We start from the raw sequence: 72,089 nt of genomic DNA on the forward strand, positions 1-72,089 counted from the left end.
GAAGGGAGGAAGGGAGGAAGGGAGGAAAGGGAGGAAAGGGAGGAAAGGGAGGAAAGGGAGGAAAGGGATGTGGCTCAAGTGGTAACACGCTCGCCTGGCATGCACAGGGCGCTGGGTTCGATCCTCAGCACCACATCAAAATAAACATGTTGTGTCCACCGAAAACTGAAAAATAAATATTAAAAACTCTCTCTCTCTAAAAAAAAAAAAGAAAAAAGAAAAAACTGCTCACAACTTGCTGCATTCTCTCCAGAAAGTAACTACTTGGTGGTGGTGTTGCTGCTGCTGTTTTTTTGTTTTGTTTTTCCTTTTTTTTTTTTTGCAGTCAGCACTCTTCTATGGAACTACATTCCCAGCCCCTTTTTATTTTATTTTGAGTCAGGATCTCACTAAGTTGCCAAAGCTGGCCTGAAACTTTCAGTTTTCCTGCTTTAGACTCTCAAGAAACTGGGATTACAGGCACCTATGAACACTCTGGGGTCTATCCAGCTGTTTAATGAGCCAGAGTCAAAAGAAGAATTGTTGATTAATAGTATATGATTCCAGCATTTAATGACATTAAACTAAGAAAGCCTCTCCCGTGCTTGAATTTATCTATAGATTCAATGCAATCTCGATCAAAATAACAGAATTGGAAAGTTAACTCCAAGGTTTAAATGAAATTGCAAATATAGTGGCACCCCCTTTCTCCACAGAAAAGTCTCAACTGGGCTTCTCCAGAAATCTTCACCATGGCTGATTTGGGGACTGTCAGCAAAAGAGTTTCTGCAAAAGAGTTCAATGTAAATAAACTTCCTATTTTCATGTTGCCCTGTTTTACTTGGCCACTGGCCAGGAAGATATCAACACTCCAGGTGCTGGACACCCCCTTACTAGTTTTTCACAAACATATCCACTATAGTAATTTACTGAAATGTGCAAACAAGGCATCTGTCCTTGAGCTGGGCTTCACAAAGATGTGTGTGTGTGGGGGGGGGGGGGGGGGTGTGTAAATAAATAAATATATATATATTTATATTTATATACCACTAAGCCACAACCCCAGCCCGTCTATATTTTTAAGATAAGAGAAGTTACCAGTTGGGTTCCATGGTAACAGCTGGCAGGGGGAGGAAAGAAAGGGAGAAGAATCTCTCCCCTTCTCAGATGTTGTCCTTGAAGGGTTAACTTGCCCAAAACAGTGAAAGAAAAAGCTGCTTTTATGTAAACTTCTTCAGACTGTGAACTTCTGAGCCCTTCCCCTTAGATGCTGGGTATAAAACTCTGAAACTACCTGAACTCAGAGGATTGATTGATTACAGCAAAAGCTGTGCCCTCTGAACCTGGCTGCAGCCAAATAAAACTGTTTCCTGCTATCTTCGGTGCCTTGCCTCATCTGTCCCTACAACACAAAGGCTCTAGTATAACCAAAACAATATATATTATTTAATTTTGCCAAATTTTAAACATTTTATAACAACTTTACAATTATCATGAGACTATACGGTAAATAAAACCATCAAATTAGTATAGTGGTAGACAAAGATCACTGGAACAGGGGGATGGAGGTATAGTTTAGTGGGAGATTATGTGCTTGGAATGTTTGAGGGCTTGGGCTGGTCCCCAAGCACTGAAGGAAAAAAAAATCTGTGGAACAGAATAAAGAACCCCCTAAATAGCACTCATATATATGGTTGGTCAATTTTCAGTAAAGATGTCAAGGAAATTCAACAAGTAAAGTGTAGTTCTTTCAATAAATGATGGCATATTAATTGGATATTCACATGCAAAAGAAAGAAAAAACCTTACTTCATACTATATCTAATACTTAATTCAAAACAGACTATACATTTAGAGGTAGGAGATAAAACTAAAACTTCTAAGGAAAAACATAGGAAAAAAATCTTTGCAGTGATAGACTGTTTTGTGCTTTATAGAATATTTAGTTGCATCCCTGGCCTCCACCCACTAGATAATATTACTAAAGACTTATGCCAGAGGCCCCGCTTTGGGTGGGTCACAACAAATCAGAGGTGGCCATTCACCCAAAAACCAAACAGAATAAGTAATGGTGAAAAGCAGGAAAGGAACTTTAATCAGGATAGCTGTACCAGGAAGACAACAGGCAGCATTCTCAGCCCTGTCGTCAGGGGTACTGACATGAGCTCCTAGATTATATAGACAAGCAATATGCTTAGTCAAGCAGTCTTGGTCAGTCTGTGGTCTATTCCATCATTATCTCAGGATTGGTCAGATGGAGCCTTGTCACTTTCAGCCGTGATAAGAAAGTTGTCAATGCTTGGGGGGCAGTTTTTTAACACATCTCAAGATGTTTTTTGTTTAGTTTCGTTTGGTGCTGGGGACCTAACCCCAGCACCTCCCCTTTATTTATTCATTATTTTTTTGAGACAGAGTCTTGATAAACTGCTAAATTACTGAGGTTGATCTCAAATTTGCAATTCTCCTACCTCAGTCTCTTGAGTCACTGAGATTACAGGCATTCACCACTGCAAGGGACTCGATTCTTATCAATCAGACCTACTGTTTCTGAAATCCAACATGATTCATTCAAAGCAAAGGAGACAGATGCAAAATGGAGACAAAGATACCAAGAAGAGTTTAGCATCAAGTTGTGACAATTATTTATTTATTTTTTAAATTTTGTGGTGCTGAGGATTGAACTTGGGCCTCATAAATGCTAAGCAAGTGTTCTACCACCAAGCCACATTCCCAGTCCCCAAGTTGTGACAATTAAAAAACATTTCCTGTTATTGTCTGTTGAGTTAAATACTAATCAGTTCCTTGAATAGCTTTCAGGAAGATAAGAAAGTCTCTAAAAGAATGTGGTAACAAAGAAAAGGAGAGGGGGAGCTGGGCACTTTCCTTATCTCCTGTCTTCAGGAGAGAATCTGAAGAGTGACTGTGGTTGTAAAGTAAAGGGATGTATTCATAAACATCTAAAGAAAGCCACCTGTATAGTGAGTATGTAACCTATCACATATAGATGCCCCTGCTTGTAGGTATGGTATAGACCTGCCGCTGCCAATGAGTGAGTAATAAAATGTCCATAACCTCTCTGCTGAGTACTCCAAGTTCTTTCTTTGGGACTGGAAAACAGTATTCTAGGGCCTATGTAGCTCTGGGATTGAACATTACCCAATTTCACCTTTCCAGGGGAGAAAAGCAGCTCTCTTAGATGAAAACTGCTGTTATTCAAAGTATTCTTAAGACCAAAAAATTTGTTAATTGGACTTTATTAACATTAAAACCTTTTACTTTTCAAATGATACTATTAATAATATGAAAAGATGAACCATGGTGAGAAAATATCATATATATCATATAATAATAATATGTATGAGCTGGGGTTGTGGTTCAGTGGTATAGCACTCAACTAGCACATGTGAGGCCCTGGGTTTGATCCTCAGCACTATATAAAAATAATAAAATAATAAAGGTATTGTGTTTGTCTATAACTAAAATAAATAAATAAATATATATATATATATATATATATATATATATATATGGTAAAGGGCTTGTCTCCAGAATATATAAGGAATGCTTACAACAATAAAAAGAAAAGGACCTGAGTTTTTAAAAATGGACAAAAAACTTCATTCTTTATGTAAGGAGATACACGGGGTTTGGGATATAACTCAGTGTTAAGAATACTCACCTAGCATTAATAAGGTCCTGGTTTTAATATTGTTATGCCAGATTCGTGGGACCCCAATAGACCTCCAGGAGCCAAATCCAAAGCAAGCACACAAGAGTTTTTATTGCAAGCTCGAGCCTGGACTCACAACTGTTAGACGCAGCGGTTCCATGGAGGGAATCCTGGTCCTTTGTTCAGTGAGATTTTATAGGTTTGGGGGAGATACTCTATGTGTCACAACATCACACAGCAAATCATTCCATACCGCAGGAAAATCAAAAAAGAGAGAGAGAACTTTTTAATATTTATTCTTTAGTTTTCGGCGGACACAACATCTTTGTATGTGGTGCTGAGGATCGAACCTGGGCCGCATGCATGCCAGGCGAGCACACTACTGCTTGAGCCACATCCCCAAACAACAACTCTTAACATTGATTAGCACATTCAATGGCAAGAACAAGTTGGGTAGGGGTGATTGGTTAGTATAAGAAGGGGGTTCGTTTGAACTGATTGGCTTAGGCCACGAGGAGTGTACGTGCTAAACTACATGGTTTCCCAACATGTTATCAACCACCATAAACTACTTGGGGGTCATCTGGCATTCCAGGTATTTTACCTGTCTTATGATGATTGGAGGTTGTTAGGGAGGTTGCCATGGGTCCTCACCTAGCCCAATTGAGTCAGGGACAGGACACATGGCACCTGCAGACCTCTCCTCTCCTGTTATTTACAGACAAACAACTCAGCAGGGTGGGTATGTATTTAGGAGTGCTCTGTGGGTTTTTCCAAGGACAAGGGTCACGCCCCCTTCCTTAGGACAGGCCTTGAGGTAGAAGCTGCTGTTATTTATTTATTTTTTAAAAATGGAGTCACATTAGTTTCTCAATATCTTTCTCTCTCTCTCTCTCTCTCTCTCTCTCTCTCTCTCACACACACACAAAAAAAAAAAAAAAAGAAAGAAAGAAAGAAAATAGATATATAAATGTCAGATAAGCACATGAAAGTGACAAATAACAAAGTTCTTAAGGTTTTTTCTCAGGAAAAGCCTCCAGGCCTTTCACTAATGAGTCTTGCAAAATATGGAACCAGTTTTTTAATAATGAACATGAGCTGATGATGTGGCGTATGCCTGTAATCCCAATTAGGTAGGATTTAAAGTAGTACAAGGTGATGGCCAGCCTGGGAAATTTAGTGAGATCTTATCTAAAAAAAAAAAAATTGAAAGTGCTGAGGATGTTATCTTAGTGGTAGAATATTCGCCTAGCATATGTGAAGACCTGGATTCAATCTCCAGTAATTCATGCAAAAACACATACACAAGCACAAATGAACATGTATAGAAGAAGCCAGTTATTCTGATCAGTGATGTCGCAAGCTCAAAATCCCCTAGGCAGAATGTAACTCCACTCTTAAAGGAAACATGCCTTTTATGAAGAGTCATGCCATCATCTAATCAACAATCAATCTCTCCCCTATCCCTTTCTATAAATTTCTCCACTAAATTTATACCAACTGATCAAGGAGGCAGATTTGAGTTTTTAGCTCCTGGCTTACTTGCCAGTCAGCCATGCAATAAAGCCTTTTCTCTTCACAAAAATGGGAGGTCATAATATTGGTGTCTGTGTCCTTGGAGCAGTGAGCCCTTCCTCCATAATAAAAAGATGTTCATCATTACTCATTAGGGAGATACAAATTAAGACCACAGTGAGATGCTACTACACATGCACTAAAATGCTGTGATGGCTAATTTTATGTGCCAACTTCACTGGATCACAGCATACCCAGATATCTGGTTAAACATTACTTCTGGATGTGTCTGAGACTATTCCTGGAAGAGATTAACATTTGAATTGATAGAATAAGTAAAGCAAATTGGGTGCCCTCCACCACCTGATGGACACCATTCAATTTATCAGTGATTAAACACGAGTGAGCACACACACACACACACATACACACACATAGAGAAAGGGAGAATTCTTTCTCTCTGCCTGCTTGAGCTGACATTGGTCTTCTCCTGCATTCAGACTGAGACTTACACCATCAGCACCCCTGGTTCTCAGTGTTTTAATTTTTTTATTATTTTATTATATATTTCTATTATTTCTGTTACCATAACAAAAATACTCAAGGCCTGATGTTTTATAAAGAAGAGAGATTTAGCTGGGTGCAGTGGCACATGCCTATAATCTCAGCAGCTCAAGAGGCTGAGGCAGAAGGATCTGGATCTAGAGTTCAAAGCCAGTCCCAGCAATTTAGTGAGGCCCTAAGCAATTCAGCAAGACCTTGTTTCTAAATAAATTATAAAAATGGGCTGAGGAAGTAGCTCAGTGGTAAAGCACCCCTGGGATTGAACATTACCCAATTTCACCTTTCCAGGGGAGAAAAGCAGCTCTCTTAGATGAAAACTGCTGTTATTCAGAGTATTTTTTTTTTTTTGAGAGAGAGAGAGAGAGAATTTTTAATATTTATTTATTTATTTAATTTTTTTTAGTTATTGGCAGACACAACATCTTTGTATGTGGTGCTGAGGATCGAACCCAGGCCACACGTGTGCCAGGCAAGCGCGCTACCGCTTGAGCCACATCCCCAGCCCCTCAGAGTATTTTTAAGACCGAAAAATTTGTTAATTGGACTTTATTAACATTAAAACCTTTTACTTTTCAAATGATACTATTAATAATATGAAAATATGAACCACGGTGAGAAAATATCATATATATCATATAATAATAACATATATGGTACCAATAATATATATGGTACCTGGGTCCAATCCCTGGTACCAAAAAATAAAAATAAAATAAAATAGAGATTTATTTAGCTCAAATTCTAGAAGCTCAAGGGCATGGCACCAGCATTGACTTGGCTTTGGTGAGAACCCCCTTGGTTGTCTCACATGGTAAATGGTGTCATGGTGGGGGGGATGAGAGAGGGAGAGATCCCATGGCAAGACAAGAAGCCCAGGAGATATTCTAGGGTCAAATTGGAACTATGCTACTGAATTTCCTGAGTCTTCAGCTTACAGAAGGCAGATTGTGGGAAGTCTCAGTCTCCATAATCAGGTGAGCCAATTCTCACAATAAATCTCTTCATAATAATCTCTCTCTAAATATATCCTATTGGTTCTCTTTCTCTAAAGGTATCTGACTGATACAAATGACTATACTTAAAAAGATTGACAAAACCAAATGCTGGGTAGGATGTGAATCAACTAAAACTCTCACTCACTCATTGCTGATTAAATACAAAATGGTACAAGCACTTTGGAAAACCGTATGTCATTTCTCATAAAGTCATAGATTAATCTCAAAGGCACTATACTAGGTGAAAGAAGCCAAATACAAAGATGAAATACTGAATCACTCTATATATGTTATGTACTGGAAAAAGCAAAACTATGGTGACAAAAAGCAGATCAGAGGTGTGCAGGAGCCAGAAGATTGGGAGAGATGATTGGTAGCAAAGAAACAGGAGGGAAATTTTTGGTATAGCAGAAGTGTTTATTATCATAACTGTAGTGATGTTTACATGCTTTATTTATTTATCAAAATTCAGTGAATTGGACATATAAAGCTTATAAATTTTGTAAATTATAATTCACTAAGAAGGTTCTCTTCTAGTCAGTTTTTTGTTTTTTGGGTTTTTTTCCCACTGTGACATAACACCTAACAAGAAAACTTAGAGGAGGTGGGGGTTGTGGCTCAGTGGTAGAGCACTTGCTTAGCATGTGTGAGGCACTGGGTTTGATTCTCAGCACCACATATGAGTAAATAAAATAAGGTCCATCAACAACTAAAAAAAAAAAAAAAAATTAAAAAAAGAAAAATTAGAGGAGAAAAAGGTTATTTTGAAGATCGTAGTTTCAGAGGTCTTAGTCCATAGTCAGCTGACTCCATTCCTTGGGGCCTGAGGTAAGGCAGAACATCATGACAGAAGAGTATGGTGAAGGAAAACACCAGGAAACAGAGATTCCTCTCCCATGCCAAAAGCATGCACCCAGTGTCCTGCTCCTCCAACCATACCTTTCCTGCCTACAATTAAAACCCAGTTAATCCCTATGAGGGGATTAATATATTGATTAGGTTAAGGTTCTTAATCATTTCACCTCTAAATTTTTTTGCATTGCCTCACACAAAAGCTTTTGGGGGCACCTTATATCTAAACCATTACAGGTTCTAATTTAAACATGATTTTTCAAATAAAATACTTTGGAATAACTAGAATAGAATACATCCAACAACATTAAAACTATGAGGGCTGGGGATGTGACTCAAGAGGTAGCGCGCTCGCCTGGCATGTGTGTGGCCCGGGTTTGATCCTCAGCACCACATACAAACAAAGATGTTGTGTCCGCCGAAAACTAAAAAAATATATATTAAAATTCTCTCTCTCAAAAAAAAAAAAATATTAAAACTATGAAATGTTGCTGAGAAATGCAATATGATCTAAATAAATGGATAGCTATCCCATGAACATGGATTGGAGATCCAACATTGCTAAGATATCTGTTCTCTCCAAATTGATCTGCAGATACAACAAAATATCAAACATAATGCCACTAGATGTTTCTTTGGTAAAAATATATACTTTGTGTGTGGGTGAATGGGTGTGGTGGTGAGGATTACCCAGGGATACTTTATCACTGAACTATATCTCCATACCTCCTCATTCTTTTTTTAACTTTGAGACAGGATCTTACTAAGTTGCTGAGGCTGGTCTTGAACTTATGATCTTTCTGCCTCAGCCTCCCAAGTTGCTGGGATTATGGGTATGCACCACTGCATCTGATTAGACAGACTAATTCTAAAATTTATGTATAAATGGAAAAGACCAGGAAAGGAGCCAGGAGGGGTATAGGAGGGACAATAGAATTAATTGGACATAACTTTCCTATTCTTGTATTTATTTACTTTTTAATTTTTTTAGTTGTCAATGGGCATTTACTTTATTTATTTATACGTGATGCTGAAAATCGAACCCAGAATCTCACACATACTAGGCAAGTGCTCTACCACTGAGCCACAACCCCAGTCCCTATCCTTGTATTTAAATACACTACCAGAGTAACCACAATAGGATTTTAATTAGAATAAGTTATACTCCCTGTATGTATAATATGCCAAAATACATTCTACTGTTACATATGTCTAAAAAGAACAAATAAAAAATAAATAAACGCAAAGGACCTAGAATAGCCAAAGCAAATTTATTTTTATTTATTTTGGTACTGAGGATTTAATTCAGGGGTGCTTTGCTATTGAGCTACAACCCCAGTCCTTTTTATTTTCTGAGATAAAGTCTCACAAAGTTGCTGACAGTGTTACTAAGATGCTGAGGCTGGCCTCAAACTTGCAATCCTCTTGCTTCAGCCTCCTGAGTGGCTAGGATTACCACCATACCTCACTGACACCCCACTAAGAAAAGCAAATTTAGAGGACTAACAACACCTCAATCCAAGTTTATTCTAAGCTACAGTTATTAAAATAGTGTGCTGCTACTAGCCTTAAGATAGAAAAAGAGCAGAACAGAATAGGGAGTTCAAAAATAGACTCAGATGCTCAAATTATTTTTTTGTTTGTTGATTGGTTGGTTGGTTGATTTGTTTTTTGGAGCTGGGGATTGAACCCAGGGCCTCATTCATGATAAAGTACATGCTCTACCACCCCTAGCCATCAAATGATTTTTTTTTTTCCGACAAGTAAGTAGCTATCCAATGGGGAAAAGAAAGTATTTTCAACAAATGGTGCTCAGATAACAGATACAATATGGAGAAAAAAAAGAAAACAATCTCTGTATGTTCCAGAAAACCTGGTTCCAATGTATAAGAACCAGTGCTGAGATGCTATAAAAACCAAAGAAAGAGGCTGACATCCAGGATTGCACTGAGTGCAGTTTATTGGGAATTTTCTGACAGAAGCATAGTCTTAGGTGGCAGCAAGACCAGTGGATCCCAACAATTGGGTCAAAATAGGAGATTTATTTAATAGGACAAAAGAGAATTCGTCCAAGTCAGAATGTATTGAGTTTATCACAAGCTGATATCAAGGAGGTCAGACACATTCCTGGTGCTGATGGTACCAGGGTCTAGTCATAAAGCCCCACATGTTTTTATGGTTTTGTTCATGCTAGGAAACTGAGGGTTACTCAGGGACAAACCATGACAGTAAAATCTCAAGGTGACTTTGGTCTGGTTAAGCTGAATCCTGGTACTATATCACAACATAGACATAAATTGAGATGGATCAGAATCTTTTTTTTTTTTTCTCCTTACAATGCAGGATGGAACACAAGGCCTTGTGTATGCTAGGCAAACACTCTACCACTAAGCTATGCTGAGTTATACTCTCAGCCACAACAAATTTTTTTCCCCCCCTTCTTACTGGGGAATGAACCCAGTGGGTTCTACCACTGAGCTCCACTCTCAGTCCTATTTATTTATTTTATACTAGGGATTAAACCCAAGGGCACTTTATCTCTGAGTTACTTCCACAGCCACTTTACTTTTTTTTTTTTTTTTTTTTTCTTTTTGAGATAGGATCTTGCTAAATGGCTGAGGCTGATCAAACTTGCAATCTTCTTGCTTCTGCCCTCAGAAAAGCTGGGATTACAGGCCTGTGCCCACCATGCCAAATTTCTATTTTTGGGGGTTGGGGGTTGTTTGGTTTATTGTTGTTGTGGCTGGCACTGAGAATTGAACCCAGGGGCACTTTAACACTGAGTTACATCGCCAGTATTTTATATTTTGAAACAGGGTCTCAATAAATTGCTTATGGCCTGCTAAATTGCTAAACTTGCAATCCTCCTGCCTCAGCCTTCCAAGTCCCTGGGATTATAGGCGGAAGCCACTCTAATAAATATTTCTTGATCACCTGTCATGTGCACAAAGTAACTGGGAGAGACAAGGCGGGGGAGAGGGGGCAGTGAATAAAACAGACCCAAGGGAAAACTCAAATGCAAATTTAAAAATACAACTACCAGTGCCACCAAGAAAAACCATAAGGAGTTCAAGAATGACATTACCCTGTTTTACTTAGGGTGGCTGAAGAAGGTTAAGGCCTCTCAGCGGTGACATTTGATCAAAAACCAGAATACCGTGAGAGAACAATGTTTGTAAGGAGCGGGTGGCCCGGGAGGCCGGTGATTCCAGGCAGGAGAACAGCAATAGCAAAGGCATTTAGCCTGGAAAATAAAGGATGTCCCGAGCAGCACCAAGGGCTGGGGAGAGCGACTGACCCGCGCCATTGGCCGCGTGACGGACTGCTGGGGCTTGTTTGCCATGCAGAGAACTAGTATGAGCAGAGAAGCCCCTAGAGGTCGGGAAGGACAGTGACCTCGGGTTCCCGTCTGGTCCCTCACTCCCGCCTAAAGCTTCAGGTGGAATGGACTGTGGAGGAGCGAGAGCAGAAGCGTGGAGGCTCGCTCAGGGCATCCAGGCAAGGAGTGTGAGGACGCGGGAGGAACCCCAGACGACCGCTTTCCCGCACAGGTTTGTGTTTACACCAAGACAAAGTCTGGAAAAAAAAGTGCTGGAGGCGTAGGGCAGGTTCGTTTACCCTGAGCGGCCAGGCGCTCCGCCCAGCGACGCGCTGCAGTCTAGGTCCCGCGTAGGTCCCACGCCCTCTGGCGCGCGGGGGCGCCCGAGCCGCGCCGCCAGGCCTTCACGCCGCCGCCGGAAGTGCTTTTCTGACCCGCCGCGCCGCGCCGCTGGAAGATGGCGCTGGAAGCCAGCGACATGGAAGACGGGCAGCTCTCCGACTCGGATTCCGACATGACGGTCGCAGCCAGCGATAGGCCTCTCCAAGTGCCGGTGAGTGCAAATCCGGGCGGCCGAAGAATCCGGGCGCGCGGAGCCCCAGCTGCAAGCTTGGCGCGGGCGGCGGGGAGGGGAGGGAGCGCGACGGTCTCCCGGCGGGCGCGCATGAAACAGGGCTTTGGAGTGGGCGCCGGGCGGCTGGGGGCTGTGGGGTGGTTTGGGTCGGGGGCGCTGGCAGCGGCCGCGGGGCGTGCGAACACCAGCGGGCAGCGCGCGGCGAAACGGGCCCCGAGAGCCGTGTGGCCTCCGAGAAGGGCGTGCAGCGGCTCCGGCCTCTCTTCTCAGCCTTCCGAGCTCTGCTATTCTTTTTCTAAACTTAACCGGCTTCCCCACTCCAGAGCTGTTAGGTTGGTTGGTTGGTTTGGAAGAACAGAATTTGCCAAAAACGTGGAACCTGGGGACAAAGACCCAGCGTTACCTCTGGTGTTTCTTACCGTCCACGGCAGATGAGGAAACAGAGCTCCAAGAATGAAGCTCATTGCACGACCAGGGGGCCTGGTCTTTCGTCTCCCCACCGAGCCCAGCTTTGTCCTACAGTACCGTGACACTAGGTTTTGTCTTTTCTAAGGGGGAATTTGTTGTGAATTCCCCCGTGCTAGGTAGCTACCTCTTTGAGAGGTCTTTGGTGCCAAGCTGCCAGTGTTCAAATCCCAGCCGCTCCACTGTCTAACCCGCGGGTTATTTAGCCACACTATTTAGGTGCCGTTATCAGTAGAGTTGTGAAAATTGGATGAAGCATACTCACACAGTAATGCTCCAGGAGTGTTAGCTTCTGTTATTATTGGAAAGTAGAGAGGCTATCCTCTTACTCACTTAATCACCTCCACCCCCATTTCTAGCATATAGTAGATGAACAAATACTTAATCGATTTAGTGTTTAGTACAAAAAGCAAAAGTCAAACACAAAGAGTTGGGAGAAATAAGTTCAAATGTTGTCTAGCACAGTAGGGTGACTATAGTTAATGTATATTTCAAAAAAGCTACAAGCAGCCAAGTGCAGCGTTGCATGCCTTAATCCCAGCTACTCAGGAGGCTACAAGAAGGATCAAAAATTCAAGGCCGGCCATCTCTAAATTTAAAAAGGCTAGGATGTAGTTCAGTGGTAGAATCCTTGCCTAGCATGTGCAAGATCCTAGGTTCAATCCCCAGTAAAGGGTGGGGGAGAATAACTAGGAGAGGATTTTGAATATTTGACCACAAAGAAATGATCAATGTTTGAGTTGAATATGCTAATTACTCTAATGTGAGTATACCCAGAGTATGGATGTGTCTAGACATCATATTAAACCCCATAAGATTGTACAAAAATTATTCTAAAATGAAAAAGTGACTTATTTTGCATCTAAATGTCTTACAAAATTGAAACCAGGATTATTTTGTTTTTCAATCTCTTTCGAGTTGTTTTATATAAATTGGCCTGTGACTTGGTTAACTTAATGCCATGAAATCTGCGGTTTTGAAAGCATTGGTTAGAATTTTTCCTCTTAGGAGTTCACCATCTACTCTAAAAGGAGTACAGTCACAGAACCATCCATATAAGGGAAGTTGTGTCCAAATTTAAGATAGGTATCTTTGGAAATAGATAACAAATCCTGCCAGTAACAATTACTGTGTATATCATTTTCACACATTCTGGTCATAACTGAAAAGATTGAAATCTTTTAAAGGTGAGAATTGAAAGCTTTGGTAAATTTCTAGGAGACCTTTTAAAACAAAGTGATGCTTTAGCTGTGGAAATTAAATTTGTGGCTTTAAAATTAGCAGATTTCCTGGGGCACAGTGGTGCACATGAGGCTGAGACAGGAGGATCTCATTCAAAGCCAGCCTCAGCAAAAGTGAGGCGCTAAGCAATTGAGACCCTGTCTCCAAACAAAAATACAAAATAGTGCTGGGGATGTGGCTCAGTGGTCATGTGCCTCTGAGTTCAATCCTTGGTTAACCTGCCATCCCCCACCCCCTCATCAGCAATTTCATGTGGAATTTTGGAAAAGTGGGGACTGGATTGATTTCAGAAATGTCTTTGGAGATGAGTTTTGTTTCAGAATACTTCAGATGAATCTAAATGAGTTTTTAAAAATAACTCTTGGTGGGTAGAGTTGCTATGTTTTATGGAATTGACTCTATTTTCTCTCACTTGCAGAAAGTGCTAGATGGGGACAGTGCTGTGAGGCCCTTCCAGAGCACTGCAACAGCCTATGTACCAGTGTCACATTATCGGACTGTTAAAAGTGTGGATTCAAGTGAAGAAAGTTTTTCTGATTCAGATGATGATAGCTCTCTTTGGAAACGCAAGCGTCAGAAGTGTCTTAATCCTCCTTCCAAATCGGAGCCTTTTCAATTTGACCAGAACAGTGAGAAACCACCTGTTGGTGGGGCAAAGAAAGTTAACAACATATGGGGTGCCGTACTACAGGAACAGAATCAAGATGCAGTGGCCACTGAACTTGGTATCTTGGGAATGGAGGGCACTATTGACAAAAGCAGACAATCTGAAACCTACAATTATTTACTTGCTAAGAAACTTAAAAGGGAATCTCAAGAATGTACAAAAGAACTAGATAAAGAACTAGATGAATATATGCACAGCAGCAAAAATATGGGGTCAAGGGAAGAGGAAAATGGGCAAGGTCATCTGAAACGGAAACGGCCTGTCAAAGATAGAGTAGGATACAGACTAGAAATGAACTATAAAGGCCGATATGAGATCACAGAAGAAGATTCTCAAGAGAAAGTGGCTGATGAAATTTCTTTCAGGTAAGCATTTAAATTTGACCTATAAATGAACATTTGACCAGATATCTTCTGTTTACAGGGCATAAATGCAAAATACTTTAATAATGATGTTCCTTTTTGAGACTTTTTTTTTTTTTATTTATGGAATTAACTAGGCTTATTTGATTATCTGAATACATTTGTTTTCTTAAATTTGGACAGGCCTGGTAGGATAATTTGTATATACTTTCATGAACTTTTATTTAGTGCTGTATAGCTCTTTAAATAAAACATTTTTAGGCTGGGGATGTAGTGAAGTGGTGGAGTACCTGCCTAGCATGCCCGAAGCCCATTTATTTATTATTTTTATGTGGTACTAAGGATCGAACCCAGAGCTTCACACATGCCAGGCAAGCACTCTACCACTGAGCCACAACCCCAGCCCACCACAAAACATTTATCTTTTTTAAAGAGAGAGAGAGAGAATTTTAATATTTATTTTTTAGTTTTTGGCGGACACACATCTTTGTTTGTATGTGGTGCTGAGGATCGAACCTGGGCCACACGCATGCCAGGCGAGTGCGCTACCGCTTGAGCCACATCCCAGCCCCCACAAAACATTTTTTAAACTCATGTATTAAGTGCTCATTTGTGATTCTTATTTTATTGAGATATATTTTACATTTGATAATATTCACTCATTTTCAAATGTTGGAGTTTGGCAATACTTGGGATTGAACCCAAGAGTACTCCACAATTGAGCTATGTCCCCAGCCCTTTTTATTTTTTATTTTGAGACAAGGTCCTACTAAGTTGCCAGTGCTTGTCTCAGCAATGCAATCCTCCTGCCTCAGCCTCCTCAAGTTGCTGGGATTATAGGTGTGTGCTTAATGCCATGAAATAAAGATAAACCTAAAAGTTGGTTTTCCTAATTTTAAAACCTTTCCATAACCCAATAAGATCCTTCATATTTGTACGTCCATTTACAATTAATCATTGCTCATTCCCAGACAACTACTAATCTATTTTCTGTTTTTACAGATGTGCCTTTTCTGGACAAATGGAATCAGATATGTGTTCTTATGATTGGTTTCTTTCACTTAGTGAAGTCTTTTTGAGAATGATACATGTTATACAGGAATCAGTACTTAATTCCCTTTTAGATCTGTATATGTCCATGTCTGATGGATATGAATATTCCACTTTTGGCTATCATTAAATACATTTTCATTTCTTTTAGGTAAATACCTAGGAGTAGAATTGCTTAGTGGGTGGTAAATTTATAAGTCATGTGTTTTTCACAAGCTTTGTGTTTTGTTTTTAATTGATTGTTTTTAATTGATTGATTGAACCCAGGGCCTTACACATGCTAGACAATCACTGTACCATTGAGCTGCATAACCCAGCCCATTTTTTAATTTTTAATTTTTTATTTATTTATTTTTTTAATATTTATTTTTTTTTTTTAGTTCTCGGTGGACACAACATCTTTGTATGTGGTGCTGAGGATCGAACCCGGGCCGCACGCATGCCAGGCGAGCGCGCTACCACTTGAGCCACATCCCCAGCCCATTAATTTTTTATTTTGAGACAGGGTTTCACTAAATGGCCCAAGCTAGCCTTAAATTTGTAATCTTCCTGCCTCAACCTCCTGAGAAGCTGGGATCATAGATGTGTGCCATCATGCCTGGCTTGATACTATCCAGTTTAAAGCTCCCAGATATCTCTGGAATTAGGAAAACCAACTTTTACGTTTACCTTTTTTGCACTCAGGCTTATATTCACCTTGCTGCATGTGCATATATGTATTTTGAAATCTGCCATAATCCAGTAAAGCAAATAAAAATGTCAAGTATAAGACTTGATATGGAACCCTGAAGTTACTGTCTCTTTGCATGACCCCAAATTAGGATGTTTCCATGTCAGTGACTCAATTAATTATTGAATATTTAGAAAAGCAAATGTTATTAGAATAGGGATTTGATTCTAGTTAAGGGCTATACTGGTGATTAAAGTAGATTTCATCAACAACAAGTAAAAGGTTAAATTTACTTTGTTTCTTTTCAGGTTACAAGAACCAAAGAAAGATCTGATAGCCCGAGTAGTAAGAATAATTGGGAACAAAAAGGCAATTGAACTTCTAATGGAAACTGCGGAAGTCGAACAAAATGGTGGCCTTTTTATAATGGTAAGACTGATTCACAGTTTGTATTTTAGAATTGTTTGTCATGATTTTTTCACCCTAGAAAGTGAACTTACCTCTTTTGGACCTCTTACCATACATTATTGCAATGTGTTTCAGACAAAATTAAGAGTGAGAACTGAATATAAAAGTTTGGCACCCTCTTGTTTTCAATAATACTTTCCTTACAAAAAAACATAAATTGTAGTCTGTTATTAGGAAGTTGACAACATATCCCTATATGATTCATTAAAGGTAGCACCTAAAATTTTAAGACAGGAGTCTGGTAGGAGTCTAGAAGTGCGAATTTTGAGAACATAGATCTTGAAATACAACTTTTCAACTGCAATTTGGTTTAATTATACGACTCCTTAGAGTCTCAGTTCCCTTAGGTATAAAATGAAGATTAACCTGTGTCAAGATGTGATAGTAGAGATGTCTGTGGAGAAGGGTCTAAACAGGGTTCTTGGCATATGGTGACAGAAAAGAATTTCAGCACAAACCAGACAAAGGCATAAACAGAGGTTTATTTAGGAAGTCGATATACATTCAAGGGAGAATATGGGCTGTTTAAAGTGAGAAATAGCCCTGACTTGGGCTGGGGATCCAATATTTAAGGGCTGTATCTGGAGCTGGACTGGAGGTGCATCCAGGGTGAGGGTGCACAATTTTGTGCCAGTTTTCCCTGCGCTTTCATATTTCCCTCATTTTACAGGGGCGTGATGCTCAAGATTTACAACTATGCTCTCTAACCCTTCAGTGGCTTGTGGGTGTTTCCTTTAAGATTCAATCTCTCTCTCTTTCTCTCTCTCCCTCCCTCCCTCCCTCCCTCCCTCCCTCTCCTAAATCCCTATCTCAGTAAGGATTTTACAGTGGCACTAGGGATTAAACCCAGGACCTCTCAAATTGCCATGTTAAGTGCTTTTGGCCTGAGCACCCCAGCCCTGATTCATGCATTCTTAAATTCACTATTGTTATGTTATAAAGCCCAGACAGATTTACAGTGATCCATTTATATTACAATATCATGGGTGGTGGAGACCAAAAGGAAAAAATCTGAAATAGCTCCTGGGGTAGGGGAGCAATAAAGAAAGTGGAGAAACACAGTTTATTGTTTCAGAATGATGAAAAGAGCACATCTGGCCAGGGCCTGATCACAGGCAGTGGCAGTTCTAGAATGGTTTTGCAGATCTCATTCAATTCAGCTTACACCACAGGGTGAAGATCTGAGTGTGAATGGTTTCCCTCTTGTTATTCCTGGTTTGTAATTTATTTTTATCCAGTTCTCACAGCACAAGAGAGTAGATCAATAGTATGCTATGGAAATGAAGAGAAAGAAGCAAATTAGAGAGTTAGCAGCATTGGCTGAGGAAATAGCCTGTCAACATAAATTACAGAAGTCATCAACAAAACAAATTTTAATAATCATACACTGACATACCTGTTTATGTCTATTAAGGTTCTTTGAGGACTGGGGCTGTAGCTCAGTGGTAGAGCACTTGCCTTGCACGTGTGAGGCACTGGGTTCCATCGTTGGCACATAAAAATAAATAAATAAATAAATATTAAAAATAGGAAAGTTCCTTTCTTCTGCTGGACTGCATTTCTTGTTAAAAGGGACGGGGATGTTCTATTATGTAAAGATTGGGTATTTCAATATTGTAGTAATAAAATTTTGTATTCCAGTGAACTAATGGTAAATGTACTAAATGTTAAGAAGGTACAAATTGAAATTCACTTCCTCTTGATACATTCTTTCTTTGAACAATTATTGATTGAGTGACTGCCATGTGCCAAGCCTATTCTAGAACAGGGAGCTTATGTTGTAGTTGAGGGTGAGAGGAAAATAGTCTATAAACGACAAATAACTTCAAATGAACTAGAATGTGATATATCCATGGAAAAAGAAATAGATCAAATAGAAGTATAGGAAGTATCTATTAAACACCAAAATTGATCAAATGGAGGTAACCACTCACTAATAAACAGGAGTGGTTAGGTTAGAAATTTGAACAAAGACTTGGAAGAATGTGAAACCGTACTACAAAAAGAACAGGCCAGGTAGAAGTAACAGCCATGTTAGAAGTAAAAGCTACTTAGCAGACTAGAAATAGGGTAAAGTAAGCTATTGCTTGCTTTGGGTACAAAATTTGATGGAGTGCCAAAAAACTCAGTAATCAAGACAAATGATATTTTAATGCAATATTATCAGAAATTAAAATTAATATACAGAATTTTAAGTGAAGATAGTCTTCAGCTTTGTCCTTGGAAGATTCAGTTGTCTCTCTTCACCCTAATCTCTCTTCCTGGTACCTGGTTTCAACAAAGGATCTTTGTAACTAGAGCAGAGTGCTTTAGAGAAGTGGGATATAAGGTCAGAGAGATAATGTGCAACAAGATCTAATGGGGCATCATTTGCACCTTAAAGAATTTGGCTTTTATTTTTAATGAAATGGCTATTTATTTATTTATGGGGTGGGTACTAGGGATTTTCACCCAGGAGGACTTTACCACTGAATTACATCCATCAGCCCCCCCCTCCGTCTTAGCTTCCCCAGTTGCTGGGATCACAAGTGTGTGCCATCACATCTGCTATGAAATAGCTCTTAAAGAGTTTTGAATAGATGACATAAGCAGTTCTGTTGAGAATAGACTGAAGAGGATGGTGGATAAGGGTGGAAGCAGTAAAGGTGTTTTAAGAGGCTAATAATGCAGGTGAGAGATAATGTGGGTAGGACCACAGTGATAACTCTGGCATGGAAAAAGTGGTCAGATTCTGGGTGACACCAACAGGATATCCCAACAAATTAGATGGAAAATGTAAGAAAAAGAGAGCCCCAGGGCTGGGATTGTAGTTTAGTGGTAAAGTGGTTGCCTAGCATGTGTGCGGCACTGGGTTCAATTCTCAGCGCCACATATAAATAAATAAAGAGAGTCCCCTTTTTTCCCCTGCCTTGGTACCAGGGGTTGAACCCAGAGTTACTTAACCACTGAGCTATATCCCCAGCCTTTTTTATTTTTTTATTTTGAGACAGGGTCTCACTAAGTTGTTTAGGGCCTCAGTAAGTTGCTGAGGCTGGCTTTAAACTTGTGATCCTCCTGCCTTAGCTTCCTGAGCTTCTGGGATTGCAGGTGTGCACCACTGTACCTGGCTCTTCATTCTTTTTAAGTTGCCAATGACTGGTGGCATTATAGTTTTTTATTTCTGTTATATTACATGTGTACACACACACTCACATATGTTGGTCTCATTATTTGTTGATTTTATATTTGCATATTTGCCTACTTGCTAAAAGTTACTTATAAATTCAAAATCAATATTAGTAGTTTGTTTTTACAGTTATTCATAGATATGCAGAGTGATCAAAAAAAAATTGAATTTGCCCAGTGCATACATTCCCAGCCTAAGGTGAATGAGGCAACACTCTGTATCTTTCAACTCTAATTCTGTAAGCAAGTGTCCTTTTCAATGTCTTTTTATTTAATGCCATGCTTTCCACACTATTGTGCTTCACATTTCTGGTGAGTTAGCTGTTTAAAATGCACCACCACCCCCTCAAGCTGAGCATAGCAGTACATACTGATAATCCCAGCTATTCAGAAGCTTGAATCAGGAGAATTGCAAGTTTGAGTCCAGCCTTGGCAACTTAGTGAGACCCTGTCTCAAAATAAAAAAAAGAAAGGGGAGATGGGGTTGTGGTATAGTGGTTAAGCTCCCTTGGGATCAATCCCCAGTACTAAAAAAAGCACCCCCATCCCTTGGGTAGTGTTGGGTGCTTCTGTGACTTGCCTTACAGGGAAAATATGAGTTAGATAAGCTTCGTTTAGGCATGATTTATATAGTGTAGTTAGCCATGAGTTCAATGTTAATGAATATATTTATTTATGTGTGTGTATATGCCGTGCTGAGTATTAAACCCAGGGCCTTATGCTTGTTAAACATGCTTTCTACCACTGAGCTATACCTTCAACTCCAATAGTATATTTTATTTTATTTTATTTTTATTTTATTTTATTTATTTTTTTAATATTTATTTTTTAGTTCTTGGCAGACACAACATCTTTGTTGGTATGTAGTGCTGAGAATCGAACCCGGGCCGCACGCATGCCAGGCGAGCGCGCTACAGCTTGAGCCACATCCCCAGCCCAATAGTATATTTTAAATAAGATGTCTTTATAAACATATTCAAATATGACAAAGCTACATTTTGATCCATTGACAAACAGGTTGTGTCAGTGGCTTGCACAAACAACCACTTATTTTCTATTTCATTATTTGCTAATTCAGTGTTTGGGGCAACTTGAAAGAACATAACTACCATGAATAGTGAGAAGCATGCAATGGATGACATACTCCTGTAATCCCAGTGACTTAGGAGGTTGGGTCAGGAGTATCACAAGTTCAAGATGAGCCTCAGCAATTTAGTGAGGCCCTTAGCAACTTAGCAAGACTCTTAAGTTAAAAAATTAAAAAGGCTAAGGATGTGACTCAGTGATAAAGTTCCTTGGGTTCAGTCCCCCAGTACTTAAAAAAAAGGTAAAAAAGCAACTGTTTTTCTCTATGTATCCTATCCTTATGTATACTTAAATCTTTAATTAATCATAGTGTAAGACATGAGGTATTAATAAATTTCCCTATATTGCTCAGATTGGAGATACTATTATCCATTAAATTCTCAAATATTTGACTCTCTTTCTGGATTTTCTATTCTATTACATTTATCCTTTTAGTTTTATTACCACTCTATTAATTATTGAAGTTTTATGATATATTTTAATATCAGAATATGGACCGATTTGTCCAGATGGCAGATAAAAGCAGAAAATCCAGTCATTTTAAGAGTCAGAATTAGGGGCTGGGGATGTGGCTCAAGCGGTAGCATGCTCGCCTGGTATTCTCACGGCCCTGGGTTTGATCCTCAGCACCACGTCCGCCGAAAACTAAGAAACAAATATTTTTTAAAAAAAGAATTCTCTCTCTTTAAAAAAAAAGAGTCAGAATTAGGATTGGGTTTGAAATCTGGTATTCCTTCTATCTCTTTACACTTGTCTCTTAAAAGATACGTTGGCTATTCCTGGGACAAGTCTAGTTTGAGGACTGGGGATGGAAACTCACTTGTAGAGCACTTGTGACACATTCAAGGCCATGAGTTCAGTTCCTAGCACTGAAAAAAAAAAAAAAAGAAGAAAAGAAAAGTCGTATGTAGTTCACAGTTTGTTTTTGTTTATTTTTTGTAGAATGGTAGCCGAAGAAGAACACCAGGTGGAGTTTTTCTGAATCTCCTAAAAAACACCCCAAGTATCAGTGAAGAACAAATTAAGGTAATGATAATGTTCTTGGCTTTGAAGCTCCATTGTGATTTCACCTCTGCTCACTCAGCCTCTGGGTTTGCTTTCCAACTTCATCGCCTGCTCTGCCTTAAATGGACCAATTTTGTCTTTGTACATTTTGTGAAGGCTTACCTCCTCTTTTTCTTCCCTTTCAGAGCCAAGATCGAGATTTTTATTTTTACGACAGTCCTGTTCTCTTAGCATGTAATTATTTTTTCAATCCTCCTAAAATTTTTTATTAATGGACATTTTTAAACATGCAGAATAGATGGAGTAATAAGATTAATGCCCATATATTCTTTACCAAAATGACATTGATGGTTGATGTTTCATGTCCATCCCCTCCCAGTACTAGGGCTGGAACACAGAGCATTGTACATCTGAGATACATCCCCAGCCCTTTTTAAAATATGTAATTTTGAAGCCAAGTGTGAATGTGCACACCTATGATCCCAGCAACAGAAGAAGCTGAGGCAGGAGGATCCCAAGTTTGAGGTCAGCCTCTGAAACTTAGGCTCTGTCTGAACATAAAAAATGAAAAGGGGGCTGGGGATGTGGCTTAAGCGGTAGCGCGCTTGCCTGGCATGCGTGCGGCCCGGGTTCGAACCTCAACACCACATACAAACAAAGATGTTGTGTCCACCAAAAAATAAAATATTAAAAATTCTCTCTCTCTCTCCCTCTCTCACTCTCTCTTTAAAATTAAAAAAAGAAAAAAGAAAAGGGCTAGAAATATGGCTCAGTGATAAAGAGCACTGAGTTCAATCCCCAATGCCAGAAGAAAAATTTTGAGTTTAAGTTGCCCAGCCTGGTCTCTAATTAGTGATATTCCTGCCTCAACTTTCCAAATCACTGAGATAACAGGCATGCAATGCCATGGCTGTCTTATTTTGACATTCCTGCTTTACCTGTTGAATTTTTTTTTGTTTCATTTGGAAATAAGTAGCAAACATCATGATGTTCAGCCTCATTATTTCAACAAGTATGTCCTAAGATCCAATATTGAGACCTTGTTCCAATTTTCTGAGTTGTCCTAATAATTTATTTTATATTTTCCACCTCAACCAGGATCCAATATAGGTTTCCATGTTCCAGTTATCATATGGGTTTTTTTAATATATATTTTAGTTGTTGATGGACCTTTATTTTATTTATTTGTATGTAGTGCTGAGAATTGAACTCAGTGCTTCATGCCTGTGCGCTACCACTGAGCCACAACCCCAGCCCCTCGTATGTTTTGTTATTTTTAATCCCGCATTTTCCTCCCTTATCATTTAAGTCCTTTTGAATGATGCTTATTTAATAGAATGTTAGTTTATCCTATTAATGTTCTGGTGATTGTCTCCTTGTGACTTTTTTTCCATTTTTTCCTCCATCTTTTGATATTTCTTATGAACTGGAAGGTGTTTTGTTTTGGTTTTGTTTGTTTGTTTGTTTGTTTTTTTGGTACCAGGGATTGAACAGTGGCACTTAACCACCAAGCCACATTCGCAACCCTTTTTTGTTAGAGACAGGGTCTCACTGAGTTGCCTAGGGCCTCAGCCTCCTGAACCACTGGGATTACACGCATGTGCCAGCAAGACAGCTAGAAGGTATTCTTGACAATTTTTGTGTTCCTGAGAATTCCTTATGTGAGTATTATTATACATCGGAGGGTTTTCAGAATTCAAAATTTGATATTATTTAATTTTTTAATTATGGAACATGATTTGCATTTACCATTTATGGTTTTATTTGTTTTTGTTTGAGTGAACTTGTAATTACTTCAGTTTTTAAAAAATAACAAAGTTCATGAATAAATAAAAGTTTAGTTGCCATTTTTTAATTTTTATTTATTTATTTATTTATTTTAAGAGAGAGAGAGAGAATTTCAGTATTTATTTTTCAATTTCTCTTTGGCGGACACAACATCTTTGTATGTGGTGCTGAGGATCGAACCCGGGCCGCACGCATGCCAGACAAGCGCACTACCGCTTAAGCCACATCCCCAGCCCAAGTTGCCATTTTTTTAAAGGCACAGCCTAACAGTCTCCCTTTATAAAACAGTATGTAGTCAGGTTCTTTACTTGGTGAATATGGGATGCAAAAATATTTCCCTTAGATTTTCTTTTGTCTGCATTTATTGTGAGAGTATGTTGCAACGATATTTCTTTGGGCTATTCCCTACTTTATTCTATTAAATCCATAGCTTGTAGGAATGAAGTTCCTTTTTAGAAAGGATTGCCATCTTTGAAAGGAAAGGGGAACTTTATAAAATTACTGTGTTGCCAAGCATTATTCTACTTGACATTATTTATGTGAAGATGCTTACTGTGCTTCCACATAAAATAAAAATACTTCATGAAGCTTATTTTTATCTTTATACTTGACAAATACACTCTTAAAAAAATGCCAAATTATTAAACTTTTGTGAAGGCAGTATAAATAGATTTTAAGGATATAGATCTGAGCCAGACATGGTAGCACATGCTTATAGTCTCAGAAGCAGAGGCTGAGGCAGGAGGACTGCAAGTTCAAGGCCAACCTCAGCAACTTAGTGAGACCCTGTCTCAAAATAGAAAATAAAAAGGACTAGGGATGTAACTCACTGCTTAAGTGCCCCTAGGTTCAATCCCTGGTACTAGGGGAAAAAAGAAAAGAAAAAGAATATAGATTTGGAGAAATTATATGAGTTCAGACCTTCCCCCCACCACCACCATGTCAGGGGTGGAACCCGGGGCCTCACATGCCAGGCAAACACTCTACCGCTTAGCTGAGCTACATGCACCTCCCCAGTCTTGAGTTTAGACCTTGTACTTTCTCATGTTAGCTCTGTAATCTTTTGCCTCATTTTTTTTTTTCTCTGAAAAAAGGGATAGTATACCTACCTCATAAAGTTTTTGTGAGGATAAAATGAGTTAATGTGTGAAGTTTTTAGCATGACTGGCATATAAAAATATTCACTTGGTAAATGATAACTAGCCTACTTTGAATTCACCTTTGTAGCTCTTCTGTTCTTTTTCTTATCCTCTTTCTCCACCCTCCGACCTTCCTCATTTCTTTAGCAAATATTCTTTCTCTTTGTCAGAACACTCATATTCTGAACTTTTTCCTTTATCCCCTTTATTTCAAAGTTCTTTACTCCTTCCTTTGCTAATGTGTGCTACTTGTAACTATTTAGCATAAATTTTAGGAGTGAGTCCCCTTTATCTCACCATTCTCCATAGTACTTTTCATAAACAAGGCATTCTTACTTTGTGTACTTTAGAGAATGATAGGGACAGACTTGGCTACAAATTTTAGGAGTCCTTTCCCAGAGGATAATAGGGTTTCAGAAGTGTATCCTATCTATACCAACTTCCTTTTAAACCTTCCCTGTCTTAGTGTAGTTCATTTGGCCTTCTCTTTAAATCCATGATCTAGTTTGATTTCTCTATATCTCTACATAGTTATCTGTATCAAATTTCCCACATTATTTTATGTTTTTTTCTTTTTCATATAATATTTTATTATTTTGTTCTGTGCATTGAATCTAGGGACATTCTGCCACTGAGCTACATCCTCAACCTCTCTCCTTTTTTGGGTGGGGGGTGCTGGAGATTGAACTCAGGGGCGCTCGACCACTGAGCCACATCCCCAGCCCTGATTTGTTTTTCATTTTTTTGTTTTTTCGGGGTGGGGAGTACTGGAGATTGAACTCAGGAGCACTGGAGCACTGGGCCACATCCCAGCCCTATCTTTGTGTTTTATTTTAGAGACAGGGTCTTACTGAGTTGCTTAGTGCCTAGTTGTTGCTGAGGCACCACTGGGATTATAGACGTGCACCACTGCACCTGGTTTTTTATTCTGAGACAGGGTTTTGCTAAGTTGCCCAGACTGGCCATGAACTTGCAATATGCTGCCTCAGCCTTTTGAGTCTCTGGGATTAGAGGCATGTGCAGTGGCTCACGGTTTGATTTCTTAGTATGAACATTACATAAGTTAGAATGACATTTCAAAGTTAGTAAATCTTTATTCCAAAGGCTTCTGTCTTGTTGTGATCAATTACATTTTACTTAAACTCTAAACAACATGATTTTTGTATTATATCTTTTCATTTAGAAAACTTGACTATAGACTTGATGTGTTCAGGTAGAATAAGCATGATCCCTAAATCCAACACGTGATTGGATTTGAATTATAGCTTCAATCTTTACTTGCAGTCAATACTTAAGATGCTAGACTGTGTCTGATACTGAGTCTACTAATATTTGCTTATTTTTTGTGAGAAATAGAGATAATGATTGACTATCTTTTAATAAGTGGTTTTGTTTTGTTTTACTAAAGTTTTTCTTTTTTATTATAGGATATTTTCTACATCGAAAATCAAAAGGAATATGAAAATAAAAAAGCTGCTAGGAAAAGGAGGACACAAATATTGGGTAAAAAGATGAAACAAGCCATTAAAAGTTTGAATTTTCAAGAAGAAGATGATACATCACGAGAAACTTTTGCAAGTGACACAAATGAGGCCCTGGCCTCTCTTGATGAGCCTCAGGAAGGACATGGTGAAACCAAGTTGGATGCAGAGGAGGCCATTGAGGTTGATCATTCTCACGATTTGGACATCTTTTAAGAACATTTTGGACATTTTGAGGAATAGATCTTTCTAAAATAACATTGTAATAACCCATTTTTATTGAGATTGCTTTGTTTTACTTGCACTGATAAACATGAGAATCAGGAGAAAAGAGAACTGTTTCATGTTTCAAATAAAAATTAATATATGGGGAGAGATGAATACAATTGATAGAAACATTTAAAGATGGCTTATGTCTGACACCATACTTTACAGTATATTACATAGGATTTAATTTTCTCTGTTGCATGTGCTAATTATTAAGAGTATTTTACTAGTTGATAATTGGTTTTGTCCAGGTCATTGTAACACACCACTCAAAAATCTAATTTCTTTTTCTGATTTGTCTTTGTGGTAAATTATGCTTTGGTTTCAAAACATTCCATTAAAAGATCCAGATGGGACACACATAATTAAGCTGTTACAAATGCATTCAAATTTGTTTTTTTCTATATTGTAAGAACTCTTAGGCAATTTTAAGGATAGAGACTTAAAAAAGGTTTATATTGAAGGTTCTTCCCTCTTGTTTATGCAGAAGCAAATAAATATCAAAAGCTTTTCAAAGAAATATTGGTTGTGAATTTGGTGGATTTTTTGTTGAGTTTTATTTTGTTTCATTAATTTGTTTGTTTTAGGGATTTTTGGTACTCGAGAAGGATACCAGGGATGCTCTATCACTGAGCTACAGCCCCAACCCTTTATTTCTTTATTTTAGAACAGGGTCTTGCTAAGTTGCTAAGGCTGACCTGGAACTTATGATCCTCTTGTCTCGGCCTCCCCAGTAGCTGGGACGACAGGCATGCACCGCTGCACCCAACATTGTTTTTTTTTAATTGATTTTATTATTTTTTTTAAATACATGACAGTGGATTGCATTACAATTCTTATTACACATATAGAGCACAATTTTTCCTATCTTTGTATATAAAGTATGTTCATGCCAATTCACGACCAACATTGTTTTTGACTTATTAATTAACTTGGTCATATACTAGATACTGAATGTGATCCGATATTATGGACATTTTTTAAATTCCCAGTAGTTGCCTACCTAAGACTGTTTTACCTTATATTATGAAAGTTAGGTATTTAAAATGTCATATCTGCATGAAGTTTCAAATCACTTGTTTTCATTAAAGACAAAAATAAAAGTAGTTAGACTTAAAATGTTCCAAGTCTTAAATAATTTACAAAATATCTTAAGCAAAAATGTGCTTAACAAGTAGATTTTGTTAAGCAAAAATGCATAATTCAGCAGCTATAAACTGTTCCTTACAATCTACTTGAAGTCTTTCAGTACCTAAAAAATAGTCTTTGCAATTAGATCTTAGAGGGAAGTGGTTATTGGATGTTTTTTATTTATAAACAATGCAAAAATAAAATTAATTTTATTATTTGGTGCCAGAGTTTGAACCCAGGGCTTTGCACATGCCGACCATGAGCTTTCACCTCTGAGCTACACTTCCCACTCTGACATTTTTTTTTTTTTTTAAAGAGAGAGAAAGAGAGAGAATTTTTTTAGTATTTATTTTTTAGTTATCGGCAGGCACAACATCTTTGTTTGTATGTGGTGCTGAGGATCGAACCCGGGCCGCACGCATGCCAGGCGAGCGCGCTACCGCTTGAGCCACATCCCCAGCCCCCGCTCTGACATTTTTTAATTTCAAATACTCTTCATAAAATTGATATAACCACCACAAGGATGGGATCCTTATTAGAATAACTTATGCTCCACATATGTATAGTATGTCAGAATATACTACTGTCACATATATACAAAAAACGCAAATAAAAGTCATATGTAAAAAAAAATTGGTATAACCAAGGGAAGAAAAATATTCTAAATATGTAACTGAATATTGTTCCTGAAATCATTCATGAGGGGTGATCCAACACCACCCGCTATCACACACCTAGCACATGGCAAGCACTCCTCCACTGGGCTACATCCCCAGCACTGAGAGGTGACTTTAAAGATGTAGTATTTTCTGCCACATAATATACAGTAAATATTGGGATTTTTTTTTCTACTGAAAGTTATCGTTTTTAAAGGGCACTGATGCCTAAGGCTGTTTGTCTTCATGAAAATTTCCCTTATATCCACTGTACCAGTTCATTTATCAGTATTTGGTGCTTTAACATTTGAAACCACACATATCTGGTATGGGTTGCATCCTACTGTCATGTAGAAACAAATGCTTCCACTTTTAAGGTTTTTTACATTTATCAATATTACTCTTCTCTAAACTTTTCTGAAAGAAAGTGTCCAAACTTCCCATATATGTATTGATTTTATTTTATTTTTTTAAAAGAGAGAATTTTTAATATTTATTTTTTAGTTTTCGGCAGACACAACATCTTTGTTTGTATGTGGTGTTGAGGGTCGAACCCGGGCCGCACGCATGCCAGGCGAGCGCACTACCGCTTGAGCCACATCCCCAGCCCTATGTATTGATTTTATACTCCCACAAAACCAGTGTATCTCACTATAATTCTTCCTGTATATTTTTCTAGCTAGTCTGTAGGATTTACACTAATAACATTCTGCCTCTGTCATAGTAATTGAAGTACTCATCTTCACTTGTGACTTTATTATAGAGTTTTATAGTCCGAAATATTCTGCAATATCACAAGATAAAATGAGTTGGTTGGATTTAAACTTGATTTACACTGAAAGTGTGTCTTAAGTAATAGGTGATAAAACAAATGGAACATTTATCAATGATGATGTGCAGTATGTAAGGAGGAAAATTAGCCAAAAGCAAATAGAAAATGTTAATATGACTTATATTTAGCAAGTGTATTTCCAATATGTGTCAAATTTGCAATATATCTGCAAGCATTCCCAGTTTTAAATGTTAACGTCTTTCCCAAGAAGGGAGATTTAAAAAAAATAAAATTACCACTGAAAGTAACTCTGACTTGGCCCTCTCAGCTGTGTATGTAACTTCTAAAGTTTGCTATGAAATTCACAAGACATTGTTACATCAGAGGCAGTAGTTCCATTAGATTAGGTCAGTGAATTGGGTTCTAGATGAGAATTCTGCCACTGCTGGCAGTGATGGCTTCAGGAAAAGACAGTGATCTGACCTTATCCAATGACTGCTCTGATGATAATTCATATAATTCTGCTAATAAGTGAGGACTTAAGGGTTCTGAGGGGTTTTGACTGCTGATTTGTTCCAGTCTGGGAGCTACATAAATGACAATAATTGTTTCTCCTTCACATTGATACAGAAAATTTTATGTTCCAGAGGGAAATATCATACATGTGCAATGAAAGTCTGATCACATATAAATTTAGAAGCCAAGTTAGTTTCTGGGTCTGGAGATGGGGTGGTATTGGTTTTTGCCACTGGCCAGAGATTTCCTTTAGACAAGAGTAGGCCTGAGGCAAATTATGGTACAACAGTACACTGCCTGCTGTCTTAAAATCAGGTTATGTGGGGACTGAGGATGTAGCTCAGTGATACAGCATTTGCCTGGCATGTGGGAAGCTCTAGATTCCAGCTCCAGCACTGCACCAAAAGAAAAAAGGGTGGGGGGGGAACACATCTGGTTATATGGACATTGTGGGCAGACTATAAAGGACTGCACGAAGCTGGAGGTACCCAACCCTGACTTGATCTTGGTGATAATGTGGGGCTTTAAAGAACTGATGGCCTATTAGGTGAGCCTGAATAGCACAGTTCTCTGTCCTGCAGCTTCAAGGGTCCAAACACCATGGACACAATTACCTCAATTCCTTGGAATGATGCCAAAACAACAAACTCACAAGACATTCCTTTTTCTTGCTTTCTTAATCTTCAGGTATGATGAGATTCATTTGCCACGGTTTTCATTAAAGCAAGGGATGATCCCAGCACGTTATGTCATGCCTTGGAAAGAAAATATGGAATTCAGGAATGTGAATCTGAAGGTATTTTCTCACAAATATTCATCATTTACAAGCTTATACCATTGAATATAATCTGTAAGATATATATGACTATACAAAAATGATTTTGATGTGCTTTCACATAAACTTGAAAGTAAACATTTAGGCAATACAATAATGCAAATACAAACAAAATAGACATACAAAAGGATCTCAGAACCTCCACATGATGCTAACTGACAGTGTTAAGCCCATCAGAAGCAGGTGCCATTAGTATTAAAGCTACATCAGGGGCTGTGGTTGTGGCTCAGTAGCAGAGCACCTGCCTCACACATGTGAGGCAATGGATTCAATCCTCAGCACCACATAAAAATAAATAAACAAAGATATTGTGTCTGTCTATAACTAAAAAATATTTTTTAAAAAAGCTATATCATACATGTATAGAACATATAGGTTTTAAGTCACGCTGAATGTTCAAGTAGAGAGTCATGGGAACAGTTGGTCTAAACTTGAAGATTGCCCACTCAGTGTTCTTAATCTGTACTTCTAAAACCTTTTTCAACTTTGGATTGAGCATACTTACTTATGAAATGGTAATTTTTGTTTTTATACCGGGGATTGAACTCAGGAGCACTTAAACACTGAGCCACATCCCCAGCCCTATTTTTTATTTTATTTGGAGACAGGGTCTTACTGAGTTGCTTAGCATCCCACCATTGCTGAGTCTGACTTTGAACTCTTCATCCTCCTGCCTCAGCCTCCCCAGCCCTGGGATGACAGGCATTCGCCACCATGCCCAGCAGTAAGTTGGGGTTTTTTTTAAGAGAGAATAGAATATATTGTAATAATCAGACTATGAGAGGAAACTTCAAATAAGGATACATAAAAGAAAATGTGTTTGTATAAATAATTTGCAAATTCTAATTGGCTAAATGATTAATGTTGAATAAGAATATATTTTTCGAAGACAGATTTTTATAAACTACAAATATTTATGTTAAATATATTATAAGATATGGTTCAATTGTTTTCTTATTAAATGCACATGAACAATGTTATAAATGGGGCTGCATTTGCCCTGGGATGATGATTTTATATGTATTTTTATCTGATAGTTTTGAAAACAAAAATCTGACGAAATAAAGACTCAAGTATTAAACTTAAATACCAAATTTATATATGTTTATTATTAAGACTTACTATAGTCTTAATATTTGGCTATATTTAATGTAATTTAGTGACTTACCAAGGAATTTTTAATGTCCTATATAATTTTAACCTAGTGACAGTATTAGTAGGATCTGTCTTTTTCATTTAGTAGAACTACAATGTATAAATTTTATGAATTAAAATTAGTAAGAAAAATTTTGTTTTGGATGCATCAAAGCATTTTTTTTTTCTTGTGTTTGTTTGTTTGTTGGAGCTGCAGATTGATCCTAGGGCCTTTTCCCCACTAAGGACATGCTCTATCACTGAACTACTCTCCTAGCTTGATCTTCTTATTTAGAGCTATAATCCTATATAATTTTTCAGAACTATTTCATTTTTGCAATTTAAAGTATTCCCAACAATTTTAAAAACATAATTAGTGACTGGGAACTGGTACATACTACCTTATAGAATTACCATGAAACTTAATTAAATGAAGTGAATTTGGCCATACTGAGTAAATTCTAATACATTCTAGGTTATTATTTTCTTTTCCTATTTATTCTCACCATTTTTCCTTAGATGATAATGCACATACAGACACACAAACACACACACTTAACAACTCAGAAGTGATAACACAATGTACCAGAAACAGGGCTGCACTCCAAAGCCAGGCCAGAATGCTATTCTTCAATATTGAGACATCAAAAGCAGATGTATACTTCAGTCAATAACCTATTGCTGTTATTTATCCAGCAATAATTATAACAACAGCATCAAACTTTATATCAATTTAATACCTCGTAATGGGCAAAAGCATTTTCATTCACATAAGTTGCTTTTCTTTTTCCATTTTTTTTTTTCCCAGTGCTGAGGTTGAACACAGGGCTTCAAGCAGATGAGGCAAGTACTCTACTGCTGAATTACACCCAGCTTTCCTTCACATGTGTTTTGTTCAATGTTCAAAGAATCCTTTGATATTCCCTTTTTTTAAATTTAACCCCTTTTGTAGGCAATCCTTTTATTTATGATTAAAAAAGTATGGTTACCTCATTTTCAATTAAACAAAGCAAGAAGGGATATTTAATGTCCTGGAAGAAATAATTGGGATTCAGATGTTCTCAGTATGTTCCAAAGTTAGGATGAACTTTTAAGGGATACTTTTAAATCCTATGTTTATGTTTATATATATATATATATATATATATATATATATATATATATATATATATATGGTTGTATACAAAGTATATTCACACCAATTTGTGTCTTCATACATGTACTTTGGAGAAAAATGATCACCACATTCCACCATCATTTATAACCCCATGCCCTCTCCCTTTCTCTACAACCCCTCTTCCCTATATAGAGTTCCTCTATTCCTCCCAGGCTCCCTCTCCCTACCCCACTATGGATCAGCCTCCTTATATCAAAGAAAACATTCGGTATTTGGTTTTTTGGGATTGGCTAACTTCACTTAGCATTATCTTCCCTAACTTCATCCATTTACCTGAAAATGCCATAATTTTATTCTCCTTTATTGCTGAGTAATATTCCTTTGTGTGTATATGCCACATTTTTTTTATCCATTCATCTATTGAAGGGCATCTAGGTTGGTTCCACAGTTTAGCTATTGTGAATTGTGCTGCTATAAACATTGATATGACTGTGTCCCTGTAATATGCTGTTTTTAAGTCCTTTGGGTATAGACCAAGGAGAGGGATAGCTGGGTCAAATGGTGGTTCCATTCCCAGATTTCCAAGAAATCTCCATATCGCTTTCCATAGTGGTTGCACCAATTTGCAGTCCCACCAGCAGTGTGTGAGTGTATCTTTTTCCCCACATCCTCGCCAACAATTATTGTTTGTCTTCATAAGAGCTGCTATTCTGACTGGAGTGAGATGAAATTTTAGAATGTTTTTTTTTTTTTAAAGAGAGAGAGAAAGAATTTTTTAATATTTTATTTTTTAGTTTTTGGCCAACACAACATCTTTGTTTGTATGTGGTGCTGAGGATCGAACCCGGGCTGCACGCATGCCAGGCGAGTGCGCTACCGCTTGAGCCACATCTCCAGCCCTAGAATGGCTTTGATTTGTATTTCTCTAATTGCTAGAGATGATGAACATTTTTTCATATATTTGTTGATTAATTACATATCATCTTCTGAGAAGTATCTGTTCATGTCCTTGGCCCATTTATTGATTGGGTTATTTGTTTGTTTGTTTGTTTTTTGGTGTTTAGCTTTTTGCATTCTTTATATATCCTAGAGATTAGTGCTCTATCTGATGTGTGAGGTTTGTAAAGATTTGCTCCCAAGATGTGGGCTCTCTATTCACCTCATAGATTGTTTCTTTTGCTGAGAAGAAACTTTTTAGTTTGAGTCCATCCCATTTATTGATTCTTGATTTTAATTCTTGAACCACAGGAGTCTTATAAGGAAGTTGGTACCTAATCCCACATGATGAAGATTAGGGCCTACTTTTTCTTCTTTTAGAGGCAGAGTCTCGTTATATTCCTAAGTCCTTGATCCATTTTGAGTTGAGTTTTGTGCATGGTGAGAGAGATGGGTTTAATTTCATTTTGTTGCATATGGATTTCCAGTTTTCCCAGTACAATTTGTTGAAGAGGCTATCTTTTCTTCAATGCATGTTTTTGGCACCTTTGTCTAATATAAGATAACTGTAATTATATGAGTTACTCTCTGTGTACTCTATTCTGTACCATTGGTCTACCAATCTGTTTTGGTGCCAATATCATTCTATTTTTGTTACTATTGCTCTGTAGTATAGTTTAAGGTCTGGTGGTATAGTGATGCTACCTGTTTCACTCTTCTTTCTAACGATTGCCTTAGCTATTCTGGGTCTCTTATTTTTCCAGATGAATTTCATGACTGCTTTTTCTATTTCTATGAGGAATGTCATTGGGGTTTTAATTGGAATTGCATTAAATATGTATAGTGCTTTTGGAAGTATGGTCATTTTGATAATATTAATTCTGCCTATCCAAGAGCAAGGTAGATCTTTCCATCTTCTAAGGTCTTCTTTGACTTTTTTGTTTGTTTGTTTGTTTGTTTTGGTGGTGGTGCTGGGAATTGAACCCAGGGCCTTGTTGTATGCAAGGCAAGCACTCTACCAATTGAGCTATATCTCCAGTCCCCTTGATATTTCCATTTTATATTTGAGAAAACTAAGTCTGGGGTGAGTGGCATGTGACCTGTACAAGGTCACATAAGTAGTGAAGCTGAAGTTTAATGATCTGACTCTAGGCTTACCTACCACCTGTATAATCTTCAGTCCTCCTGGCTCATCCTGGTATTCAGGTTAATACCAAGTCACAGAGCTTTGCTTTTAGAAGAGATATTGCTCTGTCCATCAGATAGTTAGAAAAACGATCAGAACACTTTCATCTTGATATTACAAGAAAATGATGTTTGATATGATATTAAGCAGAAGTTTTTTTTTTTTTCTTTTAGAAAGCAGAAGCATGTGGGATCCATACTGGACCACTAGAAGATTCTCTCTTTTTGGATCACAGTGAAAGGCTTTGCCATGGGGAAGATCGCACAATTGTCTTGAAGAAAGGCCCACCAGAAATAAAAATTACAGATATGCCTTTGCATTCACCTCTCTCCAAATACCAAAGCACTGTGATCTCCCATGGCTTTAGAAGGCGACTAGTCTGATCAGAGGAATTAAGTGATAAAACTGGCTGGGATAGCAGATGTGTGATAGAGTGCATGAACATGGCTCTGGGTTAGATTCCCAGCACCACCAAAAAGATAAAAATAAAGTGATAAAGTGTTTCAATCCCTTATTCCCCACCTTCCTTTGATAAGTGTTTAAGGTCATTGTACGTCGTTTGTATTTCATCTACAACTTCAATATTTTTTAAAGGTCAGAAATCAATAGTGTGATTTGTAAATTACCATGGGATAGGAAGGAGAACTGCTTTCATTGATACTAATTTAATATCAAGCAGGTAAAGAACAGCAGACTGGTTTAATACCACTGTCTGACCTCACCACGCTCCTCTACCTTTATCATCTTCTCTATTTTTCATCCCCTCTAACTCAATTGTAGTGTCAGATGGGCTGAGTTGAAATAGAGTTGCAGGATGTGGAATTATTTTTGCTATTGTGCTGTCTGCCCCCACCACCCTTTTTCACAACCCACCCCTCCAACACACAAGCTTAAGGCTCTGGACCATTGTTATTAATCATCATGGTAATTAGAAGTGTTTGGCAGACAGCTCGATCATACAGCATACAGTTTTAGCTGAGAGAGATATATTTGCAGCCAGATATGGAGGTATATACCTGTGATTCCAGCTATGTGGGCTGAGGCAGGAAAATCACAAGTCACAAGTCAGAGGCCAGCCTAGGCAACATAGGTCCTACATCAAATAATGACAATACAGAGATGTACTTTATGTATCTGCTCAGTGTATATGAGTGTCAATTTGCTACAGTAATTTATTCACATAACTTGAATATAAAAGTAAACCCATAGTGGACACAGTGGTACTGTCCTATAACACCAACTACTTGCAGGGGATGGGGTTGAGCAAAAAGATCACAAGTTCAAGGACAACCTGAACAACTTAGACCCTGTCTCAAAATTAAAAGGACTGGAAATGTAGCTCAGAGGTAGAACAACCCTGGGTTCAGTCCCCAGTACCATAAACATAAATAAATATTAAATAAATAAAGCGACTCTCGCACTGACGAGATAAGCTGGATTCAAAAGAGCTGGCTGCAACATTAAGCTAAGAAAACAGCAAAGAAATCACACAACACATGGACTTGAGTTTCTCAGATCAAGGGTGGGACTGCTCTGTAACCTTAGGGTCAGCTTTCACACTGGAAGGTGCTGGAAAAAGAGTGTGTACCCAGAATCTATTTATTTTTATAGGGGGGACACACAAAGGAGATTTGATGGAATATTCTTCATCAGATAAGGCAGGGATAAGGTTTAAAAGGTGGAGTCCTGCTTCTTGGTGTCCTGTGGCCAGCAGATTGATTGACATCTTGGCAAGACACACCCATCTCAGGTGCTGTGTGGGATCACAGGCAGAGCGAGAGGAGAGGCACACTTGCACCGCACAGCCCGATCAGTGAGCAATGCCAGACCTGTCCCCTCATATAGCTCCAATGCACATAGCTCACACACACAGCTCATAGATGGCTCAGGACAGGCAACCATATGTAAAACAGTACAGCCATTTTACCTATACAGAGAACTCCATAGAGTGGTTTCTCAAAAAATTAAGCAGAATTTCCACATGACTCAGCAATTTCACTCCTCATGTCAGGGGCAGATTTGAAAGTTAAGTTGGATTCATCTCATGCTCAGACATCTCACCCTGTGCAGAATTGACACCCCTTTCCTCATGAGCCCACTTACATAGATGCTGACACCCCCACCCACTTGCACTCTGACCACAATATCTTTAAACTATGGAGCAGATGTTAGCTTACTTCCTGAATGGGTACAAAAAGGCACCAATTCTAAGACTGTGCTTGCCTCTCCTGCCCCGCCTCCTTTGTGGTTTTCTTTTTTTAAGTGGCCCCCTAGCCTGCGTTCAGAGTCTTGGGCTGAAGAACTGTCTGCTTTCTGCTCCTTGGCCCTGACCAGAATAAATCCTTTGTCTTTCCTTCAAAAAGACCTGTAGTTTTATTTGGGATTTTGGAATAGAGCCTTAACATTCAATAATACTGAAAGCACGGACACACAAATATTTGTATTTGATGCTCACAGCATTATTCACAATAGTAAAAAGGTAGAACAGCCCAATGTCATCAACTGGTAAAGACTGGTTTATTCATCTGATGGAAATCTTTAAACCATAAAAAAAGAATACTCTTCTGATGCATGCTACCACATGGAGGAACCTGAAAAACATCATGCTAACTAAAATAATCCTCACACCCACTTCTGTCTGTGTCACTGAGGTATAAAAGGCCAGGCAGTGGAGAGTAGGGAAGGGACAATCAAGATCGCCAAGAGGCCAAGCACAAGGATAGCCATTGTAATATGCCCTGACATGTTATAAGACAGTTCTTATTTCTCAGAAAGGGCCTAAATCTGCGCCGTGCTGAAAACAACTGCATAATCCATAATCCGGCCCATGCCAGGCTAGGGATAATTAAAATTTTAAAAACTAATCAAGAGGAGCTTATCAACTTCTCCTTATGTGCCTTTAAAAGGAGGAGCACTGCAAGACTTAAATGGCACTCTTGCCTTTTCCAGGTGCACTGCACCGGGAGTTCTGAATCTCTCTCTCACTTTCCTTTTTAATAAAATTTCGGGACTGGGGATGTGGCTCAAGATGTGGCTCAACACGCTTGCCTGGCATGCACGGGGCGCTGGGTTTGATCCTCAGCACCACATAAAAAAATAAAATAGATACGTTGTGTCCATCCAAAACTGAAATATAAATATTTAAAAAAAAAAATTGGCTGGCTTGCTTACCTCAGTGCTGTTCATTATGTTCATTCTTCTATTCTGTGGTGCGTGAACCTGATCCTGACTCTGCCAATAACATCACCATGTCAAAGACACATTGGAGGCCGGGCACAGTGGTGCACACCTGTAATCCCTGTTTGGTTGGTTTGAGGTAATTAAGCAATCTGCCTGCGCAGAAATAAAAAACACATCTCAGGCACCAACAGAACTGCCTATCAACCAGTGGGGTCCCCTGGCCAATCCTGGATCTTAGCAAGCTCCCCAGACCAACCCCAGTAGGACAAGGGACTCTAAAAACCCTTTTCCTGTACCAAGCCCTCCCTTCCTGCCCTAAGCCCAATAAAAATTCCAGTCCGGTCCAGCCCTGGCTCGATTCTCTTAGACCCACTCTGCTGGTCTGAGAGCTCCTCCCAGGAGCGAAATCTCAATAAAGCCTCCTCAGAGGCCTTTTTTAAGTCTGTAAGGTCAAGGCAGCCTGACCTTACAATCCCAGCAGCTTGGTAGGCTGAGGCAGGAGGATCACGAGATCAGAACCAGCCTTAGCAAAAGCTAAGGTGCTAAACAACTCAGTGAGACTGTCTCTAAATAAAATACAAAATGGGGGGGGTGGGGGAATGTGGCTCAGTAGTTGAGTGCCTCTGAGTTCAACCTCTGGTATCAAAAAAAAAAAGAAGAAGAAGACACAGTAGTGGTTGCAAGCCAGAAAAAGGATCTTCACCAGGAATACACTGCTGGCCCCTCGGTCTTGGACTTCTCAAACCCCCAAACTATGAAAAGCAAATGTTTTTTTGAGACACTTTTAAGGTATTTTGTTATAGCAGCTCAAGATGGCTCAGAGACCAGTGCTTCTTGTGTGGATTCAGATAAGCTTCTGCAGTCAATTTCTTTCAGTGTGAAGAACTTCCTTTACTGTTTCTTTTAGGGCTTGACTGTTAGCCACAAATCCAGTCTTTGCTTATCTAGAAAATATTTATTTCACCATCATTTTTGAAAAAAAGCTCTTGTAGATGTAGAATTTATGTTTGTTTGTTTGTTGCTGAGCACTTTGAATCTGTTATCTCATTGCCTTCTGGCTACCATTTTTCTGCCTAGTCAGCTGTTAATTTTAACCCTGGTGTTCCCTTGTGATATATTGTTTTTTCAGGGCTTCTTGCCTCTGATTTCCACCAAATTTATTATGAAACTGTTTGTGGGTGTCTTTGTGTTCATCCTATTTGGAGTTCTCTTGGATATATAGGCTATTATTTTTCAATAAATCTGTCAAGATTTCAACCATTATGTGACCAGTTTTTTCTTCTCATCTCTTTCTCTCCAGTCTTTCTGGTACTCTCCTCACATGTATGTTGATGAACATGTGTCCCACATTTCTCTGAAGCTCTGTTCATTCTTCTTTTTCCTCTCTGTTCTTCATATTGCATAAGTATTATCAATCTGTCTTCAAATTTGCTGCTGCTTTTTCCCTCTATTAGCTTAAATACATTGTTGAGCCCACCCCCCGCCCCGTGAATTTCTCAGTTATTGTATTTTTTCAATTCAAGAATTTCCATTTTTTAATATTTCTCTTTATTGATATTCTCTATGAGGTATAATTTTCAACATACATTACTTTTTTCACTTACTGGGTTACCATTTTATTATAAAAAGAATATATCACTGAGGAGCAACCAGATGGAAGATGCCCAGGGGAGGTATGAAGAAAGGGACATGGAACTTTGTGCCTTCTCCAGGTATGCCACTGCCCAGCACTTCCTTGTGCTCAGCAACCTGAAGCTTCTTTCCCCCCCTCCTCCTGCTCTGGGGATTTATATCCCTATTCCTTTTTATTTTATTTTGAAACAAGGTCTAAGTTGCCTAGACTGCCTCAGCCTCCTGAGTAGCTAGGATTGCAGGCATGTGCCACCACACTCAGCTGGAACAACTTCTAGTTATAGTTTTCAAAACATATTATAAGAGCTCCTTTGAAGACTTTGTTAAAACCGACATCTGGCAGTTTCTGTTGCCTACTTTTTTTTTTTTTTTTTCCTGATGTAAGAAATTGTACTTCCTTGTTTTTTGCATATCTGATAATATTTTGTTGACAACTGGCTATTTTAGAAAATATATTGTAGCAACTCTAGCTACTGGCTCCTTCTATCTCCAGCCTACTCTGGGGTATTTTATTGTTATTTGCTTGTTTATTTATTTAGTGACAGGCTGTATTGTTTCAGTGAAACCTAATCTCTCCAGGGCCCATTCCCAGCCCCACTCCCACACCCAGTGTTAAGCTAATTCTCAGGGGCTCAGCCTTGGGTATGGCCACAGTCAGTCTCTGGCAGGATTCTCTTTGTTATCTTGTTTCCTGACCACACCTAGCTATTAAACTCCACTAATTGCAGGCTAACTGCTCTAATGTTTCCAACTTTGCTCTAGGAAATAAAATTGCTTCAGAAACCATTGGCATCAGAGTTGAATTCTTGAAAAGATAGTTCCCAAAGTCTCTGAGATTTTTTCTGACCTCTGGGGGGGCTCCTTTTAGCTGTCTCTTTCCCTGGTTTACTCAGGTAAACTAGCCACCTACGATTTAGCTTGTATCTCCAATGACTCTACCAATCTCTCAATTCTCTTTCACCACAACCTCCATTGTTAGTTTTCACTTTTTTTTTTTTTTTTTGAGACAGGGTTGTCTAATTGTATTGGCCAGTTTGGTCTCCAACTCATGAGGTCAAATCATCCTCCCATATTGACCTCTAAATAGTCCTTTGTTTTATTGGTGTGTGTGGGGGTATGTGTATGCATGGAAAGCAAGCACTCTACCAACTGAGCTATATCCTTAGACCCTGTTTATTTTGTTTTTATTGTTGTTTGTTTGTTTGGGGTACTAGGGATTGAACCCAGGCTCTTGTTCATACTAAGCAAGTGCTGTATACCCCCAGTCTTTAGTTCCTTGTTTTTTTGAGAGTGCCCTCAAGCTTAAACTTCTGCCCAAACACTATTGCAGAAGAGTTATGAGAAGAAACTGTCTTACGAAGTTATGAGAAGCATCTGTCTTATGACCTACTTCTCTCAGAAAACAATCTTTAAGCTCTGGGTCTGGAGTTTGGAGTGAGGACAATGGCACACTTCTTTCCAAGTGACATCCCCCACTAGGAACTGATGAGCACTTAGTGGATGTGAGGATAATGTTGTAATCTTCTCAGCTTGCCTCTCCCATCATGGAAACACCTTGGCAAGAGAAGTCAGGGTCACAGTACTTTCAGTGGCACTATGTCCAAGGTAGAGCTTCCATTCCATGGATTGGACATGAGTAAAAACAAGGGAAGCCACCACTTGTCCACAGTTGCCTAGCATTCAGCATTAGGGACGAGTGGCCAGCATATGCCACCACCAACACCCTGCCCTGGGAGCCTCTAAAGAGCTCCTGAGTGAGCTGGGTACAGTGATGCACGCTTGTAATCCCAGCGACTCAGGAGGCTGAGACATGAGTATCACGAGTTCAGAACCAACCTCAGCAAAAACTAAGGTGCTAAGCAAATCAGTGACACCCTGTCTCTAAATAAAATACAAAATAGGCTGGGGATGTGGCTCAGTGATCAAGTGCCTCTGAGTTCAATTCCTGATACCCCCAAAAAAGAACGATTTAGTGCCAGGTGCAGGGACCTGCACACCTGTAAACTCAGAGGCACAGGAAGCTGAGGTGGAAAGGTCTTGAGTTCAAAGCCAAAATAAGCAAATTATTGAGGCCCTAAGCAAATCAGTGAGACACTGTTTATAAATAATAAATAAATAAATAAGGGCTAAGTGGTTAAGCACCTCTGCTTTCAATCTCCAGTACCAAAAAAAAAAGAAGAAGAAGAAGAAGAAGAAGAACTTAAAGTAAGAAAAGTATCTTTTGACTCATAGCTTCAGGGTTCAGTCCTTGGTTGGATGATTCCATTTGCTCTGGGCCTGAGATGAGATAGAACACTTGGCAAAAGGGTGGGGTAGAGGAAAGCTGCCAGCAAAAAGGGAAAGGGAGAGGGAGGGAGAGACAGGGAGTGATGGAAGGGGGCAAGGGGATGCATGTGAGAAGCCAGGGACAAGACACAGAGCCCAAATGCATTTCTCCTGGCCCCAGCCGCCTACTTCCTTCAGCCATACCCCACCTGCCTACATTTACCACCTAGTAATCCATTCAAATTATTAATCTATCAAATGGATTAATCCACTGATTAGATTAAAGTTGTTATGATTTAGATATTACATATCCCTCCCAAATTTCCTGTGTTCATATAGAAATGTTCAAAGGCTAAACGATTGGATTATAAGAACTATGACCTAACCAGCTAATCGTTATTTGAATGGATTAACTGAGAGGCAACTGTAGGCAGGGAGGGTATGGCTGCAGGAGATGGGTCACTGGGGGAATACCCTGGAAGGGTTCATCTTCCCCAAAGCCCCTTTTCCTTTCTCTCACTGCTTCCAGGCTGCCATGAGATGAGCCCTGCTCCTCCACCGCACCCTTCTGCCATGATGTTCTGCCTCATCTTGGGCCCAGAGCAATGGATTCAGGTTGAAACTCCTGAAACCATGTGTCAAAATGAACTTTTACTCCTCTAAATTGCTCTTGTCAGATGTTTTGCTCACAATGACAAAAAACTAACACAAGCTCTCAAAAATCCAGTCATTTCCCCTCCGAACATTTTTGCACTACCTAACACATGAGCTCTTTGGGGGACATTTTAAAATTCAAACCATAACACACAGCACCTGACATTCCAGCCTTATGTTTTTGAAAGTAGTTCTAGAGATTCTTATTGTCCTTTAGATCCAACCTCTTTAGAGAACATTGTTAGACCAGGATGCAAGAAAAGACCACTGACTCCAATTAAAATCAAATTAAAGCAAGCTTATTATTTCGACTGGCCGGGCTGCCTCTCCCTCCCAAAATGGCGGGAACAAGACAGCAACCCCAGCTTTCCTGAAGCCCAGCTTTATATCCCAGAAAGTTATGCAAAGGGGGGTTACAGATAACAGAACTCTGACTAGCATCACACTAATGGTAGTTTACATTTTTTGCTGGCCCCAACATCAGAATTTATGGGGACCATTAGAGCCTCAGAGAGGGTCGTTGTCTGGCCAGGGAAGGCCAATATTTATGAGGTGTCACTAAAGTTTCAGAGAGGGCTGCTATCTGGTCAGAGAGCCAGGCATGGGTAAGTTCAAGGCACGGGCAGGCATACCAAGCAGGTTCAGAATTTGCAGTAATTTATAGTAAAGCCGAAATTATCTTTTCATGGCTTTGTGGCAAGATGGCTCCCAATTTTAAGAAAAGATCAGGTTGGGTCTATCAAACATAAAGCCTAGTCAGAAAAATTAGGAAAAACACTATAAAAATATTGTCTCCTCCTATGCAAGTACTAGACCCTGAATAAAGTAGTACATGATAAAGAAAAACAGTGAAATATAACTTATGTAATTATGCTACTCTATCCCCAAAATCAGTCCCAGAATTGAGAAATAACTGGAGTTCCCCATAGGATAGTTACTTTACACATCTAATTTAAGAAACAAAAAAGCTGGTTGCCTTGAGTTCCTATAAGCTATTTAGGGTAAGTAGAAGATTTTTACTTCTTATAATCTCTTAATACTACTTTCCCTCCAAAATAGAACTGAGCCAATTAACCTTTCTTCTGAGACTAAACATTCCCAGGACTCCACTCCTGCTAAGACTCTTTCCACTATTTTCTCTTCCATTGAAAACAGGCAAATTTGACTGGTAATAAGATAATTTCTAGCAAGATCTTCAAGATAATTTATAGATAATTTTTATGTTTCTACCACTCAACTAGAGTTTAAAATCCAAGATGACAGTTGAGGTACAATTTTACAGGAGTAAGGAATGGGAATGTCACATAACATCTTAAAGAACCTAAGTTTTATATTGGGGAATAAAATTATACCTTTATATTGTGATCATGTACAAAACCAACAATGATTTCCACTATTATGTATTAATTATAATGCAGCAATTATATATATATAAAAAAAAAAAAGAGCCCAGGACTTCTAAAAAGGAACAACTTGAGGGCTAGGGATATAGCTCAGTTGATAGAGTGCTTGCCTTGCATGTACAAGGCCCTGGGTTCAATCCCCAACACCACAAAAAAACAAATAAATAAATAAAAAGGAATAACTTGAGCTCCAGGAGCTGATCTGATTTGGATCTTTGTTCATTTCTGGAAATTAATGAGAAAAAAGTCCTGAAGAGCTGAATTGGACATTGTATGGCGCTGATTCCTGACACAGGAGAAACTTCTATGGTTCTAAAGGTTCATGTGATGGATGATGGTCCCCAATGTAGCAATATTAAGTTGTGGGCCTAGTGGGAAGTCCTTAGATCACTGGGGATATGCCCTCAGAAGACATTAAGATAATTCTTATTGGACCCCAGAGTTTAACTTGTAGGACCAAGTTATTATAAAATCTGAGCCTGACTCCTGAATTTCTTTTTAGTTTCTTGTCATTTGATGTGATCTCATCCTCACACATGTTCCTACCATGATGCCATTTCCATTAGACCCTCACCAGAAGCTGAATCGATGGGGATGTCTGATCTTGGACTTTCAGCCTTCAAATCCATGAGTTAAAATAAAGCTGTTTCACATATGTTAGGCAAGTGCTCTGTCACTTAGTCACCACACCCCACTGAGTTCTTTTCTTTATAAAGCTACCTAGTTCATGTATATTGTTATAGCTACAAAAAAAAACCCAGACAACCTACTCACCTTTCTGTAAGATCTGACTCACTGACAGCGTTATTATCCTAAAATATCAATTTTTCATTCTCTTTCTCAATTTTCCCAAAGTTTCTATGGTGCTCAAATTATTTCCTAGTGAGTGATTCTCTTTCAGATTGTTCCTTGCTTAATGTTATTCCCTTGTATGAAAGCACTATTGAATTTATACTGTTGGTCTACTCTGCTGAGAGCCTCGGCCGAGTCTGTATGGCCCCTGGCATTTTGCCAACAGTATTGGTTGACAGGCAAGGCATTACTATCCGCCTCGGCCACTGCTTTTGAGTTCTCGTGCTACTTTGGAGTTCTCATTGGGATTCTTGGGGATTCCCGAGAGTTCTCATTGGTTGGGGAAGTGCAGGAGGAGGGATTTCCAGGAGAGATATTTCCGGCTCGGGGTTCCTGGACGAGCCACGTGGTGTTCGGGAGAATTCCCCGGGAGCGTGGGTGAAGTGTTTTCTTGCAGTTCAAAAATAAAGTTTGTTCCTGCTTCAGTGGCTCCTGATTTGTGCCCAGCAAGACTGCAGCAATTGGCGGCCTGTGCAGGGAACGTCTGAAGCTTTGGGGTAAGTGAAATTGCTCACCCCTGAGGGAAGGTGAGAGAATGGGTGACCATTTTAAAAAACAATGTGTTCTTGTTTTGATTCGTTTTGTTTTTGTTTCAAGCTGCCTATCCCTAGAATTTTCTCAGGCAGACTGGGAAAAATGGTTGGCTCAAGGTTTGAAGTTGTTCGCCCCTGAGGAAGAGACAGAAATAGACCACAAATGCACATGTCAAGAAAATAGGAAAATTGATACAACAATTTTTTGTTCCGTTTTTGTTTCATTCTGTTTCGGTTTTGTTTTGTGTTATCTTATTGGGTTGCGTTATCTTTATAACAGATTAGAAATTAGTAAAAAACAAACTGAAAGAGTGTTAAGTAAATTGTTAGAGGTTCAGACCATGGAGAAAGACATTTTAGATCAAGCAAAAGAGAAGGTCTCTCGAGCTAGTCAGACAGAGGAAGAAAATTTAAAGGAAGAAAGCTTAGAGGAGAAACAGCTATTAGGGAAAAAGCTACAACAGGAGGCTGCTACTAACACCGTTCTATCACCAGAGGGCGTAATTCAACCAACAGCTCCACCTATGGAGATAGCTGAGTGGCCCTCAACCCCCGTAGTTGATAGATGGGATCCTGAGACAGGACCTCAAGATTAGCATGCCCTGTACTTGAGCAGGCAGGAGGGCAGCGAATTCACCGTGCTTTAGATTTCAAAACAGTGTAGCAGTTAAAGGAGGCTGTAACAACCTATGGTCCTCAAGCACCCTTCACTGTAAGCATGGTCGAATCCATTACCAACTTGGACATGACGCCAGCAGATTGGGTTAGTATGTGTAAATCTGTGCTAAATGGAGGACAATATTTGTTATGGAAGGTTGCCAATGAGGAATTTTGCAGGGAGACAGCTAGGCAAAATGCAGCAGCCGGTTACCCTCAAAGAAATCTAGATATGTTTTTAGGAAAAGGACCTTATGAGGGTCAACGGCAAAAAATTGAATATAATCCTGGCGTATACGCACAAATTGCTGTAGATGCGGTTAGGGCATGAAAAACTTTACAGGGGCATGGAGATTTAAAAGGTCAATTATCTAAGGTAATACAAGGAACTAATGAACCTTACGCTGAATTTGTAGATAAGCTTATTCAAGCAGCTTCCAGAATTTTTGGGGATACAGAATAAGCAATGCCATTTATAAAACAACTGGCTTATGACCAAGCAAATCGTTGCTGCAGAGAGGTCATTAGACCATGGAGAAATGAAGATTTAAGCACATATATTAAATTATATAGAGACATTAATAAACAAGGACAAGTCTTGGTAGCAGTACAACAGGCTTTAGATGCCAGGCCAAAAACATGCTACAATTGTGAACAAACAAGACATTTTAAAAGGAGTTGCCCCATAGGAGGAGGGTTTAACAAAGCTAGGTATCAAAGGAATAGAATACCGGGTATTTGCCCACGATGCCATAGAGGGAGACATTGGGCTAATGAATGCCGTTCTCAAACCATCATAGAGGGTACTCCATTATCAAAAAATGGACAAGGACCAGGTGTTTACCCACAATATCATGGAGAAAGGCATCGGGCTCCATTGCCAAAAAATGGACAGGGGGGCCCAATGCTCCAGGGCCCATGACCACAAATGTATGGGGCACTGGAGGAACCCAGCAACACCATCAGGGTAGTGCCCAGGACACATTATCCATCAGATCTCTCATCAGACGAACCAGAGGGAGGGCAGGGTTGGACATCTGCGCCTCCGCCAGAGCAGTACTAACTCCAGAGATGGGAGTTTAAATCATTCCCACAGGAGTAAAAGGACCTCTTCCCCAAGGAAAAGTAGGCTTATTGTTAGGACGCAGTTCTTCTACGCTAAAAGGACTTATGATAAGTCCCGGGGTAATTGATCCCAATTATGAAGGTGAAATAAAAATTATAGCTAGTTTTCCAAAGGATATATCAGTAATTTCACCAGGAGATAGAATAGCACAGTTATTAATAATACCCAGCCTACATGATAAATTTTCCAGTAGTAGTATAGAAAGAGGTTCCAGGGGATTAGGCTCCACAGGTGTAGATTGAGCTATGCTGTCTTTGAATTTAGATTCTCGCCCAATGCTAAAACTAAATATTCAAGGACATGAATTTAATGGGCTACTGGATACAGGTGCTGACCTTAGCATCATATCTCGTCAAGAATGGCCAAAACGGGCTGGTGATGTGGCTCAAGCGGTAGCGCGCTCGTCTGGCATGTGTGCGGCCCGGGTTCGATCCTCAGAACCACATACAGACAAAGATGTTGTGTCCCCCAAATACTAAAGAATAAATATTAAAAAAAAAAAAAAGAATGGCCCAAACATTGGCTGTTACAACAAGCCACTAAAATGCTTCGAGGCCTAGGAGTGGCAACTAATCCCCATAGAAGCGCAATAGTATTATATTGGAAGGATCCTGAAGGATGTGAAGGAACTATACAGCCATATGTATTGGATCATCTTCCTATGGGGACGAGATGTCTTAGATCAATTAGGTTTGACATTAACAAATAACATCAATCCAAATGAGCCCACTATTAGGGCTAGACAAGGTTTCAGGAAAGAAAAAAGATTAGGAGAACAAGGTATAGCAGCACCAATTCAAATACATCAAGGAATGAATAGACATGGACTGGGTTTTCAGAAGGGGTCACTGAGGCAATAAAAATTACTTGGAAATCAGATAGACCAGTATGGGTTCCTCAGTGGCCCCTGACTAAAGAAAAGATACAAGCAGCCCATGACCTGGTCAAACAACAATTAGCGGAGGGACATATACAACCTTCCGTATCTCCCTATTATACTCACATTTTTGTCATTAAAAAGAAATCTGGTAAATGGAGATTATTGCAAGATTTAAGAGCTATTAATAATGAGATGGTTATTATGGGACCTGCTCAATCGGGGATTCCTCAATTGTCTGCTTTGCCAAAAACCTGGTACATTTTAGCTATAGATATTAAAGATTGTTTTTTTTCAATTCCAATTCATCCTGAGGATAGTACACGTTTTGCATTTACTATCCCTGCACTGAATCATGAAGGTCCTGATCAGAGATATGAATGGAAAGTACTCCCTCAAGGGATGGCTAACAGCCCAACTATGTGTCAAATTTATGTTAACAAAGCAATCCAGCCACTTAGAAATCAAAATCCTGAACTACAAATATTTCACTATATGGATGATGTATTGTTAGCACACAAAGATAAAAACACATTGCTAGAATGTTATGCCACACTTACAAATTTATTAAAAAATTATAATCTAGAGATAGCAATAGATAAAGTACAATTAAATTTTCCAATTAATTATTTAGGAGTTCTATTATCCTCAACCATGGTCCGTCCACCAAAAATTCAAATACAAGTAGATCAACTCAAATCACTTAACGACTTTCAAAAGTTGTTAGGAGACATAAATTGGATAAGGCCTTATCTAGACATACCAACAGGAGAGTTGGGACCTTTATTTGATATCCTAAAAGGTCCATCAGATCCAAATTCACCCCGTATGTTAACGCCTGAAGCAAGAAAGGCATTAAAAATTATTGAAACATATATGGAAAATATGCATTTGCTTAGAATTGATATAAGTTTACCTTTATTATTTATTATAATACCAACAAAAAATATTCCTACAGGAGTATTTTGGCAAGAAGGTCCATTATTGTGGATACATTTAACTTATTCTCCTAACACTATTCTTACTAGGCATCCTGAGGCTGTAGGACAATTAATACTCAAAGGAATAAAAGCAGCAAAGGGAGTGTTTGGAATTTCTCCCAATAAAATTATTACTCCATATACTATGGATCAAATTGATGAGTTAGCTAATGAGTTAAATACTTGGGCAATAATCATGTGTAAATCTAATGTTTCATTTGATAATCACTTACCATCTAATCCTTTGTTGTCTTTTTGGTCTTCGCATCCTGTAGTTTTTCCAAAAATGACAAGAAAACCCCCTATCATGAATGCTCCAAATGTATTCACTGATGGGTCCAATAATGGTACAGCAGCAGTAGTTACCCTTGATCAAACTTTTACATTTTTAGTACCCAAACAATCAGCTCAAAAGGTAGAGCTTAATGCAGTTCTACAAGCTTTTGTGATGTTTAAAGATTCTGTATTTAATTTATTTTCTGATAGTCAGTATATAGTTAATGCTATAGTATCCCTTGAAGATGCTGGTAGGATTTCCCCTTCCTCTACTGTTTTCTCTTTATTTTCCACTATACAAAGTCTAATATGGTACAGAAAAGATCCATTCTTTATAGGACATATCAGGGCACATACAGGATTGCCTGGAGCCCTTAGTTTGGGCAACGATTTAGCAGATGAAACTACACATGACATACATATTTTCTCTACACTAGAAGAAGCTACAAATTTTCATAAAAGGTTCCATGTCAATGCTAATACTTTACAAAAGCATTTTAAAATAACTAAGGAACAAGCTAGACAAATAATAAAAACAATGTCAAAATTGTGTGACCTTTTTACCACAGTTAATCTTGGAGTCAATCCTAGAGGACTGATACCTAACCATATTTGGCAGATGGACATCACACACTTGCCAGAATTTGGAAAATTAAAATATTTGCATGTTACAGTTGATACTTCTTCTGGATTTTTGATGGGCTCCCTTCATGCTGGAGAAAAAACTAAAGATGTTATAGCTCATTGCTTACAAAATTTTGCCACTGTGGGCGTTCCAAAACAGTTAAAAACAGATAATGGTCCTGGTTATACTTCTACCTCTTTTAAACAATTTTGCTCATCATTTGGCATTACTCATATAACAGGAATCCCATACAATCCTCAGGGACAAGGCATAGTTGAAAGAGCTCATCAAACTATTAAAATGTACTTATTAAAGCAAAAAGAGGGAATTGGAAAGGGGTATAGATCCCCCAAAGATAAACTTAAAATAACCCTTTTTACTCTAAACTTTTTAAATTTGGATTCCTCAGGGCTTAGTGCTACGGAAAGTCATATGTGTCCATAAAATGTACATAAGCCTAAGGTACTTTGGAAGGATATTCTAACAAGGACAATGGAAAGGTCCTGACCCAGTGATTGTCTGGAGTCGGGGTTCTGTTTGTGTGTTTCCGCAGGGAGAACAACAGCCGATTTGGATTCCAGAGAAACTAACCAAAGCGATTTCTACAGACCAAAAAAAAGGTGATTTGACTCAAATCCATAACAGCTGATATCCAGAGCTCCAGTTTGGCTATTCTTACATCTGCGACAGTGATTAACCAGGATGCTTTTTTCAATATTTATTTTATTATTGCCTTTTCCCACATCATAAAGTTCTATTTTATTTTTGAGCTCATACAGACCTAGGTTAATGTTTTTCTGATCAGTTTTATTTTTTGACTGTGGAGTTTTAAACATTGCAATGGAGATTTCACCTGTGTAAAGCTACAAGGCCTTTACTATTGTCTTATGTGTTGTATGTTATGTGTGCACACTTCTGTTTTGTGTTGTATGTCTATATGTGCGTATGTCCATAGATCATATATGAAGAGCGCTCATGAAAAAATGGATCCAAATATTTTTTATTATTCATGTGATTTAAATGGTTTAATTTTAATTGGGTAAACAGCTGTTGAGGATTGTTTAAATATGTGAACAAATAAGGAGGTTAATAGATCTGTTTGTTTACTTTCACCTTTCCTTCTCATTATATTTAATAATTCTGTTCAGAATAATGTAAATTGTTCAGAAAATTGTTTTCTTAGTGCCTGTTGGAATGTTACATAATTTTTTTTTTAGCATCATTGCCAGAATTCCTATATTTATCCCAGTGCCGGTGAAGACAAAAATAAAACCAAACTACAGCTTCTTCGACAGTTATCACAACAAACTGTATAAACTGATGCATCAATGAATGATAACTCAACAAGTAATGCTCAATCAAGGAGTCTATTTACTTTGGGAGGAAATGGACATATTGATAGATTCCTCTGCTTTGAACTGCTTGCAGAACTTGTCTGGACTATGTATCACTTGTATGCATTGTGAACTATCTGTTGGTGCAGCTAATTGTGGTAGTGCTGGAGTATCTTTGCTGATGGTGTCACCAGTGGTACAATTTTTCAACGGAGCCCTCAATTGGCTTAGTGTCATGGCATTTTGCATCCTCCTCCCTTCTACTAGTGATGGTCTAAAATTTGGGGGCCAACAGAGGTGAGGCACAGAACCTCACCCCCCACTGGCACCAAGGCCAAATTTGGGGGCCAACAGAGGTGAGGCAAAGAACCTCACCCCCCACTGGTGCAAAGGCCTATTCACAAGTATGGCTATATGCTGGACTGGTAGTCAGTGACGGGTATGATCCAATTGCAGTGGTACCAACCTAAGACAGGAGGCTGACGCCTAGAGGTCAGTTCATCTAATGATGGGTAAGGACCATATGTTGAATTGGACTACCTAACAGGCACGGTCCCTAAGCCACATTGCTTTTTGTTTAATTAAACAGAAGGGGGGAGATGCTGAGAGCCAAGGCCGAGTCTGTGTGGCCCCTGGCATTTTGCCAACAGTATTGATTGACAGGCGAGGCATTACTATCCACCTCAGCCGCTGCTTTTGAGTTCTTGCACTACTTTGGAGTTCTCTTTGGGATTCTCGGGGATTCCCCGAGAGTTCCCATTGGTTGGGGAAGTGCAGGAGGAGGGATTTCCAGGAGAGATATTTCCGGCTGGGGGTTCCTGGACGAGTCACGTGGTGTTCGGGAGAATTCCCCGGGAGCGTGGGTGAAGTGTTTTCTTGCAGTTCAAAAATACAGTTTGTTCCTGCTTCAGTGGCTCATGATTTGTGCCCAGCAAGACTGTGGCACTACTCCTTTCAGAGCTCCCCTTCTACACTATGAGTTAGTTTTGTTTGTTTGAGACAGGTCCTCTCTAAATGGCCCGGTCTGTCCTTGAACTTGCAATCTCCTGACTCAGCTCCTGAGTTGTTGAGATTACAGGAAGATGCCACTGCATCCAGCCTGTGAGCTAGGTTGAATTCACCCAGGAGAACATAATATCATGTTGCATTTTAGCCCAAATGGGTTGGTCTTAGTGATTGTGAGTCCTCAGGATTCATTCTCTCTCTCTCTCTCTCTCTCTCTCTCTCTCTCTCTAAACACATGACAGCGGAATGCATTACAATTCTTATTACACACATAAAGCACAATTTTTCATATCTTTGTATATAAAGTATGTTCACACCAATTTATGTACTTTTTTTGAGTTACAATTCTTAATACACATATATACCAAAATTTTTTGTATCTCTGTTTGAATATAAAGTGTTTTGGCACCCATTCGTGTCTCCATACTTTCACTTTGGATAATGATGTTCATCACATTCCACCATCAATGCTAATCCCCTGTCCCCTCCTTTTCCCTCCCACCCCTCTCCCCTATCTAGAATTCATCTAATCCTCCCATGCTCCCCCTCCCTACCCTACTATGAGTCAGCCTCCTTATATCAAAGAAAACATTCGGCTTTTGGTTTGGGGGGATTGGCTAACTTCACTTAGCATTATCTTCTCCAACGCCATCCATTCACTTGCAAATGCCATGATTTCATTCTCTTTTATTGCTGAGTAAAATTCCATTGTGTATATATGGCACATTTTTTTTTTTTTTTTTTATCCATTCATCCACTGAAGGGCATCTAGGTTGGCTCCACAGTTTAGCTATTGTGAATTGTGCTGCTAGAAACATTGATGTGGTTATGTCCCTGTAGTAAGCTGTTTTTAAGTCCTTTGGGTATAGTGCGAGGAGAGGGATAGCTGGGTCAAATGGTGGTTCCATTCCCATTTTTCCAAGGAATCTCCATACTGCTTTCCATATTGGCTCACCAATTTGCAGTCTCACCAGCAGTGTATGAGTGTACCTTTTCCCCCCACATCCTTGCCAACACTTATTGTTGTTTGTCTTCATAATAGCTGCCATTCTGACTGGAGTGAGATGAAATCTTAGAGTAGTTTTGATTTGCATTTCTCTGATTGCTAGAGATGATGAGCATTTTTTCATATATTTCTTGATTAATTGTATATCCTCTTCTGAGAAGTGTCTGTTCAGGTCCTTGGCCAATTTGTTGATTGTTTTTGTTTTTGTTTTCTCCTCGTGCTTAGCTTTTTGAGTTCTTTATATACCCTAGAGATTAGTGCTCTATCTGATGTGTGAGGGGTAAAAATTTGCTCCCAAGATGTAGGCTCTCTATTCACCTCACAAATAGATTGTTTTTTGCTGAGAAGAAACTTTTTAGTTTGATTCCATCTCATTTATTGATTCTTGGTTTTAATTCTTGCACTATAATAGTCTTATTAAAGAAGTTGGGGCCTAATCCCACATGATGAAGATTAGGGCCTACTTTTTCTTCTATTACACACAGAGTCTCTGGTTTAATTCCTAGGTCTGTGATCCACTTTGAGTTGAGTTTTGTTCATGATGAGAGACAGGGGTTTAATTTCATTTTTTTTGCATATGGATTTCTAGTTTTCCCAGCACCATTTGTTGAAGAGGCCATCTTTTCTCCAGGGCATGTTTTTAGCATCTTTGTCTAATATAAGATAATTGTAATTTGGGGGGGTTAGTCTCTGTGTCTTCTATTCTGTACCATTGGTCTACCAGTCTGTTTTGTTGCCAATACCATGCTGTTCTTGTTACTATTGCTCTGTAGTATAGTTTAAGGTCTGGTATAGCTATGCCTCCTGCTTCACTCTTCCTGCTAAGGATTACTTTAGCTATTCTGGGTCTCTTTATTTTTCCAGATGAATTTCAAGACTGCTTTTTGTATTTCTATGAGGAATGCCATTGGGATTTTGATTCGAATTAAATCTGCATGGTGCTTTTGGAAGTATGATCATTTTGATAATATTAATTCTGCCTATCCAAGAGTAAGGTAGATCTTTCCATCTTTTAAGGTCTTCTTTGATTTCTCTTTAGGGTTCTGTAGTTTTCACTCAGAATTCTCAAAGCAAAAAATGCTAATGGATATGGTTTTCACATACTGGGAATATTGGTGATCATATTTGACCATTACTAATTTGCTTCCTGGCAGGCTGAGGGGCCACCTGGAGCAGGTAAGCAGGTACACAGGTGTACTTCATATGGGGCAACTGGTAGAGAAGGTGAGCAGTGGTGTTACCGCTGTTGACTAGTGAAAAACCAGCCTCTACCTCAGAGCAAAGCCTGTCTAAGGAAGGGACATGATCTTTGTCCTTGGAAAGACCCACAGAGCACTCCTAGGCACATTCCCACCCTGCTAAGTGGTTTATCTACAAATAACAAGAGAGATCTGCTGGGACAGGTGTCCCTGACTCAGTCAGGCTAGGTGGGGACCCATAGCAACCCCCTAGCAGCCACCAATCAGCATGAGACAGGGAAATACCTGGGATGCCAGTTGACCCTCCCAGTAGTTTATGGTGGTTGATATACCCAACTTGTTCCCACCAGTGAATGTGCTAATCATGTTTTAGAGTTGTTATTTGATTTTCTCGAGGTGTGTAATGATTTGCTAAGAGATGCTATGATGTATGTGGGGGTCCCTGAGAATGTATAAAACTGCTGCAAACCCTGGGCTCGGGGCCTCTCAGGGTCACCAGTTGCTGTGTGTGCGCGCAGAGGGCCGAGCTAGCTCGCAATAAACACCTCTTTGCTGTTTACATCGATCTTGGTCTCTGGTGGTCTTTTGGAGGTCCTGAATTTGAGCATAACATCCTTGCTTCCCCAATGTTGAAGTATAACACCAGAGAAGCACGCCGAGGCAAGGTCAGAGTGGAAAGTAGAAGTTTATTAAAGGACAGCAGAAAAGACTTCTCCCGGAGGAAGAAGGGGACCCAAGAAATGGAATCCGTGGAAGTGCGGTTGTTTCTCGTTTTTATAGTTCTTTCAGTGATGGAATGTAGGTGGGAAGGCCCGCGGGGTGGGACACAGGTGGGCCAAAGAAGTAATCTGGGCAGGAAGCACTTCTGAGTCAGCATCTTCAAGTTTGCTGGGGGCTGTTCATTAACACTTCTTTGGGATGGGCTCTGGGCCTTGATCTTTTCCCGGACTTCATTAACATTCCAAGAGTTGTTCTGCTTTTCCCAGAATTCATTCTCAACATGGCCTCCATTTTGAATCTTACTCGATATTAGACCCGATTCACCTAACTACACTGACTACCTAACTTTAAATCTGGCTTCAGTGGCTGGAATCTAAGTCATGCTGTGTGCATGGGGTCCTGGCAAATAGGGATCAGTACAAATGCAGTCGTGAGCTGTTGTGGTGGTGCACATCTATAATCTCAGCTACTCAGGAGGCTGAGTCAAGAGGATTGCAAGTTCCAAGATGGCTCAGCAACTTATCAAGGGCCTAAGCAACTTAGTGAGCCCCTGTATCAAAATGAAAAATAAAAAGGACTGGGGATGTGGCTCAGCAGTAAAGTATATCTGGGTTCAATCCCCCCATACCAAAAACAAAAAGAAGACAACGACGATGTTGGTTAGAACGCCGAAGGACAAAGTCAGGATTAACTCAGTTTTGTGGATCACAATAATGTACACAGCCAGAAACAATGCTGAAAGCCAGCACACCAAAATTTTTCTAGCATGATTTCTGGGTGATAGAGTTATGGATGATGTGTATTTACATCCCTGCACTGTTAGAAACCACCTACAGCAAACAGGCATTTTATCAGCAGGAAAGAAGGGACACTTGCCCCTCCCACAGAAGCTGTTTCTTGTGTACTAAGTGTGCTTCTCCCTCTGTGCTTCAAATCAGTTCCCAGTCCAACAGAAATGCCCACTCCTGTGAGACCTGTTTCATACTCTTCTCTACTTGACATTTCCAAGTTAGTTACTTGCTTAATAATTCCTCTTTTTGACCAGAAGAGGTCTCTGTTGCATTGCTTAAGATTTTTTCTTTTTTAAAATAAATGTGTTATTTTTGTTTTTGTTTTATATAAAGCCTGTTTCTTTAAAATATATATATGAAACCTGTTTCTTTAGAGACATTATGATATTATACAAGATAAAAACTGACCAGTGCTGGGCTGGGGTTTTGGCTCCGTGGTAGAGTGCTTGCCTGGCATGTGTGAGGCCACTGGGTTCTATTCTCAGCATCACATATAAATAAATAAAAATAATGGTCATTGACAGTTTTAGAAAATATTTTTAAAAATTCATCAGTGCCTCTGTAACTAACAAGTTTTCAAGTTGAGTATGTCATCAATAAATGGAATCAATCCTCTGGACTGCTCTCCTTAATAGCTCTACATTGAACCAGAGGAATTTTAACCAATATGTAAAAATTTGAAGGTAAAACAAAGAGAAAAGAAAGGAGAATAAATTTAAGTAGGAAAACATAACTTTTCCAGGAACAAATTAAGAACCCTCAGTACAACACTTAACTTCACAAAAACATGGACTTTGAAGTTAAACTTACCGAAGTTTGAATTTTGACTCTACTACGCACTTTGCAACTTCAAGCAAGCTCCAACCACCCATGCCTCTCCCTCAATTTTTCATCTGGAAAATGGGGATAATAGCTAATTCCTAGGGTTGTGGTAAATAGTGTGTAGATTACTGATATAAAGTACTTAGCATGATTTTTGCCAATACTAAATACAGTGTACTTACTCTTGTTGTTACGTCTGTGTGTAGGTATATGGATTGAATTGCTAATTTAATCGAAAAGCGACTTTTTCCATAAGGAAGAATATAATGAATGCAAGAAATAGAAAGTAGCTGGGAAGTGATATTGACCAAATTGTCTTGTTACATTGTTATATTGTGTGCATATACGAATAACATAACAACAAATTCCATCATCATCTACAATTATAATGCACCAATAAAAACATGTGGAAAAAATAGAAAGTACCAAAAGATGGGAAAAGGGATGTTTATAGTCTACAGTGTTGCTTTCAAATGTCACCTCTAAAAGAAAACCACAAATTTCCGTGTCCAATCTCCTTTTCAATCTGGGCTGGAGATTCTAACTATAAGCCGCATGTCTGACATAATTGTTTCTCCAGAGCCTCCAACTCATCAGACGAACCTGATCTTCCCCATTCTTCTTCTTATCAGACTTCCTCTTTTCTCTAGACATATTTCTAAATGTCCTTTAGTATCAATAAATGTCATCAACTCATGATATCCTCATGTTTTTAGTTCTCTGGGTCTTCGAAATTGCTTTGGATTTCACATTCCCTCTACCCCATTCAAAGTCACTTAGTCACCTCTGGTCCTTGTAGGTAGATGGTGGAACTTTCTACAGCTACCGGCTCTTTCTTCTCCTACTCTCTGACTTGCACCATGTTTCTTAGGATAACCCTCTGCTTTGTTCCCTGTCTTCTCTCTCCCCTTCCCTCACTCCATCAGTAGGCAACCTGCTACTAAAGTGATCTTAATAAAGTTCCCTGTAGCCCTTCATCCTTCTGCTCAAAACAACTCATGAAGCTGGGTGCAGTGGTGCAAACCTGTAATTCCAGTGGCTCAAACCTGTAATCCCAGTGGCTCAAGAGGCTGAGGCAGGAGGATCTCAAGTTCAAAGCCAGCCTCAGCAACTCAGGCCCTAAGCAACTCAGGGAGACCCTGTTTCAAAATGAAATATAAAAAGGGCTGGGAATGTGGTTCAGCAGTTAAGCATCCCTGGGTTCAATCTCCCATACCAAAAAATAAAATTAAATTAAAAATAAACCACTCATGAAGAGTAAAGTAAATACATGGTGGTGATGGTTGCACAGCAATGTGAATGGTGTATACTTAATGCCACTGACCAAATGCTTAAAAATGGTCAAATGATAAATTATATATATCTTACTATAAAAAATAATAGTTCAAATACCCAATGCATAATGTTATAACAGGACCATCACTATCTAACCCTGACCAATCTTCATTTGTATAGTGTCTGGCCTATGGATAAGGAAGAATGCTAAGTGGTAATCTTTTTGTACTCATACCACTCCTCCCGGCCCTACATGGGCACACATGCTCACACCCACACCCCTTTCCCTGCAAACACTTCAAAGTCTCCAGACACACCCCGTGCTTTATCATGGATTCAGCCCTCTTGTTTTCCCAAACTGCCTCATACTTTGTCCTTCTGGTCTTTTTTTTTTTTTTTTTTAATTTATTTTATTTTATTTTTTTATTTAGAGAGTGAGAGAATTTTAATATTTATTTTTTAGTATTTGGCAGACACAACATCTTTGTTTGTATGTGGTGCTGAGGATCGAACCCGGGCTGCACGCATGCCACGCGAGCGCGCTACCGTTTGAGCCACATCCCCAGCCCCGTTCTGGCCTTTTTTCAAAACCCAGTTCAGTTTTATTTTGTCCAGGAAGCCATCCCTCCTGTATCTCTTGTGAAATAATCCCCATTTTCTCTGGGCTCTGATGGCACTTTATATCACTACTCTGCCTGAACCAATCTTCCTAAGGACGGAGCCATCCCCTAATCCTCCTGGTATTTCCCCTTGTTTTCCCCACAGTGCTTTGCACAGAACAATTCTACAGCAAATGTTCATTGAGTGACTGAAGTGAAAAACAAAAGAGGAGGCCAAGAGCTTAAGCCTGGAGCCTGGAGAGCTTTGCTCCACACCTGAATACCAGACCCCATCCTGCCCACACAGCTATATAATGGGCTTTGTGTGATTTGTTATAACATTTTATTTTGCTGGGGCTTGAACGTGTTGTTAGCTTTCTTGTGTCCTTCATTTCATTAGTCACTAAATTCCAAATTGTGGACCTTTATGTTAATGGTGCTACCAATATTTAATTGATTTGCAGCCAATCTCCCTTAGTGTTCCACAACAACCTACAGAAAAGGAATATCCTGTATCTTTTAATGCCACTTATTTAATTCTACTAATTTCGGTAGCATTGGATGCTATGCTAAGTCCTTGGTCTAAGGACATAATTTCAAAAATTTATTAGAAAAGTGTAAATGTTTATGTTCTATTATTTTTTCCCTAGTGCTGGTGATCAAATCCAAGGCTTTATGCATACAGGCAGTGCTGCTGCACAAGAAGCCTCCTGCACCAAGTATTTCCCCCAAGTATTTCCACTGAGCCACACCCTCCAGTGCTCTATTACCTTATGAACGGATTCTCATTGAGCAATATTTTACCTTCCAAGTAATTGCATAACACTAGAAGAATGTGTAGCTGTCTATTATATAACTTTGCCTCCAGCATTGCAAAAAGTTACCAGTAGGTCAATATTGCCATTGTAAAAAAAAAAAAAAAAAAAAAAAAGAATCTTCACCATAAATTATTTGCCTGAGCTTAAATGTACTCCAACTTCTCAGCCTGAGGGGAAAGGACAGCATTTTTACATTAGAGAGAGGTTTGACCCTTAATTTACTAGAAAATGAAACTACAAAATAAAGAATTTGAACCCTCCTGAGGACTGGGTCCTGGTCTATTAGTAAATATAAAGAAAATAAGGATGAGGGGCTGGGGTTGTGGCTCAGCGGTAGAGTGCTTGCTTAGTACGCACGAGGCCCTGGGTTCGATACTCAGCACCACATAAAAACAAATAAAATAAAGGTGGTGTGTCCAACTAAAACTAAAAAATATAAACATAAAATAAATATATTTTTTAAAAAAATAAGGGTGAAGATGTAAATTGGTATAGAGCCATTGCCTAGCACGAGCAAGGCCCTGGGATTGAGGCCTTTGCACTGCAGATGGAAGGAAGGAAGAAAGAAAGAAGGAAGGAAGGGTGGGTTCTTAAAAAGACCTTGAACTATACCAACCAATCATCATGTTTCCTTTAATCCTGTAACTCTTTTTTAAAAAAACGGATCAAATACAGGTAGACTTGTTTGTTGTTGTTTTTTTTTTAATAGACCTACCTTAAAGTTTTGTTTGCTTGTTTGTTTTGGTATTAGGGATTGAACCTAATATTCAGGGGATATTAGGTTATTAGGTATTAGGGATATTAGGATATTAGGTATTAGGGATTGAACCTACGGGCCTTTTACCATTGAGCTAAATCCTCAGCCCTTTTTTTTTTTTTTAATTTGTTTTTGTAGTTATAGATGGACAGTATGCCTTTATTTTATTTGTTTATTTTTATGTGGTGCTGAGGATCGAATCCAGTGCCTCACACATGCAAGGCAAGTGCTCTGCCACTGAGATACAACCCCAGCCCCTCCCCAGCCCTTTTGATTTTCTTTAATATTTTGAGACAGAGTCTTGCTAAGTTGCTGAGGGTCCTCTAAATTGCTGCATCTGGCTTTGAACTTGCAATCTTCTTGACCCAGCCTCCTGAGTCAGTTGATTTGTAAGCAAACACTGTGCCTGGCTAAGTTTTAATAACTGAAAGATATGGGGCATGTGTTGGCAACAGCAGTAGCACTAAGCGTAGTTAGTGGTTTTAATTAGTATTTCCACATTGATTCATGCAATCAAATTCTTTCTCATCAAACATTTATTGAGCATGTATTAGGTGCCAGGTACTTAATCTGGGGACAAACCTTAAGTTATCCATTTATTTTTGTTAGACATTTTGTTCTGCAGAGGTTCTCAAAATTTACTGTACATCAAAATCACCTGAAAAAATTATTAAAACACAGCTTTTAGGCCTCAACTCCAGAAATTCTGATTCAGTAAGTGTAAGATAGGGCTAAATAATTCACATTTTTAACTAACTTCCAGTGAGGGTCCTATGAGAACTAAGTTGTACAACTTGAATACAGGCAGTGCTACTGCATAAGAAGCCTCCTGCACCAAGTATTTCCCCAAAGACCATGTTCAACCAAAGGTAACCAAAGCCACAATCCACACTGCTGACACAGATGTAGAGAAAGTAGAAAGTAAAAGAAAAAATGAACAGTTTTCATTACCTGTCAGCAGGATTGGTAATATTGCTATTTCACTAGTGCAGGCTGATTAACAACCAGCATCCAATCTAATTGATGGAAACTAGCACTAGACAGAACACCAATTATTTTGATTACTCATCCTTTCTTTTTTCTTTTTCTTCCTTTTTTTTTAATATTTATTTTTCAGTTTTCGGTGGACACAACATCTTTGAATGTGGTGTTGACAATAGAACCTGGGCCGCACGCATGCCAGGCGAGCGCACTACCGCCTGAGCCACATCCCCATCCCATTCTTTTTCTTTCTTTCTTTCTTTCTTTTTTTTTTTTTTTTTTGGTACCGAGGATTAAACCCAGGGGCACTTAACCACTGAACCACATCTTCAGCCCTTTTTTGTATTTTATTTGGAGACAGGGTCTCACTGAGTTGCTTAGGGTCTTGCTAAATTGCTAAGGCTGCCTTTGAACTAGAGATCCTCCTACCTCAGCCTCCCAAACAGCTGGGATTGCATGCATGTGCCCCTGCTCCCAGCTGATTGCTCCCCAGTTCTAAAAGCTACAGACCTCATTTTAAAATAAAATGGTCTAGCTGGGCAGGGTGGTGTGCACCTGCAATCTCAATGATGGGGAGGCTGAGGCAGGAGTATTTCAAGTTCAAGGCCAGACTCAATACTTTAGTGAGGTCCTAAGCAATTTAAAGAGACTGTCTCAAAATAAAAAAATAAAAAGGGGTGGGAATGTAGCACAGTGGTAAAGTGCCCTGGGTCCAATCTCTATTATCAAAAGGAAAACAAAACAAAACAAAATAAGTGAGTGAGAGAGAATAGACTGGTCTAGAAATAGAACAACCATTTCATTCCCACCACCAAAGAAAGAATGCCAAGTTCTCAGAATTGGATCAAAAGGCTGGTTGGTCATAGAGAATATATTCAGGGGCAAATAGAGATGACTTTTTGTTTTGTTTTCTTGGTACTGGAAAGGATTGAATCCAGGAGTGCTTTACTATTGAACTACATCCCCAATCCTTTTTATTTTTTATTTTGAGACAAGGTCTTGTAAGTTGCTGAAGGTCTCACTAAATTGGTGGGACTGACCTTGAATTTTCCATCCTTCTGTTTCAGCCTCTGAGTCGCTGGGATTACAGGAATATGCCACTACACCCAATTTAGAGAGAACTTTTATATATATATATATATATATGTATATATATTTTTTTATTTTTTACATTTGAGGTTAGCAAATATTGCTTCAATAGGATACAAAAAGCTCTGCGAAAAGACTGAAATTTTGGACTTTATTAAAACTAAAAATGTATCTCTATCATAAGACATCATTAAGACAGTGAAAGGAAACCCATAGACTGGTACAAGGCATGTAAAATACATAGTCCAAAGACTTTCATTGATATAAAATACTCCTTTAAGTCAATCTTTAGGAAGACTAGCAATCCAGTTTTTAAATGGACAAAGACAAACAGGCACTTAACAAGAGAGCAACCTCTCTGCTCCCTGGCAGCGCAAGAAGAAAGCATGACTCTGTTCTCGCCTGTAATCAAGTCTCCAGCAAATCACACACACATACACACACACGCACACACACACTCATGCACACCAAGCAGATCAGCAATAATTCTCATAGATGATGCAGTTTAAATTCAAATTAAGGAAGACCATCATTTCCCTAAAGACAAAAATAATTCTCAAAGGTGATTCTTGTCCACAACTTAAAAAGAAAAAAGTTATTTAGGCTCTCCAGATCTTTATACCATTCAGAAAGTTCTTTGAGATGTTAAGATGTTTTTCATAGCAAAACAAAACAAAAGCCATTGCCACCTACTCTCTCCCATAAACACATGAGGACTTGGCAGAGGCTTTGATATCACAAGGTTTTTTTCCTAAGATCATCAAGAGAAAAATGTATTATCCTCTGTCTAGAGTCTTTGAGATTTCATCCTCCCTCCCTCTCTCTCTCTCTCTCTCTCTCTCTCTCTCTCACACACACACACACACACACACACACACACACACCACACAACTTTTTTTTTTTTTTGGTACTAGGGATTGAACCCAAGGGCACTTAACCACTGAGCTACACCTCTTGCCCCCCGCCCCCTTTTAATATTTATTTTTTAGTTTTAGATGGATACAATATCTTTATTTTTATTTGGTGCTGAGGATTGAGCCCAGTGCCTCATGCATGTTAGGCGAGCACTCTACCCTTGAGCCACAACCCCAGCAACCTCCAGCCCTTTTTATATTTTATTTAGAGACAGAGTCTCACTGGGTTGCTTAGTAATTTAGGCTTGCAACTGCTGAGGCTGGCTTTAAACTCGTGATCCTCCTGCCTTAGCCTTCTGAGTTTCTGGGATTACAGGCATGTACCACTGTTGAAATAATTTAAGACTTACAAGACTTTAAGTTATAAAATAGTTCAGAGACCTTCCATGGACACTTCACCCAGCTTCCCCTAATAACAATATCTTACATAACCATAGTAAATTGTCAAACCTAGGAAACTGATTTGGGTAAAACACTATTAATACATATATAAAGGAACAAAAAATACAGGTATAAAGGTACATAAATAATTTTGATATCACTAGTTTTTACCTGCCCTACTTGGGAGAAAGGGGTTTGGTATTTTGGCATATCGCTATATGAAATTTATGTATGTACATATGTATGTATTTATTTATTTATTTTGTGGCACTGAAGTTTTGTGACCCAGGAGCGTTTTCCCAGTGATCTATATCCTCAGACCTTTTTATTTTTTATTTTGAGACAGGATCTTAACTAGGTGGACTAGGAGGGCCTGGAATTTGGGATCCTCCAGCTTCACCTTCCAGTGTATCTGGGATTACAGGTATGAGTCACTGTGCCCAGCAGTTCTGTGAAATTTAATCACAAGTGTTGAGGCAGGTAATCATCATCACAATCACCTTACAGATCTGTTCCATCAACACAAAGAAACTCCCTCATGTTACCCTTGATAGTGACACCTTTCCTTTGTCCACTACTAGTCTGTTTTCTATCATTACAATGTTGTCACTTTACAAATGTCATATTAATAGTTCATGCAGTATGTAACCCTTTGAGATTGGTTTTCTCACTCAGAATGATGCCCTTGAGATCTATCTACATGCTTCATGTGTTGATAATTCATTACTTTTTATTACTGCCTAGTAGTGCATCATGCGGATGTACTATGCTTTTCTTACCCATTCACCCACTGGAAGACATTCAGCTTGTGTATTCAAGGGTCCCCAAGACCACCTGTTATTCACTAGGAAGATTCAGTCTCAGTGTATAGTCTTGATCTTGGCTATGAGCACAATCAGCCAAGGGAGAAGGCACATGGGGTGAAGTCCAGAGAAACCAGGCACAAGCTCCTGGTCCTCACTCAGTAATCACACAGGGTATACTCAGGGTATACTCCAGCAACTAGCCAAGACAACACATGTGAAATGTTGCCAATGAAGAGAGCTTGTTAGAGACTCAGCACCCAGAATTATTTTTTGTGGGGGTGATCACGTAGACCCTTCTGCCTGGCAAATTCCATAGTTCCAGAAGGAAAGTACACATTTAGGATAAACCCTATTGTTTGTATAAACAGCTTAGGAACAGTGAGCCAGTCTTATCAGTTAAAGGTGAGAACCTTCCAGAAACTTAAGTTCCCAGATGCCAGCCAAAGACTGGCCTTGCAAGCAGACTTTTCCAAAGATAGCTATTCAAGAATGCTATAGGAACTCTTTTCTGCACACTTGTTCCCAGATTTGGCAATTACAAATAAAGCTGTGTTCGACCTTCAAGTACAGCACATTTTCTTTTGGACACAAGTGATATCATACCAAAGATGATTCTGCAATTGGCTGACATTTATTGAGAACTTCATGCCAAGATACAATGCATCTTGGGGCTGGGGATGTGGCTTAAGCGGTAGCGCGCTCGCCTGGCATGCGTGCGGCCCGGGTTCGATCCTCAGCACCACATACAAAGATGTTGTGTCCACCGAGAACTAAAAAATAAATATTAAAATTCTCTCTCTCTCTCTCTCTCTCTCTCTCTCAAAAACAAAACAAAACAAAACAAAAAAAAAAACCTTGTAGCTATCAAAAAATAATCAGAACACTCTATTATAAAAAAAAAAGATACAATGCATCTCACATATATAACTGAACGCTCACAACAATACCATTAAAATCCTAGTTCTCAATTGAGCAAAATGGGACATATTGAGGTTAATGTGTACAGATTCAAACTCTAAGTAGCTTACCCAGTAGTTGAGCCCATGTTGTGTGATGCTGGGTCCTTTACTCTTATACACCAGATTCTTCTTCCTTTCATAAGGATGCTAACATTTTTTGAGGCCTAATTATGTCAGACACTGTTAAGTACTCTATAATCATTATGTCTTTTAACAATAATCCCTGTGAGAAAGGTACTCTTTAGATTTATCAATTATTCTTTCCTAGGACCAGTCCTTCACAAGATTGTAACCTTTCTGAGTTTGTTTCCAATGAATACAATTTCTCATCTGTATTCATGGAACCATTTTCTTTTCTTTTTTTTTTTCTTTTTCTTTCTTTTTTTTTTTTTTTTTTTGTGTGTGTGTGTGTGTGTATGTATGTACTGGGGATAGAATCACTGGGCTACATCCCCCACCCTTTTTTTAAAAAGTTTTGAGACAGGGTCTTTCTAATTTGCTGAGGACCTCACTAAATTACTGAGGCTGGTCTGGAACTTGCAATCCTCCTGACTCAGCCTCTTAAGTGGCTACGATTACAGGTATGTACCACTACACCTGGCACATGAATCACTTTCTAAATTTTGGAACCTCATATCCTCAAAATAATCTCCTTTTTCATTTGTATTTTGTTTGTTTTTTCATTTGGTTTGGGTTTTTTTGTTGTTGTTGTTTTGGTTTGGTTTTTTTTATCAGAATAATAAACTATTCCTCCTTTGGTCTTTCTAGGGAGTTAAAAGAATTCTTTGCAAGTACAGGAATTTGTTGATTGTCATTCTTGTCTTGGAAGACAAGGAATGGTGGTTGCATCCTAGTTTTCTTAAGCATTGCACCTACATGTATTCCAAGTCTATACTAGGCAAGCAATCCTTGACTGGGGCTACCTTTCAGAGGGAAGAAGCCCTTGTGAGCCAAAGAAGTCAGAAAAGGAATCCAGGAGGACACAGGATTCCAACAATGGGCAAGCTCTGTGGAGAAGAGAACCAGAGTGGGTTTTCTACATGTGGGAAAACACCAATAGAAACCACAGGAAGGAGGAAAGACGCCATGTCTATGGGAAGGTGAGAAGAGCATCCTAGACAGGGAACAAGGCTTCTGTTGGAGAATAAAAAGAGATACTTCTAGATAGGAGAAGGGATCCACCTCACAGAGTACTTTAAATCCTCAAACAAGTAATCGAACCAGATTATTATGGATTAGAGGGCGATATTAATGGTCAGAACTGGGTTTGACGAAAATTAGCCTGGCAGTAGTCTAAAGGATGAATTGGGGATTAAGAAACAAGAGTCACCTGTCTGGAAACAAATTCAGGCAGGAAGTGCTGGGTTGTGATCTAATCTGTATGAGTGGAGAATAAATCTACATTGGTGTGGATGAAGTATGCCCTAGAAGCCTGAGCACGTGAAGACCCACTTGACCCATACTGAAATTGTTGAACTGCACTTGGTACTTTCTTTCTTAAATGAGGTCAGTAAGACACTATTAAAAGAAAGCAATTTTAATCTCCAAGATAACTAATAAAACACTTCTACTAGGAAGACAGATGGTGATATAGTGGGGGGGAAAAATCAATGTGTAGCGTCAGAAGTCGTAAGAGGTGCAGGGCTTTCTTTTATGTCGAAGTATTTTAAGAAAGCCATTTAGTATGACTAATCTGTTTTCCCCTTCAGAGATGGTTCAGCCTAATTAAGGAGGGAATAGATAAGACAACCCAAGGTCAACGTCGGACTAGCTTTTTTACCTTATAAAAATTCATGAAAGTGGCAATATCTAAGATCTGATACATTTGGAATGAGCTATGAGCCAATGCGTGGGTGTGTATTTTTAATGAAAGCAGGGGTGGCATATCTAATCTTGTCACTAACTCAAATTTCTCTGTGCCATGGTGCAAATCAAATTAACACTATGACTCTCATTTTTCCAATTATTAAAAAGAAGTGATTCCTAAGAAATTATTTATTTAGAAAATAATCACTCTGTCAATGTGCCTTGAGGATACAAAATGCCCTGAGGAAGCTGTGGTTAGAGGAAAAGGCGGCCTTTGCATGACCTCGTGCTCTGTCAGATGCACAAGCACAGCTCCCTCCTCCCCTCCTTTACCACATTTTACTCACAGTGACCTCATTTCTGGACTTCAAACCCAGTTCTGATCATGCTAAATTTGTCCCCGTCTCAGAACTACTCAAATGCCCTTCCTGAGATCTTCACATGGCTGCTTCCTTTTTATCATCCCATCTTTATGTTGATCTCCTCTGAGAGGCAGAGCGAATGCTTGTGGCTGCCTTGCCCTTCACCAGACTCTACTCTTCTAGCTGTGGGTGCTAGCTGCCAGTGCCTCAGGACTTTGTCTCTTTATGGATAAGGATCCTGGATTGCAGAGCTTCTTCACATGGGCACGGTCCTGGAGATAATGGCTGAAAGACTGGCAGCTAGGGGAGGGCCTGGCCGAAGAGGCTAACTGACAAGGGGCTATAGCGGACTGTCCCTTGAGCAATTCACTATCAGGGCTTGCCTTCTGGAATCAGTCTGTAGCTGGACTTCTCTTAAAGTCACATTCTGCCTAACTTCTTATCCTACTGTCTTCTGCTTTTTTGCCACATTAAGTGAAGCAAGAATTCCCATCTTGGGGTTTGAGGGAACATGGGCTAACACAGTTGATGACAGAGGTAGTCCTGGGTAACACTGGATTACTCATCCACTAGATGGCAATGATAATCCCTTCATCAATGGTGTGTGTGTGTGTGTGTGTGTGAGAGAGAGAGAGAGAGAGAGAGAGAGAGAAATATCATTAGTTTTTGTTTTTGTTTTTATTTTTGTTTTTGGTATTACGGATTGAACCAGGGGCATTTAACCCAGAGTGTGAATGTGTGTGTGTGTGTGTGTGTGTGTGTGTGTGTGTGTGTGTGTGTGTATTCTTTTCTATATTCATTAGAAAGGTGAATGTCTGCATTCACAAGGAAAGGATAAATGTATATTTTTATGATTTTGTCCCAGAATTATGTTACCTCTCCTACTCTTAGTCATAATGAGGTCCAAAGAGACCTGGATCATGTGCACATTCCATAGAATTTCACATTGGTCAACTCTGTTGATGCCATGGTGATGCCATGGTGTTAAGTGAACCTGATACTAAGGAAATGGCATGTGCTCTGGGGTGCTGCTGAGACACATAGCTGTATGTGGTGGAAGATAACCCCTAAAAAAATGAAGGAGTCTGCCACATTAATGAAGTTTTTAAGGGTCCAGAGCTCTGTGGCATGCCAGGACATCTCCCCTCTGGTAGAGGGCAAGTTACTGCACTTTGTGTCTCCTACCACTAAGAAAAAAGCACAGGGCTGGGGATGAAGCTCAATAGAGAACACTTGCCTTGCATGTGCACGGCCCTGGGTTTGATACACAATGATGTAAGAAAAAAAAAATGAAAAAGAAGGGCTGATGATATAGCTCAGCGGTAGTGCACTTGCCTAGCATGTTCAAGGTTCTGGGTTCAATCCCTGCAGAAAGAAAGAAAAAGAAAAAAAGAAAGAAGGAAGAACATAGAGAGAAGAAAGCACAGAGCATAGTTGAATACCTTGTATTTTTTTTAATATTATTTTTTTAATGATCAACACAACATCATTTATTTATTTTTATGTGGTACTAAGGATCGAACCCAGTTTGTGCAAGGCAAGAGCTCTACCACTGAGCCATCCCAGCCCGCTACCTTGCATTTTGAAGGCAGTATATATCACACTGGGGGAATACCACTCTGATCTACTTATTAGGTGATGAGGAAGTGTACCATATTAAGTGAGACCCAGAACAGAAAAGGGCTCTGTAGTGTGTATTTGGATTACAGTATAAGAAACATGACCAGAGTACTAAATGTATCTGTAGATACCATGTGAAACATTTGGAAAGCTCAAATATGAGAATTATTATCTGGTGCAGTGGCACATGCCTATAATCCCAGCTACCTCCGAGGCTGAGTGGGGAGAAATGAGTTCCAGGCCAACCTGCACAACTTACGGAGACCCTGTTTCAAAATAAAATAAAAAGGGACTGAGAGTATATACCTCAGTGGTAAAGCATTTGCCTAGCATGCATGTGGCCCTGGGTTTGATCCCCAGTAAAAAAACATATATACGCACACACAAATATGAGAGTTGCAGACTAGAAGGGTTCTAGGGCATACTATTGGGACCTGGAAAAAACTATGAGATTATGAGACATCACATGATCATGAAATTAAAGCTGCCTATCATCATGGAGTGGGCTTCCCCACCATCCCTAAACCTTAGTACTGGAAAGAAAGCTATGGGGGCCCTACCACTGAGCTATATCCTCATCCTTTATTTATTTATTTATTTATTATTTTGAGACAGAGTCTCCCTAAGTTGCTTAAAGCCTTGCTATGTTGCTGAGGCTGATCTCAAAGTTGCAATCCTCCTGCCTCAGGCTCCTGAGCTGCTGGGATTACAGGTATGCACTACCGCATGTGGCAATGAGCTGGGTTTTGTTAGACCTACTCAGTCATAATATTAAATATACAGCAGCATTCAACCATAAAACAGAAATGGTATGCATGGAACTGGCTCAAAAAGCACAAATAGGTTGTATGAACACATAGTCCAGGCTGACGCATCACCCTCTACTCTTACACAGACATTTTTCCTTTGGCTCATACAAATAGGCTCATGAAGCATGCCTAAGACCAGTTGGTAGAAGAAGAAAAATTCCACTTGAGCTGAAGGATAATGTTGGAAACAGATTCCCTCAGTTGCCAGAGCTTCATTCAGGTGGGCTTCCTAGTTATCTACTTTGTGTGAAGGAAAAAATTGCTCAAAAGGGTATACACAGCTCACAGGCAGTGGCAAAGGATCTGTCTGGTCAGTGAGGGGCCTGGAAAAAACAAAACTAGAGAAATTATGAAGGAGGTCTAAAAAAAGAAGCATGTAAGCAGATCAGTGATTGGGCAAGAAGTGCCCATTAACGAGCACCAGACATCCACTGCAGATGAAGCACTAAGCAACCAAGGGACAGGAAGTCAACCAGAAGATGTCAGTTAGCTTCTATCACCAGCCACACCAGTCCTTGTACAATCAGTTTGAGAACAGAATAGCCATGGTGACAGGGGCCAGGGCTATGCATGATCAACAGCATTGGCTCTTTCACCTCGGCTGACCTAGTTACTGCTGCTACCACATAGATAGCCAACAGTAACAGCAAAGCTGAGCCCTCCATATGGTACAAGCCCTGGAGAATATCAACAGGCTACTTGGTGGCAAAATGATTTTATCCAGCCCCTTTCATCCTGGAAGGAGCAGCAATTCATTTGGGCTTGATTGTATTTATCATGGGCTCAAGACCAGCTGTAGCAGTCAGTGTTGGTCCACTAACCCAAAAATCCCACCAGCCAGAATCCTGGAGGACCAGCAGCCAGATGGGATGACATTACCATGAGAAGCAATTGGAGCTGAGTGGTACAAATGTTAGACTGTACCAGATGCTCTTGGTGTATTCCTATATCCCCTTCCCAGCTGGCAAGCCAATGTTGGCTGCTAGTAGCTTAGCTTACGTCTGTGCTCTTCCCAAGGGGTTTGCTTTTGGGAGCTCCCCGAGGCAGATGCAAGTAGAAGGTTAATGCATTCCCCACCTCATGAATACATGGGGCTACTGAATGACTGATGCAGAGGTGTAGGCGTAGCCCCCTTGCTTTGGGGTAGGCTCAAACGTTTGTGCTCCCCTTTTCACAGTGCAAGAGGCAGTGTCAGTCACAGATTGCATTTTCAGCCTTTCTTTCAGCCAGATGGGGACACATGAATAATGTTCACCCACAAAATATGTATTCTCTTAAGACCAAGAGGACCAAGAAGGCTTCTGTCTACCTACATGGGGAGATGGATATGGAAACCCTAAATATGGAAACTCACTGGAGTTTAGAATGGGAAACTTGAGTATCCAAATCACCGTGTGGAAGGCTACCACCAGTAAGGGACACCCATGCTGTTAAATGAGCAGGAAATAAAACTGTGTTTAGTCAATAAAGTTTGGGAGTTGTTTTGTTACAGCAGCTGGCATTATTCTAGTATACTCTACCTGTGAAATCTAATGGAATTCCTCATGTAGCAGGAAGTTAAAGTGGATGCTTCCAAAGGTCCCTCATGAAACAGATCTCTGGTATATTTCCTCTGAAAAAATGACTAAATTGTTTATGTGCTAATTCTGCTCAAAGTTTATATTGCCAAATAGTGCACCTAATTACCCAATAGTAAACATGGTAAAGTTAAAGGCAAGAGGACCTGGATTCCAGTTCTGGTTCCTCTACTAGCCTGTTTTAGGGTCTGTAACAAATAATTACATTGCAGAGCTTCACTTATTTCATTTCACTTTCTTACATTTCATTGCAAAGCAAAATGTGAAATGTAAGAGAGGACAATGTGACCTCTCTACCTTACACTTGCTGGTTTCCTGTATTGTATTAAAATATCTTTAAGAAATGTACAGTAAGAGTTCTTTATAGCTGGGAGGAACAGGAGCACAGAGCTTGACTACGCTAATTAGCGTACCAAGCTGACCCTATAATAAATAAACCCTTTGGTCGCTGAGTATCTTTTATTGTTGGGCTTTCAAATTTGGAGATGAGTCAAATACACTAGGTTCTTTGCTTTGGTGCTTGACACAGTCAAGCTGACTCAAACTGCTCAAATACTCCATTCAAGTAAAGCAGTGATTAGAGATGATTCATGTTTCATTGGAACTGGGGCCAAGAAAGCCTAGAGGGAAACGGCTGTGTTTGGCAAGAAAGGAACGTTCCAGGCCACTTGGCCATGACTGTGTCAGTGACACATGGCCCAACCCGAGAATGAACGCAATATTAAGCTGATTGAAGTTTTGTTTCCTTTGTAAATAGGCATGGCTGTATTCCAATAAAATTTTATTTACATAT

At 39.3% G+C, this 72,089-nt stretch overlaps 2 protein-coding genes across 2 annotated transcripts; both read left to right on the top strand.

Annotated features, from left to right (window-relative positions):
* The first annotated feature begins 11,335 nt into the window (after positions 1-11,335).
* Positions 11,336-26,357, top strand: Phax (phosphorylated adaptor for RNA export). Its single transcript, XM_076856692.1, has 5 exons — positions 11,336-11,447; positions 13,594-14,207; positions 16,233-16,353; positions 21,586-21,669; positions 26,003-26,357. The coding sequence occupies exons 1-5, from the start codon at positions 11,352-11,354 to the stop codon at positions 26,270-26,272; spliced, it is 1,185 nt and encodes a 394-aa protein (XP_076712807.1). The 5' UTR covers positions 11,336-11,351; the 3' UTR covers positions 26,273-26,357.
* A 2,979-nt stretch (positions 26,358-29,336) lies between these two features.
* Positions 29,337-34,989, top strand: Spmip10 (sperm microtubule inner protein 10). The gene is made up of 3 exons (XM_076856051.1): positions 29,337-29,413; positions 30,086-30,194; positions 34,780-34,989. Exons 1-3 carry the CDS (start codon positions 29,337-29,339, stop codon positions 34,987-34,989), a joined length of 396 nt encoding a protein of 131 aa, XP_076712166.1.
* Positions 34,990-72,089: the final 37,100 nt, after the last annotated feature.

Source organism: Callospermophilus lateralis, chromosome 5 (assembly GCF_048772815.1).
Source record: "Callospermophilus lateralis isolate mCalLat2 chromosome 5, mCalLat2.hap1, whole genome shotgun sequence".
Lineage (NCBI taxonomy): Eukaryota > Metazoa > Chordata > Mammalia > Rodentia > Sciuridae > Callospermophilus > Callospermophilus lateralis.

Coding starts and splice junctions, on each gene's coding strand:
- Phax (XM_076856692.1), top strand. CDS start 11,352: ATGGCGCTGGAAGCCAGCGACATGGAAGACGGGCAGCTCTCCGACTCG. Junction 11,448..13,593: donor ATAGGCCTCTCCAAGTGCCG/GTGAGTGCAAAT, acceptor TCTCACTTGCAG/AAAGTGCTAGATGGGGACAG. Junction 16,354..21,585: donor ATGGTGGCCTTTTTATAATG/GTAAGACTGATT, acceptor TATTTTTTGTAG/AATGGTAGCCGAAGAAGAAC.
- Spmip10 (XM_076856051.1), top strand. CDS start 29,337: ATGGCTTCAGGAAAAGACAGTGATCTGACCTTATCCAATGACTGCTCT. Junction 29,414..30,085: donor TCATATAATTCTGCTAATAA/GTGAGGACTTAA, acceptor CTTAATCTTCAG/GTATGATGAGATTCATTTGC. Junction 30,195..34,779: donor TCAGGAATGTGAATCTGAAG/GTATTTTCTCAC, acceptor TTTTTCTTTTAG/AAAGCAGAAGCATGTGGGAT.